We start from the raw sequence: 72,089 nt of genomic DNA, 5'->3' as shown, positions 1-72,089 counted from the left end.
CCAACGAATAGTTAGTAGTTGATTCAAGAAGATTCTACTTATGCCTAGACAAGAGGATACAAATAAATCAACAGATCGTGCAAGATAAAATGTAGTAAACATAGGGAATTTAGTCTCGCAGATATGATGACATCGTGACACATGATAAATATTCAGATAGGAGTTAGGGTAGGTAAAGGTGCCGCATAAGTGTTACGCAAAGAAAAAAAGAGTGCCACTGGGGAGACTATCAAAATTTGGGTTCAGAAGTAACCCGACGAGCACAAGGATACGGAGGAAGGATAATTATAGGTGAGTAAGAACATCAAAAATTCTATCGGGTATATTATGTAATAAGCTCGTATCTTTACAAGAGTTAGAGGGTCTTCCCTAAGTACTGCAATGAAAGACTAGCTGAGAAAATAAAGACAAGGTTTCAAGCTAAGCATAGTGACCAAAATAAATAACGATCTTGTAACAACAGTCTCACTACAACATCATATTCACTCTATATGAAAGTGGTACCTATTGTGACTAAGGAATGGGAAGTAAAATCTAAAGTAATATTCGAGATCATATGAGTTGCACAAAATTCCAATATATGTGGGCACTAAGATAACGCAAGTACTCATGCAACAAGTGGCAGAACGACCATGATAAGTAATTACTTACTTTTAAACAAAGCTGAGAAGGCACAAATAGAATTATTCGATCAGTGACCCAAATTTAGTTACATTATGAACTCACTTAAGATTTCGGAGTGTTATCCATGCAGAATATATGTTGACAATGATACAGCTATAGAAGACTCCAATATAAGGTAAAAAAAGAATTGAGTCGACGTCACAGACAAAAGCTTGAATTGCTAGAAGGTTATATCATAGATGTTCCATAGCGTTCATAAGGGGCTAAAGTAATAATTAATACCCTGAGCCGCATATTGGAAGATATTTTAAGCCTAAATAGAGGCTGAGAGAGAGGAGGAAACTAAAGAGTTATATCAACTACGTAAATCACGAGTCTGACTATTAGATCTAGATAATTATAGAAATCGCGATTCAAAACAATATAGAATCACTCTTAATATCAAAGGTACAAGAGATATAGTACAACAGCCATATTCTATAACGGCTCTACGATAAAGCCAGTTAGAAGAGTACCGGCCTCATAAGAAGTTAGTATGAAGCTCATGCCGGATTGTGTATGCATAAGAGGTGCAAGTATTATAGTAGATCTTTAAGGTGTGGATATGAATTCCACCTATGTGGAAGGGAGGTTATGAAAGTGACAAAAGGTACGATGTAATATTTAAAGATAAGAAAGGTAAAGGTAAAGAAGGTACGAGATACATAAGTGTAGAAGAATATGAATAGTCCAAATTATAGATAGAGGGCTATAAGCGCCATGATTCAGTATCCAGAAATGATAGTGGTGTCGTCAGTGGAATATCTTTCATCCTATGGTTTCTAGGTACTGAGAGGTCTAGTTAAGAGAGTAAAGAAGAGTTAGAGATGACGTAATGTCTCACTTGAAGTTCTAGAATAACATAAGGAAATCTATGGTGCTAGCAAGTTAAAGGGAGGTTGCGAGTAGTATAAATAGATTTGTGTAGGTCCCAAGCTAAAGTATGGTAGAGCAAAAAGGTTTTAGGTAGACAAGAGTAAGGCTAAGAAAAGGTGAGTGAGAAGGTGACGAGAATAAGTAAGTCTTCGTGATTAAACCCATCACAACAAGAGAGCTTATGGTTTTCGTAAGTTATAAAAAGCTCGGTATAGCCTGAATGAACTCAAAGAAGTTTAAGACTAGGGGAATTTAGAAAAGATGGAATGTTGCCCTGGTAGTAGAATGAGCGTGAAATTGTGATAACGTGAATAACGTTTAGGCCTTTGATTGAGTAATGATTTAAAGAGAATGGATTTCATGAATTGCACAGAATTAGAATACCCCCATAAGATGAATCATGTTAAGATGCTATGAAATATGGTTATTGAAGTATGTATTGTCCCTAAGTGGATCAAACAAATCACTTAAGATGTTCCCCGATGAGACGTGAGCCCTAGTGACAATGTATTGCGTGAAATGATTCAAGTTATGAGTGGTAAATTGAGATCAACATTAAGCTAAATCAACAATAGATGGATAAAAGTTAAAAATTATGAGAGGAGATTAGGTTGTCATTCTTAAGATGAACAATACTGAGGAAGTATTAAAGGACTTATATTTATACATATAGGATAAGCTACGAGAGAGTAACCTAGAGTTGGTAGCAAACCTCGGTAATAACAAACTGAAGTAAGTGTTATGGTATAGTATGACCTACCTAGATGCGCTAAATCCATAAGGATAGATAACCGAGGCTATGAAACAAAAGATAGCAATAGTTGTAAGTTCGACAAAGTACCACGTAAAGGACTTTAGTAAACCTACAGATGCCTAGAGGGATAGCTTTTCATAGTTCTGTATATATTCACAAAGTGGGCCTAGAGATTAGCTAAAAGCTGGAGGAAATATAAGAGAAGAGTTTCATAGGTGCCCGTACAAGGACATAGTCGTGCAGGCTGCATGACAGAAGGTACCAATAATTACGAGATCGGAAGAGTTCCGACCACAGGTTGTGGTGTAGAAAAGAGGCCTAAAAGGGGGAATGCCCTAGCCTTTGGATTTGTTCATTGAATAGTGGCCTATAGGGCAAGGACAGTATTAAGATATTCATAAAAGCAATAAGTTATGAAACTGATAAGCGCATCAGTCAACATTTGAGGACGAATGTTCCAAAAGGGGGAATGATGTTACACCCATATTTTCGTACGTGAGAGTACGTCGTAAGTTAATTGATATAAGCTCACAAATGAGATCATCTTTTAAAGCACATCTATTAATTTATCATGGTTCCTCTGATGTTACATATATTGAAGATCATGAACAATAAGTATAAAGAGGGTTGGAAGTTGTAGAAGCTAAGGAATTGAAGAAAATAATGTTTCGTCGAAAGTCGACAAGTTTGGAATGTTATAACATGTACTTTTGGGGTGAGAATAGGGTTCTTAACATGATAAGGAGGTTATGTTATGAGTTATGTTAGTTGTATGATAGTCGTGTGTTATGTTTTGAAGTCAAGCGAGTTGTGGAACAAAGGTCGACGAAAGTCATCACAAGTTGCATTCATAAGTTTTACTGAAAATTTGGGTCAAATGTAACTGCGGTTTTCTCCCAATATACTTAGAGTTATGGGATTTCCACCCATAAAATTGAAGCTCTATGAGTCTATTTTCTAACTCATTACACCTTTTGTCAATACTACATTGGAGTATAGAGATATATGCATTTTTGCGAGACTGCGCAGGCTGCTATGTGACAAGTAGGTGTGTAACCTACTTGGTTAAATGGGAGCCAAAAAGAGGCTATTTCGGGTCAGCCAAAGAGCCAATTTAAGTTTTTATCTCCTAAAATATAAGCCTAATTATATATCACAAATAACCATACCTAAACCCCTGCAAACTTCCTCCCAAAAATTACCCACAAACCCTAATTGATTTTCTCTCCTTTTCAAGTTTTAATTGGAGGTAAATCTTAGAGTTTGAAGAACCAAGATAGGAGATGAGTTATACAAAAAATAAGGTAAGTTTACTACTCGTTTTCATCAATTTTTTCTTGCAATTCATGGTAAGTCATTCTATAGTTGTAAGAACTCACGGGACGGTGATCGGAAGCCGTGAGTTTGAGTTATTCACTTGTAGAAGGCTGTTTTGTGGATTGTTTTGTGTTGCTGTTGGGTTGCGTGTTTTTCTACTATTTTTTGGAGTTTTGGAGGATGAAGGGTGTGGATAAACACCACATAAATGCAGGGTGTAGGTCTGGTCATTCATCGTAATATTTTCGGGTTGTTTGACACTACTATGATGGTCATTTTGTGTATGAAGAGATTGGGGTGTGTTAGGCTGTTTTGTGGTATTTTGTGGTGTATATAATGTAGGAAAATAATGTATATGTTGATATTGTTGTGTTTTTGTATTGTTGGTGTTATCTTGAATTTGGAGGAAGTAAGGATTATAGGGGAGAGGCTGTCCGTTTTTATACAAAATAAGCTTGACGTTCGTTATGTGATAGTTGTACCTTTCGTAACTTAAGGATAGTATTATTGTCGTTGTTGTAGATTAAGGTGCAAAGAGGCGAGTTCAATTTGGTTATTTAAAAGATTGGGATAAGGTATGTTAAGGTTAAACCTTTATTTCATTTTGGCATGATCCAGTAACTACATGTGTTTGATAACGAGACATAAAGAGAAGTTCATATTCCTGAATTTATCTACATTTTCTTAGTCTCATAAGTTACAACATTCTCCCTTATTGGGATTTCATATTCAGTTTAGTTTTTTCTTCTTTCAGCTAAGAGAATAGAGAGTGTATATATATATATATATATAATATTACAATATTTTCACCACTATCGAGATATAATCGATGGGTAGGCCCCTATTGCGCAACCTCTAATCAGATGGTGAGTTATATAGCGAGCCTATTGTGGCCGAGTGCCTATGAGCGAGCCCACAATGGCCGAGATACAGAGCCTTGTATGGCCAAGTGCCTATGAGCGAGCCTACTACGGCAGAGCAGTTACACATACCGAGCCTTATAAGGCTGGACAGCTATTTTACTTACTATGTTGAGAGAGTTGAGTCAGTATTAGCGGGTAAGCATATCTTCAGATTATCTATGAATCCCAATTACTTTTAGTTATTATATTATCAATTCAGTTTCAGCTTTTAGTTATTTTATTGCCTTACATACTCGGTACATTATTTCGTACTAACGTCCCTTTTATCGGGGACGCTGCATTTCATGCCTGTAGGTCCTGATTGATAGTTGGACAGACCCTCCAGTAGACAGAGTCAAACATCAGCTTGGTTAGTAAGCTCCACTTCCTCGAAGTTACCAGGTGACCGTGGAGTCCATTTTATATATACAGGTTTGATGGGCAGGTTGAGGCCCTGTCCCGACCATGGTACAGTTTTGTTATCTCTAGAGGCTTGTAGACTAGTCCTGTATAGTTTGTATATCAGTACATGTTTATGGCAGCCTCGTCAGCCTGTACATGTATACATATATGAGTTTTTGGGTATGTTTACCCCTCAGATGAGAGAGACAATATTTTCAGATGATTCAAAATACGGCCTCATCGGCCTAAATTGAGGTTTACCTCTCCAGAGTTCACAGTTACAAAGTGGTACGCTTGGACTGAGTATGGCACTGGGTGCCAGCCACGTCTCCCCAGGTTTGGGGCATGACAAAACTGATCCCACGAACCTCTGAAATCTCTAATACAGACACGTATCATATCCTCCAAGATCTAAATAGTGCGCTCGAAATGCCTGTCCATATGAGTACAGAATGATGTACTCAACTCAACCTGTGTGCCCAACTCTCCTTGCACTATCGCATGCCTCGGTCAAAAATGATGGAACTAGGCATGCCATGCAAGCGGATTTCTTCAAAGTCTGTGGTAATCCTACCAGAAAATTCATAGTGATGCGCTCCCACTTCCACTTTAGTATCTCCAATCTCTGAGTCAACCCTCCTGGTTTCTAATGCTCATACTTCACCTGTTGACAATTCAAACATTGACACATATAAGCAACAATATCTTTCTTCATTCTTCCCCATCAATAGTATTGTTTCAAGTCACAGTACATCTTTGTGACATATAGGTGAATGGAATAGCACGAGATGTGAGCCCCTTGAAGGATCAAATCTCTCAACCCATCGATATTTGGAACACAAATCCGGCCTTGGAGCCGCATAACACCATCATCACCAATTACAACCTCCTTAGAACTACCCCGTTAAATCGTGTCCCTTAATACCATCATGTGAGGATCATCCAACCGACGAGCCTTGATACGCTCCAACAATGATGACTGAGCCACAACGCAAGCAAGAACTCGGCTAGGCATCGAAATATCTAATCTCATAAACTGATTGGCCAAAGCCTGAACATCCATAGCTAGTAGCCTCTCTACTACATGTAAATATGCCAAACTGCCCATACTCTCAGCCTTCTCACTCAATGCATCGGCCACCATATTGGCATTTTCCAAATGATACAATATGGTGATATTACAGTCTTTCAGCAACTCTAACCATCTCCGCTGCCACAAATTAAGGTCCTTCTACTTGAACAAGTGCCGAAGAATCCTATAGTCGGTATAGACCTTACATGAAAAGCCGTATAGATAGTGCCTCCAAATCTTCAGTGCATGAATAATGGTTACCAACTCTAGATGACACATAGGCAATCACCCTATCGTCCTACATCAACACCGTGCCAAGCCCTATAAGCGATGCATCACAATACACGATGTAAGATTCTGAACCCGCAGAAAAAACCAACACTAGGGATATAGTCAATGCAATCTTGAGCTTATGAAAGATCTCCTTACACTCCTCAGACCATCTAAAAGGAGCACCCTACTGGGTCAATCTAGTCAAAGGTGCCATAATGGATGATAAACCCTCCACAAAACAGCGATAATATTCGGCCAAACCCAAGAAGCTCCGAATCTCTGTAGCTAAAGACGGTCTAGGCCAAACCTAAACAAACTCAATCTTTTTCGAATTTACCTAGATACTTCACTAGATACCACATACCCCAAGAACGCCACCCAATCAAGCCAAAACTTGCACTTGGATATTTTAGAATATAACTTCTTCTCCTTCAAGGTCTGAAGTACGATCCTCGGATGCTGCTCATGATCCTCCGGACTACGAGAATACACCAAGATGTCTTCAATGAATACTATGATGAAAGAATCAAGATATGGCTGGAATACATTATTCATCAAGTGCATACAGGCTGCTGGGGCATTAGTCGGCCCAAAAGACATCACTAGAAACTCATAGTGACCATAGCGGGTCCTAAATGTCATCTTCGAAATATCTAATTCCCGAATCTTCAAATGATGATACCTAGACCTCAAATCAATATTCGAGACCACTCTATCACCCTGAAGTTGATCAAATAAGTCATCAATGTGCGATAGTGGATGTTTGTTCTTAGTTATAACTTTGTTCAGCTGCGGGTGGTCAATACACATCCTCATTTACTATCCTTCTTCTTCACAAATAGAACTGGTTCACCCCAAGGCGACAAACTAGGCCTAGTGAAGCCCTTATCAAGTGATTTCTGCAATTATTCCTTCAACTCCTCAAAATCAATAGGTGTCATGCGGTACTGAGGCATAGAGATGGGCTGAGTGCCCGATACCAAATTAATACAAAATCAATGTTCCTATCGGGTGGCATGCCCATCAGGTCTTCTGGAAATACATTTGGGAAGTCTTTCATTACCGAAACTGACTCAACGGTAGGAGTATCAACACTAACATCCCTCATAAAGGCCAAATATTCCAGACATCCCTTCTCAGCCATCTGTTGAGCCTTCAAATATGAAATCACTCTACTGGGGACACAATCCATGAACCTCTCTACTCTAACCTAGGCACCCCGGCATCGCCAGCGTCATAGTCTTCACGTGACAATCAAGGATAGCGTGATATAGTGACAACCAATCCATGCCCAAATCACATCAAAGTCAACCATGCTAATCAATAAAAGATCAACCCTCATCTCATAATCCCCAATAGTCACCATACACGACCGATATATACGGTCTATAATAATAGAATCATCCATCGGCGTAGATACATGAACATAGATAACTAAAGAAACATGGGGCATATCCAAATAAAAAGCAAAGTATGAGGACACATATGAATAAGTGAAATCAGGCTCAAATAATACTGAAGCATCCCTGTATCATACTGAAACAATACATGTGATCACTACGTTTGAAGCAACTGCCTCTAGCCTGGCAGGAAAAAACGTAGCATCAAGCCTAACCACAACATGTCGGACCTCCCCCTCTAGGGCAATCTCGACCCGAAATGACCTCCACCCTGAGCTGGTTGAATGGGTAGTGTAGCAACTAGTGCAGGAGATATAGTCTGGCCTCCTTGTTGTACTGGACCTCTGTAATGACAGGGGAAATACTTCCTCACATTCCCCAACTCTTCATAATCATAGTAATCTCGAACTGGGAATGATTGTGGGGCTTACATCGGACCCCAAGAACTAGAATAACTACTGGAAAATCCCGATACTTATGAACCTAGAACTTATGGAGAACGGTATGAGCTCTACGCTGGAAATGCACTAAAAGATGATTGAACTGGATGAGTGCTACAAGAACCGTGGCTAGTTGAAGAACCACGAGGAACCTGATGAGCCACCTGAGCGGGCCTATAAGGAAGACCTCTGTTGTAATGTGACGGACCTCCAGACGAGGTACCACCCAAACCATGGGGGCTCTTGCCCTCCTACTCCTCGTGTTGAATCTTGTTAACCTACTCCAAGTGCCTAGCAATAACGACCACCAGGTCAAACCTAGCATCTGTCTCGGCCTCTTGAGACAAACTGTAACGTAGGCCATAGTTGAGGCCATCAATGAACTTCTTGATCCTCTCCCTCTTAGTAGGAACCAACCATATAGTATGATGGGCCAAATCTGCGAACCTCATCTTGTACTGAGTCACAATCATATCCCCATGGCGTAGCTGCTCAAAATCTCTACACAGATCCTCTCTGCGAGTTTGTGGGACAAACTTCTCTAAGAAAATAATTAAGAACTCATGCCACGTAAGTGGTACTGCTCCAACTGGTCGGCTTAACACATAAGCCTACCACCATTTGTAGGTTGCCCCAGTCAGCTGAAAAGTCGTAAATGCCACTCCAATGGTCTCCAAAATACCCGTTGTGTGACAAATCTACTGACACCAGTCTAGAAAATCCTGAGCAACCTCTTACTCCTCTCCGCTGAACTTTGGAGGCTTAAGCCTCCCAAACTGCTCCAACCTCTTATGCTCCTCATCATTCAAAGGTGGACCAACCTTAGCCTGAGCAGCAGCAATTGGCTGAACTAGTAATACCCCGATATCTGGGCACCTCCCCCAGCCTGTGAGGTAGCTGGTGCAATTGGAATCGAACCCGCCTGAGCCAAGCTCGTGCATAGTCAAAATCTTAACCAAGGCCTCCTGAAGGCCAAGAATAACAATGAGCACTACTGTTGCCTGAGCTGGTCCCACCAGCCCAACTGTATCTGGAACATGCTCAACAATAGGAGAAACGGGTGGCTTCACAGGTACTGCTATGGCTGTAGTACGAGCCATACCTTGGCCTCTACCACATCCCCGGCCTCTCACAGCCCTAACTAATGGTCGTCTGCTTGATCCGATCGCATGTGTCCTCACCATATGTGAGACTATAGAATAGTCAAGTTTCAGGCTTCAAAAATAACAAACCTGCATGACAAGAATGGAATAAAGTGAAGTTATCTAACAATTCGGTAGACTCTCAAAGATAAGTACAGATGTATAACCTTCTCATGACTCATGAGACCTAAGCAACCTAGTACTCTAATACCAGCATTTCACGACCCAACTCCCACCGGAGACGCGACGGTGCCTAACTCTACTTTCTAGGCAAGCCAACAGTCACATGAGAACAATGAATTTGATAAAACAAGGTTTAATAAACTAAACAATGGAAGCATCATGAAATATTTAAGAATATAACTATAATACTACTACAACCATGCCCAAAATCTAGTGTCAACGAGTATATGAGCATTACTGAGTATCAAAATACAATGCCAAATTCTCAATACAACTATCTGAATAGTATAACAGTAATAAAATAAATAATGAAAGAGAACTTCAAGGTCGGCGGATGGTATAACAGCTACGTCCTAGTCCCTCAAATGCTTGTAGCATAGAACTCTAGAGATCACGTCGTCTGAAAGTACTTGGATATGCACACAAAGTTTAGAGTATATTATGAGTACAACTGACCCCATGTACTCAAAAAATAACAAAACTAACCTTGGACTGAAAACAGTAACGAGCTCAGAAGAAACAGTCAGAGTCTAATATTAATAACTAATAACAACACAGGACATAAAGAAAGGATGTGTAAGCATGTAACTCAATGATATCATGTTAATCTCGTTCACATATTGGAAATTTTGACATGTTTTCCATCTATATAACAGTTAAAATCCAATACAGATTAACATTTTGTTTATCATTTAGCATAAGGAAAGTACACTTGTATGCCCACACGTTAAATATACATGTCAAATCAACAATAACACAGTGGATCCATCCAGAATAATCACATTTAGCACTATACAGGTGCCTGGCATAATTGCCCATTATCAAGGACGTATATAAAACACTATGGCTGCACCTACTACTGGCATGTCAGACTCCAGAGGGGCGGATCTTGCCCAAACGCTACTCATAATCATATAACCCAATAGTGAGTCCTAGTGCACGCGTCACCCCAAACCAGTAACACTTAGCCCAAAATGGGCCTGGCATACGCGTCACCTCAAATCAATACCAAATCGACTCTATGGTCCAAACTCAATCATTTACCATTCAAGTCTCAGAAGAACACATCTCACAATACTCAGTTTAATAGTGTTACACATAGGAGTCATCAACATGTGAGGAATCAAATAAGAAGTATTGAGACAGAGATATCATGCACGGATATAGCATTATGACTAAGAACATGTGTACAATTAAGGCAAATAGCTCAGAGACAGCAAGATTAGCCCTATCGAGTCTCAAACAAATCGCACATAACCTAGACATGATTTCTAACATGAAGCATAACTCAAATGAACATACAGGTTTAGAAACATGGATATAATGAGGCATGATAGCTAACCAATCCCAGAATAGTCTAAAAGTCATCTCAAATCATGAACACACAGGTGCACGTACAAACGCCCGTCACCTAGTGCATACACCACCTCAATACCTTTTATTTAACATTATTCCACGGGTTAAATACCCTCAAATCCAAGTTTAGATGTGTTACATAACTCGAAACGCATAAATCAATATTCAAAAATGGCTTTCCCCTTACAATTCACCTCCGTACGGCTAAAATCTCACAAAAATGACTTAAATCATAAAATAATACAAGAGAAACCAATCTCGATTAATAAATCTAATATCTTTACACAATTCCCCAAAAATCAAGAAAATTCAACCCTGAGCTTGCCCAGACAAAATTCGGGTCCAAGGATAGATATCAACTACCCATAATCCTACGAGTCCATATTTTTGTTTTGTTTTCAAATCCGAGTCCTATTCGACTCTCAAATCTCAATTTATATTTTTCAAAAATAGACAAAATTTCTCAAAATTTCTTTTAGATTCTCATGAATTTCAAGTTAAATCTGTTATATAATTATGTAAAATTATTGAAAATTGGTCAAAATCACTTACCCAATGATTGTATGTGAAAATCCCCTCTCCAAATTGCCTCCTACCGAGTATAAGGTTCTAAAATGAGAGAAATGAGATCAAATCCCGACTTCCCAACCCTATTGTTTAGGTGCAGATATCGCAGTTGCGACATTGGGTTTGCAATTGCGAACCCTTGCAATTGCAAAGAGTGATTCGCAATTGCAGCGCCTGATAACATATTGGGGAAGTCTCAAAGGTGACACTAGCTTCGCAATTGTGAAGCCTGCTCACCTCGCAAATGCGACAAAATAATTGCAATTGTGAACCTACCATGTTCCAGTATCTCTTCGCAAATGCAATCCAACTATCACAAATGTGATATTTGTGACCCCCCTTCTATGATATCAACTGCCACACCTGAGGCACCAGCACACCAACAACCTGCAATGACTCCAAACCAATCCAAAACACGTATGAAACACACCCGAGCCCTCGGGTATCCAAATCAAACATCTAAACAAGTCTAAAAATATCATACGAACTCATTCTTGCAATAAAAATACCAAAATAACATCTAGAACCTCGAATCGGATATCAAAACACATAAAATTCAAAAGAAAACTCAAGAACCTCTAGAATTGCAACCAAGCGTTTGAATTCTATCAAACCAACTTCAAGTTGCACCAAATTTTGAATATAAGTTTCAAATAGAAAAATGGACCTATTCGAATTTCCAAAACCAAAATCCGAACCCGACATCTACAAAGTAAATCTACGGTCAAACTTAAGGAAACTTTTAAACCTCAAATTGCCAACTTTCGGCAAAGAATGACAAACCAACCTAGAGACCTCCAAATTCCATTCTGGGTATACGCTCAAGTTCAAAATCGCGATTCAAACCTATTGGAGCCATCAGAACACCATTCCAAAATGACTTTATTATTATGGATCGCTGTACAAAATTTAACCCTTGTCTGTTTCTCTTTGACACAATGCTTGCAAAACTCCAAGTTGCAAGCCTTTACTCCTTTTAACAATCCTTGATGTGATAAAGTTTTCAAGGATTTTCCTCCAGCATGTCCCAAGCGCATGTGCCTTAGCCTGGTTGCTTCTTCCTCTTTTTCGTTACTGGATGTTACTATCGATGTCCCAATAACTGTACTACCACGATAACTGTGCATGTTATTATTCTTCCGATTGGCCTTCATTACCACTAGTGCACCGGAGCATACTCTTATCACTCCATTTTCTACAATGATTTTGAACCCTTTTGATTCTAGGGCTCCCACAGAGATGAGATTTTTCTTCAAACCCGGTACATATCGAACATCTATTAATGTTCTGATCATTCCATCATGGTTCCTTAATCGTATTGAACCAATGCCATATGAGGTAAGAGGACTATTTTCCGCTGTGTGGACGACTCCATATTCTCCTTCTTGAAAATTAACGAATCAGTCCCTATTGGGACACATATGATAGCTACAAACCGAGTCCATCAACCATATGTCTAATAATGTTGATGGCTCTGTTGTAACTAATGAGAAGTCTGAATCATCACCATCAGCTACATTTGAATCCATAATGGCCTTTCTATTATTATGTTTGGCCTTATTCTTCAACTTCAGACAGTTTTTCTTCCAGTGCCCTTTTTCTCGACAAAAGGCACATTCATCTTTGCTGGGTCTAAATCTTGACTTGGATCTTCCCTTCTTTGTCCTCGTTTGATTTTGAGGACGACCCCTCACAAATAGTGCTTCTCCTTCTCCGCCCTTCTGTTTTTCTCGCTTTCTTTGTTCATAGCTGTACAAAGCCGAACAAACTTCTCTGAGAGAAATTTCGTCATTTCCATGGAGTAGAGTAGTTTCAAGGTGCTCGTACTCATCAGGAAGTGACGCCAACAACATTAAGGCCAAGTCACCATCATCATAAGTTGTATCCATATTTTGCAAATCTGTGACCAACTTATTGAAACTGGTGATATGTTCATTCATCGTGGTACCAGGAACATAGGTGAAGTGAAACAGTCTCTTCTTCATGTACAATTTATTTTGACTGTTTTTCTTCAAAAATTTATCCTCCAGTGCTTTCCATAATTTACTTGCAGAAGTTTCCTTTGTGTATGGATATTTCTGCTCTCTAGCAAGGTAGGATCGAATGGTACCGCAAGCAACACGGTTGATAATTCTCCAATCTTCTTCTCCAATAACATCTGGTCTTTTTTCTTCAATGGCAAGATCTAGCCCTTGTTGAAAAAGGACGTCTAGAACCTCGCCTTGCCACATCCCAAAATGTCTTAACCCGTCAAAAGTTTCTACCGCAAATTTTGCATTTGACACAATTCTTGTCATAAGCGAAGATGCCAATGATGATGTATTGTTGACACTTGATGTAGATTCTTCTTGTTTATTGTCTCCCATCTTTGACACAAATATTATTTAATAACTGACGACACAAATCAAGATTATTTCCTTTCTGATGTGGAAGATCAGACTAAGTTGCAACCACAGAGCATACTCAGACAGAACCTTGACTCAGTTACCAAGATAAATCTTTTCTGATGTGGAAGATCAGACTATGCTGCAATCACAGAGCATACTTAGACAGTACCTTGGCTTTGATACCAATTGTTGCGGAAGCCAAATGTATATAGTGTGAATGAGTCAGAACTACTATACCAAAAATTATGACAGCCACCAAATAATAAATAAGACAATAAAGCAACAATAAAAGGAACACCAGAATTTACGAGGTTCGGCCAATTTTGCCTACTTCCTCGGACACAACCAATATTTTATTCCACTCCAAAAATACAAGTGAAATAATACTAAAGAGAGAAGATACAAATGCCCACACGTTAAATATACATGTCAAATCAACAATAACACAGTGGATCCATCCAGAATAATCACATTTAGCACTATACATGTGCCTGGCATAATTGCCCATTATCAAGGACGTATATAAAACACTATGGTTGCACCTACTACTGGCATGTCAGACTCCAGAGGGGCGGATCTTGCCCAAGCGCTACTCATAGTCATATAGCCCAATAGTGAGTCCTAGTGCACGCGTCACCCCAAACCAGTAACACTTAGCCCAAAATGGGCCTGGCATACGCATCACCTCAAATCAATACCAAATCGACTCTATGGCCCAAACTCAATCATTTACCATTCAAGTCTCAGAAGAACACATCTCACAATACTCAGTTTAATAGTGTTACACATAGGAGTCATCAACATGTGAGGAATCAAATAAGAAGTATTGAGACAGAGATATCATGCACGGATATAGCATTATGACTAAGAACATGTGTACAATTAAGGCAAATAGCTCAGAGACAGCAAGATTAGCCCTATCAGTCTCAAACAAATCGCACATAACCTAGACATGATTTCTAACATGAAGCATAACTCAAATGAACATACAGGTTTAGAAACATGGATATAATGAGGCATGATAGCTAACCAATCCCAGAATAGTCTAAAAGTCATCTCAAATCATGAACACACAGGTGCACGTACAAACGCCCGTCACCTAGTGCATACACCACCTCTATACCTTTTATTTAACATTATTCCACGGGTTAAATACCCTCAAATCCAAGTTTAGATGTGTTACATACCTCGAAATGCATAAATCAATATTCAAAAATGGCTTTCCCCTTACAATTCACCTCCGTACGTCTAAAATCTCACAAAAATGACTTAAATCATTAAATAATACAAGAGAAACCAATCTCGATTAATAAATCTAATATCTTTACACAATTCCCCAAAAATCAAGAAAATTCAACCCTGAGCTTGCCCAGTCAAAATTCGGGTCCAAGGATAGATATCAACTACCTATAATCCTACGAGTCCATATTTTTGTTTTGTTTTCAAATCCGAGTCCTATTCGACTCTCAAATCTCAATTTATATTTTTCAAAAATAGACAAAATTTCTCAAAATTTCTTTTAGATTCTCATGAATTTCAAGTTAAATCTGTTATATAATTATGTAAAATTATTGAAAATTGGTCAAAATCACTTACCCAATGATTGTATGTGAAAATCCCCTCTCCAAATTGCCTCCTACTGAGTATAAGGTTCTAAAATGAGAGAAATGAGATCAAATCCCGACTTCCCAACCCTATTGTTTAGGTGCAGATATCGCAGTTGCGACACTGGGTTTGCAATTGCGAACCCATGCAATTGCGAAGAGTGATTCGCAATTGCAGCGCCTGATAACATATTGGGGAAGTCTCAAAGGTGACACTGGCTTCGCAATTGTGAAGCCTGCTCACCTCGCAAATGCGACAAAATAATTGCAATTGTGAACCTACCATGTTCCAGTATCTCTTCGCAAATGCAATCCAACTATCACAAATGTGATATTTGTGACCCCCCCCCCTTCTATGATATCAACTGTCACACCTGAGGCACCAGCACACCAACAACCTGCAATGACTCCAAACCAATCCGAAACACGTATGAAACACACCCGAGCCCTCGGGTATCCAAATCAAACATCTAAACAAGTCTAAAAATATCATACGAACTCATTCTTGCAATCAAAATACCAAAATAACATCTAGAACCTCGAATCGGATATCAAAACACATAAAATTCAAAAGAAAACTCAAGAACCTCTAGAATTGCAACCAAGCGTTCGAATTCTATCAAACCAACTCCAAGTTGCACCAAATTTTGAATATAAGTTTCAAATAGAAAAATGGACCTATTTGAATTTCCAAAATCAAAATCCGAACCCGACATCTACAAAGTAAATCTACGGTCAAACTTAAGGAAACTTTTAAACCTCAAATTGCCAACTTTCGGCAAAGAATGACAAACCAACCTAGAGACCTCCAAATTCCATTCTGGGTATACGCTCAAGTTCAAAATCGCGATTCAAACCTATTGGAGCCATCAAAATACCATTCCAAAATGACTTTATTATTATGGATCGCTGTACAAAATTTAACCCTTGTCTATTTCTCTTTGACACAATGCTTGCAAAACTCCAAGTTGCAAGCCTTTACGCCTTTTAACAATCCTTGATGTGATAAAGTTTTCAAGGATTTTCCTCCAGCATGTCCCAAGCGCATGTGCCATAGCCTGGTTGCTTCTGCCTCTTTTTCGTTACTGGATGTTACTATCGATGTCCCAATAACTGTACTACCACGATAACTATGCATGTTATTGTTCTTCCGATTGGCCTTCATTACCACTAGTGCACCGGAGCATACTCTTATCACTCCATTTTCTGCAATGATTTTGAACCCTTTTGATTCTAGGGCTCCCACAGAGATGAGATTTTTCTTCAAACCCGGTACATATCGAACATCTATTAATGTTCTGATCATTCCATCATGGTTCCTTAATCGTATTGAACCAATGCCATATGAGGTAAGAGGACTGTTATCCGCTGTGTGGACGACTCCATATTCTCCTTCTTGAAAATTAACGAATCAGTCCCTATTGGGACACATATGATAGCTACAAACCGAGTCCATCAACCATATGTCTAATAATGTTGATGGCTCTGTTGTAACTAATGAGAAGTCTGAATCATCACTATCAGCTACATTTGAATCCATAATGGCCTTTCTATTATTATGTTTGGCCTTATTCTTCAACTTCAGACAGTTTTTCTTCCAGTGCCCCTTTTCTCGACAAAAGGCACATTCATCTTTGCTGGGTCTAAATCTTGACTTGGATCTTCCCTTCTTTGTCCTCGTTTGATTTTGAGGACGACCCCTCACAAATAGTGCTTCTCCTTCTCCGCCCTTCTGTTTTTCTCGCTTTCTTTGTTCATAGCTGTACAAAGCCGAACAAACTTCTCTGAGAGAAATTTCGTCATTTCCATGGAGTAGAGTAGTTTCAAGGTGCTCGTACTCATCAGGAAGTGACGCCAACAACATTAAGGCCAAGTCACCATCATCATAAGTTGTATCCATATTTTGCAAATCTGTGACCAACTTATTGAAACTGGTGATATGTTCATTCATCGTGGTACCAGGAACATAGGTGAAGTGAAACAGTCTCTTCTTCATGTACAATTTATTTTGACTGTTTTTCTTCAAAAATTTATCCTCCAGTGCTTTCCATAATTTACTTGCAGAAGTTTCCTTTGTGTATGGATATTTCTGCTCTCTAGCAAGGTAGGATCGAATGGTACCGCAAGCAACACGGTTGATAATTCTCCAATCTTCTTCTCCAATAACATCTGGTCTTTTTTCTTCAATGGCAAGATCTAGCCCTTGTTGAAAAAGGACGTCTAGAACCTCGCCTTGCCACATCCCAAAATGTCTTAACCCGTCAAAAGTTTCTACCGCAAATTTTGCATTTGACACAATTCTTGTCATAAGCGAAGATGCCAATGATGATGTATTGTTGACACTTGATGTAGATTCTTCTTGTTTATTGTCTCCCATCTTTGACACAAATATTATTTAATAACTGACGACACAAATCAAGATTATTTCCTTTCTGATGTGGAAGATCAGACTAAGTTGCAACCACAGAGCATACTCAGACAGAACCTTGACTCAGTTACCAAGATAAATCTTTTCTGATGTGGAAGATCAGACTATGCTGCAATCACAGAGCATACTTAGACAGTACCTTGGCTTTGATACCAATTGTTGCGGAAGCCAAATGTATATAGTGTGAATGAGTCAGAACTACTATACCAAAAATTATGACAGCCACCAAATAATAAATAAGACAATAAAGCAACAATAAAAGGAACACCAGAATTTACGAGGTTCGGCCAATTTTGCCTACTTCCTCGGACACAACCAATATTTTATTCCACTCCAAAAATACAAGTGAAATAATACTAAAGAGAGAAGATACAAATGCCCACACGTTAAATATACATGTCAAATCAACAATAACACAGTGGATCCATCCAGAATAATCACATTTAGCACTATACATGTGCCTGGCATAATTGCCCATTATCAAGGACGTATATAAAACACTATGGTTGCACCTACTACTGGCATGTCAGACTCCAGAGGGGCGGATCTTGCCCAAGCGCTACTCATAGTCATATAGCCCAATAGTGAGTCCTAGTGCACGCGTCACCCCAAACCAGTAACACTTAGCCCAAAATGGGCCTGGCATACGCGTCACCTCAAATCAATACCAAATCGACTCTATGGCCCAAACTCAATCATTTACCATTCAAGTCTCAGAAGAACACATCTCACAATACTCAGTTTAATAGTGTTACACATAGGAGTCATCAACATGTGAGGAATCAAATAAGAAGTATTGAGACAGAGATATCATGCACGGATATAGCATTATGACTAAGAACATGTGTACAATTAAGGCAAATAGCTCAGAGACAGCAAGATTAGCCCTATCAGTCTCAAACAAATCGCACATAACCTAGACATGATTTCTAACATGAAGCATAACTCAAATGAACATACAGGTTTAGAAACATGGATATAATGAGGCATGATAGCTAACCAATCCCAGAATAGTCTAAAAGTCATCTCAAATCATGAACACACAGGTGCACGTACAAACGCCCGTCACCTAGTGCATACACCACCTCTATACCTTTTATTTAACATTATTCCACGGGTTAAATACCCTCAAATCCAAGTTTAGATGTGTTACATACCTCGAAACGCATAAATCAATATTCAAAAATGGCTTTCCCCTTACAATTCACCTCCGTACGGCTAAAATCTCACAAAAATGACTTAAATCATTAAATAATACAAGAGAAACCAATCTCGATTAATAAATCTAATATCTTTACATAATTCCCCAAAAATCAAGAAAATTCAACCCTGAGCTTGCCCAGTCAAAATTCGGGTCCAAGGATAGATATCAACTACCCATAATCCTACGAGCCCATATTTTTGTTTTGTTTTCAAATCCGAGTCCTATTCGACTCTCAAATCTCAATTTATATTTTTCAAAAATAGACAAAATTTCTCAAAATTTCTTTTCGATTCTCATGAATTTCAAGTTAAATCTGTTATATAATTATGTAAAATTATTGAAAATTGGTCAAAATCACTTACCCAATGATTGTATGTGAAAATCCCCTCTCCAAATTGCCTCCTACCGAGTATAAGGTTCTAAAATGAGAGAAATGAGATCAAATCCCGACTTCCCAACCCTATTGTTTAGGTGCAGATATCGTAGTTGCGACACTGGGTTTGCAATTGCGAACCCTTGCAATTGCGAAGAGTGATTCGCAATTGCAGCGCCTGATAACCTATTGGGGAAGTCTCAAAGGTGACACTGGCTTCGCAATTGTGAAGCCTGCTCACCTCGCAAATGCGACAAAATAGTTGCAATTGTGAACCTACCATGTTCCAGTATCTCTTCGCAAATGCAATCCAATTATCACAAATGCGATATTTGTGACCCCCCTTCTATGATATCAACTGCCACACCTGAGGCACCAGCACACCAACAACCTGCAATGACTCCAAACCAATCTGAAACACGTATGAAACACACACGAGCCCTCGGGTATCCAAATCAAACATCTAAACAAGTCTAAAAATATCATACGAACTCATTCTTGCAATCAAAATACCAAAATAACATCTAGAACCTCGAATCGGATATCAAAACACATAAAATTCAAAAGAAAACTCAAGAACCTCTAGAATTGCAACCAAGCGTTCGAATTCTATCAAACCAACTCCAAGTTGCACCAAATTTTGAATATAAGTTTCAAATAGAAAAATGGACCTATTCGAATTTCCAAAACCAAAATCCGAACCCGACATCTACAAAGTAAATCTACGGTCAAACTTAAGGAAACTTTTAAACCTCAAATTGCCAACTTTCGGCAAAGAATGACAAACCAGCCTAGAGACCTCCAAATTCCATTCTGGGTATACGCTCACGTTCAAAATCGCAATTCAAACCTATTGGAGCCATCAAAACACCATTCCGGGATCGTTTTCATAAAAGTCAAATCTCGGTTAATATTTTCAACTTAAGCTTCTAAACCAAGAACCAAAAGGTCCAAATCATTCCAAAACTTTCCCGAAACTTAATTAACCATCTCCACAAGTTATAAAATAACAAATACACATACATAAAGCTTCAAAATGGCAAAATGGACTCAAATACACAAATGACGAGTCGGATCATTACAAAAAGCTAGGACCTGCATTGGTTTCTTACAACAATTATGTAACTAGTTACTGTTTTTTTCTAAGGCCTATATTCATGATCAATGTTTTAAAAGGTGGGGGCGTGAGGCGAAGCGTTTTACCTCTGGCGAGGTGAGGCGTAAGCCCTGAGACATGGGGCATAAGTCCCACAAATCTTTAAATTTTACTAATTTTAAGATAATATAAAATAAATATAATTACAAAAATTACATTAAAATCAAAAAATATATATTTAAAATATTCATAAATTATAATTCAACTATGAATAATACAAAAAGTATCATAATGTTCAAATTAGCTGCAACATTGTTACAACTCAAACATCAAAAGTACGTCTTCGATGCGAAATCTTATATGTATCTCTTAAGGAGTAATGAATCTTGAAAGAATTTCGATATTATAATTCGATATTTTTTTAAAATACTCCTTTTATTTAATATTCTTTCTATTTAAAAGAGAATTTATATCAAAATATTATTCAAAATTTAAATATGATTCTCTAGCATCATTTGTTTTTAAGTTTCAACAAGTTAATAAAGTGACACATAATTCACCATACTATGTCATGATAACTAATTATTTGTAAATACTAGCAAATACTGAGCTATTAAATTAATAAATATTGTATTTCGTAAACATGAAAAATAATATTTAGAAAAAATTTTATAAAAAAATTATGGACTAATATAATAAAGACATAACAAAAGTGAATAAATAAATACTTTTATATGAAAGCTTTATTTAAAATTTACTATCATAGCAATCTTAGTGGATAACGTACAATAAATTTTATTTTAATTATGACATAAAATACTCTCAACTTAATGATTTATGATTAAGAAAAAAATAATTATGAATAGTTAACGATTTATTAAGAAAATTTGAGAATTTACAAGGTTAGTTACACACAATTGCATAAAGTTCTATTAGGTGAGCCCAGTACATAAGGCGTTGGGCGTGTCCGAGGCGTAAGCCCCAACGGCCGAGGCGTATGTCTCACAGAACTAAGCCTCACACATAAGCCTAGAGGCGTTTTACAAGTGACTCGCCTCCGAGCGAGTCCCAATTCTGCCTTTTAAAACAGAGTTCATGATCACCTCAGATCGGAGGCATAATATGAGGTGCTCCTAGCTTGTAATAAATTGGTTAATGGAATGGTATGTTACCAAAAAAAATATTTCATTATCTTGGCCTTTAGTCCTTAATTGAACTTAGTGATCATGGATGTCTTGTTATGTTCGTGATACATTGGTTCATTGGTTTCTACACTCATGTTGCATTACTACTATAATAAATTTCGTAATTAAAGGTAGTTGCATCATGCATGTCTGTATTGGTTCAACAACGCTAGCTTGTCTGTCTCAAAAATACTACTATTACTTCATGGGTTTACATTCCAAAATATCTTAACAATTGCAAAAAAAAAAAAAAAAAAAAAATGCAGATTAGTAATGCAGCTAGAAGACCCATTTCATTCATTGATGCAAGAAGATCTCATAGCGCTAGTAATTGCAACTACAACCACTGACATTTTTTATAATTGAAGCGGGTGTATTTGAAATACCTCATATTCAAGTTAGGGTATATTGGTCTTTTAATATAACTTACATTTATAAAAAATAAGAAAAGAAAGAATCAAAAAACGGGAAAAACCTAATCAATTACTTCCTCCGTTTCCATTTAGATGATATTGTTTGACTTGACACGAAGTTGATTTTTGAGACATATGGTCTTAAAAACTTAAAGACAAAAAATTTGTGGGGTCATGATATTTTTGTTGCTATAAAGACTTCTTATTAAGGTAATGTGGGTAAAATGAAAAGATTAAAGTTAAATTATTTTCAAATATATAAATATGTCATTCTTTTTTGAACGAACTAATTAGAAAAATGTGTCATGTAATTAAAATAGAGAGAGTAAAAGAACGGGTAAAGTGCCGATGGGAGAGGTGAACGACAAAAGAAAAAGGGGTTTAGGGAGAGGGGAGGGAAATATTGAAGTGAAGAGATTCTGGTAGAAACAAAAGCAATTACCCAGCCATAAACTAAGTCTCAAATACACCAACTGAAATATTGACATTGAAAGAAAGAGGGAGTAACGTTTCGGTATGCAATTTCGGCGTGATATAGAGAAGCAGAGAAAAGCTTTAAAGTTTTAACAAGTCTCTTTAGACTCGAGCATTGTAAGTTCTTCTCTATAGGTTTGCTTTCCCTCATTCTCTTGTTATAAAATCTTTATTGGGTGCTGAATGTTGTATAATTAAAACTATTATTGGCAGCGGTTTTGTTTAGTTTAGACTTGAATATTATGTAGAGTTAACAATTGGATGAAAATATTTTATGAACGGTCAAAATCGATAGAATATGGATCAATTTAAGTGAAGAACTCTTGATAGAAAGCTACTTCCATAAGGACATAATGTAGTTATTAACTTAAACGAGCTTTAGAAGTTTTAAAAACAATCTGTTATCATATGCCATCTACAGAAACTTTTCCTTAGGCTAAGAAATTTATATATGACTTAAGGAACATGATTAAGGCCTCAGAAGTGCTCTCGGATAGAGTGGGAAAATCCAATTTGGCAAATAAGAGCCAAACAAGAAATCATAAGGGCTGGTTATTTTGATTTGGTATATTGATAGTTCACGCATGATACATAGATTGATTTTAATACGATATAGGTGACTGAAGAAGTCGAACAAATTGTTTGTGGTGACATATTCGGTAATTCGGCACAAGTGATGTGAGTAGTAACTTTATCGTAATTTGTATTTTCATAATTTGCATGTCTTACACATGTTTTTTTGGTGAATATATTACCAAATATTTTGAATTTGCACGTGGCACAAGTTCTTTACGTGATATAGAATCGAAATATTTATTTGTGATGTTTACCGCTATTTAGATGTTCTCGCGGTTACTCGATATGTTATATCATTACCTAAAATATAATTATCGTAACCATAATAAATTTTACCGTTACTTGGAAAATAGTTATCTTGACAAGTGTTTTGTTAAAGCTTGACATGTAACATGATTTTATAAGAACTGAAATGTTTGAAAATGTTCAATACAAGTATTTTATTGCTTATGAAGACAAGTATCATTTGGGAGGTTTCAAGGATCCCGTAGCTTAAGGCGGGTTCGTTAGACCTGATATACTTTATAAATTTTGAATTATCGGTTACCATTACAGCACTCGCTAATGGGAAGGTAGAACTAATATACCGTTACCGATTTCCCTCGAGTAGGGACTACCATTATATTTAACTTCTTGCGAAGAGGTTCACAGTTATACTGATTACATGATCCGCTCATTGAAACCTTCCAAATATGAATATTTGATATAGCATAATGTTTACCGAGCTTATTACCGAATTTTTAAATTGATTTTTGTTTACAGGAAACACATGAGACTGATTATTATTTATTGTTTCTGAAATGACATATTTATATTTTTTGATTAATATGCTGCATATTTTCTGACGTGTCCCCAATAAAAAAATATGTGTGGTTAAGTGTTATTACTTACTTAGCTAGCGACTCAATCCCCGCTATTTTTTTTATTACAAAAACTACAATTGCCGTTAGGATTTCGTTAATTAGAGTACACGAGTTGATAGTTCCTTGTGAGCCCCACACTTGTTCACGAGGGCGAAGAGTTTATTAATTGTTATCTTTCTTTTGAACTCTTAGAGTCGCTTCATAGTCATTTTTATTAGTGGCATGAATATTCTTTTATTCGTATAGACTTGTGACTCGTATTAGACTTTCTCATCGTATTTTAGGAGACGAAGTTAGTATTATTGTGTTGGAAATACTTTGTTGATGAGGTGGATGTTGGTTAATTGTGTTTTTGATTCTAAGACATGTTTATTTTGGATGCATGGTCCTAAAATAGGGGAATTTTTGTCCAATTTTCTATAAAATACCAATGAGGCTTACTTGGGGGCACTTGCTCCTAAGCGCTAGTTATGATCCTAAATTGGGTCGTGACAAAGTACGGTATCAGAGTCACTCTGTCACGACCCGAATTTTCCACCCTCGGGTAACGTGATGGCGCCTACTCTAGAAAGCTAGGCAAGCCGCGTAATACAGAATCCCTAACTCTTTTATTTAGCCTTTTTAACTATTTAAACTAACATGTGAATAACAGTGAAATATTAACGATAATTAGACACAAACGGAAGACTTAATCTGATAAATTAATCATAACCAGTACGACAATGACAACATACATCTCTACCAGAAATCCTGTGTCACAATATCACGAACTGTCTACGAATACTACATACAAATGTCTGAAAAGAAAGTACAATCTGTCTCGGAAGCAAATGAAAACAGAATACATATAAAGATAGAAGAGAATGCCGGGTCTGCGAACGCCTGCAGGACTACCACGGGATCTCTAGCTGGATTGAAGACAGCCACCCAATGCTATGGTCCAAAAGCTGTCGCTCCGGGATATGCACATAGTGCAGAGTGTAGTATCAGCACAACCGACCACATGTGCTGGTAAGTGTCTGGCCTAACCCCGGCGAAGTAGTGACGAGGCTAGGACCAGACTACCAAATAAACCTGTACAGTTATATAATATGCAGCGGAAAATAAAACAGGAAGGAACAAGTAAAAATGAGAGGGGGTACATGCTGTGGGGAAATGACCTTATGAACTTATTTTTTTGGGTCCGTTCAAAAAAGAATGACCCTTTCTAAATTTGATAACAATTTAACTTAAACTTACAATTATACACTTAATGATAAACTTTTATAACCACACAAATACTCTGGGCCCCTTTTTGACTTGTTTAGAGCAATAAATTCCAAAAATTTTTATTTTTTTTAATTTCGTGCCTCGTCAAACCAATTCACATAATAGAACGGAGGGAGTAACTTTTTACTTATGTTGGAGCATAACGAGGACTTGAATTGGATTTTGTTTTGGAAAAACCAAACATCTCCTCTTTCTTCCCTCCTTCTGTTATTAGTTATTTTCTCCAAATCTCACTTGTGGTCTTTAATACTATGTTTGTCTCTTGATTTAATTTGTGTACTTATTACTCATACATGATTTTGTGATAATAATTTTTTTGTACAATTTACTTAACCATATATACTTTTGATATAATAAACATATAAAAAATTTATTTTTAAAAGGCGGCTAAAGTTTTTAGATGGTAATTTTTATAAAAAGTTATTTCTAAGTCTGATATATTTTACAACCGTGGGAAGCGCGGTCAATTTACTAGTACTTTATAATAGAAAAAGTAGGACATACGAAGTTTCTTCGGACAATAAAATATTAATTCTAAAATATAGTTAAAAGTATTGGGGGGTTAAAGCCCCTTAAAAATGAAATAACAATTTCTGGCAATGTTCATTAAGAAATTGCAGTGATTTATAAACCTTTCTACCCAGAAAATATTAAATAAAACGAATATTGCGGAGGCTAAAGACCTTTGCTATTTGCTATCATGGCGGTTAAGAAAACCCCTGCATTAATTTACCGCAAATTGATTGCGGCGATGGGTATGCTCAACGGCCATGACAGCAAATAGCATTAACCTCATCCAATTGCATTTTTAACACACCGCAAATTGCACATTTTATTGTTGTGAATTCCATAAAAACCTGTTCAGCAAAAATGGTCAAAATGAAGCCGAAATGATAAACTTGTTCAACGTACCTTCCCAGTGGTAACGAATTATGTTTGTTAATTTTACTTGAAATCAATTATTTAAAACAGTGATTCTGGGTGATCAGGTAACGTCCCTTCTCTATCCAAAATAGGAACAGCTTGATTTCTTTGTTTCTTCAACTCTCAGATCTTTCGATTACATTTGTTTGCCAACTTTGAACGAATTCTCTACTTCAGTCCCAAAGAACCTCCGTACTACAACTAATGGTTATATATGCGAGACCATATATTTTACGACCACTTTTCACAGCTTTTAATGAGAATACAGCAAAAAGTAAGTGCTAATACTCTTTCAATTTCTTGCCATGTTCGAGGGCATCAAGTTACAGTAGTTTGAAAAAACAAATCTGTGTTTTCGAGCACAGGTATATGTTTATACAATCAATTAAAATTTGATTGAGCTAAGATAAGATCTAAGGACTGATTCATCTTTTTATTCTTATTAGGGCTGGATAAAGAGGAAACCTTTATCTCATCTTGTGTTATTAAGTATGCACTCAGTAGTTTGTAGCATAACCTAATAGACATGTGTTAGCCCTTGACAAAGTTCCTCGGCAGGTGTGGGTTGTGACAAGGATTTTCATGATGGCCTTGACACAACTTACAAAATGGGGCAACATCATGACGGGCAGCTCGGTATAACGGACTAAGTGGAGGCACGTTTTAGATCATGGCTGATTGTGTGGCTTAGTGATACACGTTTTTAGCATGTTCCCTATGTTTGCTCATCAGTTGGGGCTTGTCAACTGATTGTCTAAAATGCTGCCAAGTGTAATTGAGCAGCCTGCACTATAAATATTTGCATAAGGTTGTCCCAAATGGGCAGAAAACTTAGTCTTGTAGCAAGTGTTAGCCAAAAACGTCTAAGTGTAATTCCTAAGGGTGGGAAATTCATTTTGGGGCAGGGAACTAGGGAGTTCTTTGTTCTTGGCCACAGGGTTGGCTTCTTTGTGTTCTTATATTCACATATTAATACGAGTTGGGAAGAAATTTTTGTAAATTTGTGTGTCTTTACTTACTTTACTTGCTGCCTAAATCATTCTAAGTCCAAAACGTTCCTAAAAATTATTCTAAGTTTTGGAAGGCTGAAGTCAAGGTTGGGCTTGACTGCCACACAGTGGTGAACCTCTGGGTAGAATTCGAGTGACATAAATCACCCCTGTGACAAATAGTATCAGAGCGTGGCTAGATCGGGGCGAAGACACGACGTTCATAGGTTGAATTTCGTGAAAGATGGTTGGTGGCAACGCAAAACTGAGGGAAAAAGTTGTTGCATTGGAGGCACTCGTCGGAACTGTTGATGGTGATCAATTACTGACTATTTTGACTCGTCTTATCTATCTTGAGGCAGAGATGAACAGGCTGAGCCAGGAGTGCACAGATCTAAAAGCGGAAAATAAGGTTGTTGTGTCGTGCTGCTGGCAATGATGATGCATAGCGTGGGGCAGATCGTACCAAGGTCAAAATTTCGGAGCCTAAAGAGTTTAATGGTGCAAAGAATGTCAAGAACCTCGAAAATTTCCTGTGGGATATGGAGTAGTACTTTCAGGCTGCCCATGTGCGAGATGAAGACAAGGTCACCATTACGACCATGTACTTGGTGGACGATTCAAAGCTTTGGTGGCGGACGCGCGTGGCAGATGATGTAAGTGCTGGTAGGCCAAAAATTGACTATTGGGAAGGGCTGAAAAAAGAGTTGAAGGATCAATTCTTTCCTAGCAATGTGGGCTGGATTGCTAGATATCGTTTGAAAACGTTGAACCAAACTAGAACGGTCAGGATTATGTCAAAGATTTCAGTTTTTTTATGTTGGATATAAGCAACATATCTGAGGAAGACAAGCTGCATAATTTCCTTTATGGGTTGCAGTCGTGGGCGCAAATGGAACTCCGAAGGCAAAATGTGAAAGACTTTCCTAGTGCCATCGTTGTTGCGGAAGCGTTGGCTGACTTCCGGTTAGGACAAGATGGTTCTGATTTCTCTACTACTTCAAAGTCAAAAAATGGAAACAAGGACAAGGCAAAAGAGTGGAGGAAAAACGGGAATGACAAGGGTAATGCCTTTGAGGGCAATGGCAATGAAAAGAAAAGCAATGTGCTGGACCTTCGACAAACAAGGGACAAAACAACAAGTTTGATGGCTGTTTTATTTGTAAAGGACCACATATCGCGAGGGACTGTCCAAAACTTGAACGATTTACAACTTTGTTTGCTAATGAAAAAGGTAATGATGAGCCGAACGAGGAAAACATGAGCAGGAGACGGCATATTTAGGGCCTATGGTGGTGCTGAAAAATGCGGAAACTACTTCGTCGAGGACGACGAATTCTTCGGGTGGGGTGGTTTGTTAGCCCCTTGACAAAGTTCCTCGGCAGGTGTGGGTTGTGACAACGATTTTTATGATGGCCTTGGCACACAACCTGAAAAATGGGGCAACATCATGATGGGCAACTTGGCATGACGGACTATGCAGGGTTGACAAACGCACCTGGAACGGAGGCAAAACGCATTTCACATGGACGTGCGGGTTGTCATAACAATGGCAAGTCGACATCATGTCAAAGCAGGGGCCAAGACATGGCAAGACATGGCAAGACAAGGCAAGGCAATGCGGGACAAGCAATGACATTAATGTGGGCAGATTTGATCAAGTTGAGGGCGACTTGACATAGGCGGGCAACTGTGGCAATGGACGTGTGCGGCTAAGTCAATGGGCGGCAAGGTATAATCATGACATAGGGGCGGAGCAATGTCAAAGGGCAAGGTTGTGCGCAATGCCAGCCTTGGGCGTGCAGCAACTGGCCAAAACAAGCACATGCAGTACACATGCAGGGCGGTTGAGCGGTTACAACTGCCCCATTCAAGCATGACTGATCATGGGGCTAAGTGGAGACACGTTTTTAGATCATGGCTGATTGTGTGGCTTAGTGATACACGTTTTTAGCATATTCCCTATGTTTGCTCATCAATTGGGGCTTGTCAACTGATTGTCTAAAATGCTGCCAAGTGTAATTGGACAGCCTGCACTATAAATATGTGCATAAGACTGTCCCAAATGGGCAGAAAACTTAGTCTTGTGGCAAGTGTTAGCCAAAAACGTCTAAGTGTAACTCCTAAGGGTGAGAAATTCGTTTTGGGGCAGGGAATTAGGGAGTTCTTTGTTCTTGGCCATAGGGTTGGCTTCTTTGTGTTATTGTATTCCCGTATTAATACGAGTTGGAAAGAAATCTGTAAATTTGTGTGTGCCTTTACTTACTTTACTTGCTGCCTAAATCATTCTAAGTCCAAAACGTTCCTAAAAATTATTCTAAGTATTGGAAGGCTGAAGTCAAGGCTGGGCTTGACTGCCACGCAATGGTGAGCCTCAGGCAGAATTCGAGTGACATAAATCACCCTTATGACAACATGTACCATGCTGGAAAATGACGAGAGAACTAAACACTTGGGTTCATCACAGTAGCAACAAGGACCAGATGTCCACTTCACCACGAACATAACCACGAAATTCTTTTCCGATGGACTGGACCCTTCATTTCCCTAAATCATTAACAATGACAAGGATCTACATCCTAAACCATCTGCATCGCATTGCATGCATAAAGATGGAAGCACGGTGGCTGTCATACAGTAGAACGACTTCCACTTCCATTTGCTACTACTAGAATTAATATACATACATCCAATAGTATATTATCTATCTTCCCTTCAATATCTAGCACATGATTCTCGATATTATAGAAAGAAATATGAGAAGAGAGATTACTGAATGCCAGGAGTATTGATGAAGCAAGGCTGTTTTATTTGTTGATGAATGTCTCACATGTTTAAAATGGTTCAGTTCATGCAGCAGAGAAAGACAATAAATTTTTATCTGTAGAAAGGGAGTATGTTGTGCCACAAAAGAGGCGAATATAATTACGCCTCCCAACCTCTTAATGTTGTGGCACGTGCAACACGATTCACGCCCAGTGTGAAAGCACCCATCCGAAGATTGCAATCGTGTGACTGACACATGTTTTTCAGCTTATGGAAGGCTTTTGTCATGTATTTCTTAAGCTCCCGGTTAACCTTCTCCTCATCCCACATAAAACCTTGAATATTCTGTACATGAACAAAGAATATATTCAGAATAACTAAAATGCACAGTTGAACTATTCTGGAAAGAATAAAAAGTGAGATTAAGATTTCAAGTTTCTCCTAAACTTTCAGACACAAGAAAAGAGTTGCCAAAGTACATTTTTAACAGCTATTAAGATATGACTCAGTTTAAGAAAATTGCATGCACCTTCTGGAGGCAGTGCAGAAGAACTTGTGAAGACATTGACCAGAAAATTTCAACCTAGATACTTGCAATAATGCAATCTACATGAATTCGAGGCTTGTCTTATGTCGTCAGAAAACTGATTTCAGAGGAAAACTATATGGTTCGAGGCTTGTCTTATGTCGTCAGAAAACTGATTTCAGAGGAAAACTATATGGCATGATGAAGACTGAAGAACTCAAAAACTTACTTATTCTTCACAAAATTGCACTAAACTTAAAACGGTGGTCAGAATAAAACCTGTATGATCTTTCCAATGTAATGAAAAGAGATATAGGGGGTGTCAATGTCAAAGATATACGATATTACCTGAACCCACTCAAAATAACTGACTGTCACACCTCCAGCATTGGCATATATGTCGGGAAGTATTACAATTCCCTTTTTAGATAAAATCTGCAGAAGGCAGTTATCTGTCAACAAATGGTAATCCTAGTAGTCAAATGGCTAGAAAACCTGGAAAATGTGGTTACCTCATCAGCTTCTGGATCAGTAGGATGATTTGCCGCTTCTATGATGAACTTAGCCTTGACATTATCAGCATTTTCTCTTCCGAGAAAAAAAAACAGATTCACACAGGGACAAAATTAGACGTATGTATAATAAATCCCTATATATGGTTTAGTAATAAAGACAGAATAAAGGAAAAAATTCACACAGTAAAGAATTTCTTCTCCACATAATCTCATCAAAGAAAATAAGAGAAGGTTTGTTATTGGTGCTCACGTATATCATGTAAATTGAAAATAGGAAAAAATTAATCATCTTTCACATAGTAACAAAAAGTTAAAAGTTAACACCTATTAAGGGCTTTCTACAATCAATTACTTTTGGGAACTTTACTTTATATTCGCAGCATATAAGGACCAAAAATTTAAATGTAATTTAAGGGTCTAAACCTGTTCAAAACTCCTCCCAAAGCACAAGGTATGAGAACATCACATTCATGTGTAAGCACTTCATCTGAATTCATCACATCCCCACCACTAAAGTCGATCAGCTTCCCTGTTGCTTCTTTGTGATTAAGCAAAGCGGGTATATCAAGCCCATTGGGATTCTTGACTGCTCCAGTTATATCACTCACTGCAATTACCTTGCCACCTCTCTCATGAATAAGCTTTGCTGCCCATGCTCCCACGTTTCCAAAACCCTAAGAAATACAAATATAAGATTACAATAGTCATTTTGAGTGAATTGTGCGAAATAGCGAGCAGAGGAACACAATGGTGTGCTGGAATTGAACAACTCCGAAATTTTACCTGAATTGCAAAAGTCAAATCCTTAATATTCTTTCCATATTCAGCAAGTAAAGCTTCTGTAGCATAAACGACACCACGCCCAGTTGCAGCTTCCCTACCCAATGAACCGCCAAGATCCTATGATAGAAGATGAAACAGGGTACTTCAATAAATTGAATGAAAACTCATAATATTAACCAAATTGGATAAGTCCAAAATGTAGCAGATAGGACTTAAAAAATATGTTGCAAGAACTTACTATCGGTTTTCCAGTCACAATTGCAGGTGAGTGACCATGAAACTTTGAATACTCATCCAAAATCCAGGCCATAGTCTGTATATATAAAGTATCAGTAAGCCTATTTGTTTGCAACTACTCTGTAGCTCCACAGAGAAGAAATATTTGAGATAATGACCTATATTACTAACCTGGGCATTAGTGCCCATATCAGGTGCAGGGACATCCGTATTAATTCCAATTAGATCATGAATTTTCTGGGTGAAAACACGCGTAAGGCGCTCCAACTCACTCTTGCTTAGATCTTTTGGTTTGCAGCCAATTCCACCCTTAGCTCCGCCATATGGAATATCTACTACAGCAGTCTTCCAAGTCATTAATTGAGCAAGGGCATTTACTTCGTCAAGGTCAACCTTGCAAAAGAAATTTACAATATATCTCAGTACCAAGTCCAGTGCTAGAAACAGTAATCACTTGAATACAGAGTACCAGCAAAACTAGGCGAATTGAATAAATAAGACCATGTAATGAAATTTATCATTGACATACAAGAATTGGATAGAAAAAGGCTACTGGAGATCTAGTCATGTAATGATGGAAAAACTTGACCATGATCTAGCAGATACTACACACAGTAATTCCTTGACCAGAAAATTTTTTCCAAAGATGTTGAACTCATTAATGAAAGCTAAATAAAGTAGGTATACAAACCTACACGTGTTTGTCACCAACGAAATAACCCAGATGCTATAAAATCTAAAAGGATGAGTTGAAACCTCCAAACAATAAATTTCTATCTAAATATATAAGCCCAATGATTTCTTCTTTATCTATTTTTATTATGGACAAAGCCAATGTTTCATGCTTGAAGCACCTGAAGGATTTGACCTGACACATTATGTAAAAAGTTTCGTGGAATTACAGATCTCTTATGTGATCATGGATAACATGCACATGAATGGTCGATGCATCATAATATTCTTTCAAACGACACATATACATTTGTGGTGAGGCTTAACAGAACAGATTTTGGTTAAAAGATAAGTACTAATTGGAATTAATTTGATCGGAATCTGGTACTCATTTAATACCACCGTTCTAGCTATCCCGATCTTGGCTAATTTGTACTGTATGGTAGGCGCCAAAAGAAGTCTACTCACCCTTGTTAAATTACATATAAGAGCGGGAACCTAACGTCATTGACGTTCCAACCCCCCAAAAAAGACAACACCAACAGTTTTATAAATAGAATCAAGACTCCCTAGAACACGGAACGACTCTTTAATTCGCAACCAAATAAATAATACAATCTTATACCACTAATCTATGTTACATAACTGATGATTAGAGTGGAACACCTATTCGTCTTAGCATGCATTGAAAGCTCTAGGATCACATCTGATATCTTTCTCAGAATACCAGTTTTTACCAAGCAAAAGCAAAAAGTTTATACAACCTCGGTTTTGACATAGCTGAAAGCTTTTAAAAGTGAAATTATTGAATTGCTATCTACACGAAGACATAAATTACAAAAAGACCAAATATCAAAAGCAAATAAAAATAACCTCAGGATGGTATCTGATTCCCCCTTTCATAGGACCCCGAGCATTATCATGTTGCACTCTGAACCCAACATAGGACACCAATGTTCCATCATCCTTGGGAATTGTGCATTCCACCTGATCAAACACACACAAAAAAAAATTAATCAACCTCTCATGAAAATTCAGAGAGAAAAAGAAAAATTGCTAGCGGTCTTAAAAAGAATCAATAGTAACATGAAATCGATCGCACAAGAAAGATAGAAAATTTACAAAGATAATAAATTAATCAGTAACCTTAATTTCTCTGAAAGGGATTAAAAGACTCTTCTCAAGTTTGGAGTCCAATCCAAGGATGCGAGCGGCCTGGCGAAAGTTACGGTTGGTGGCTGCAAGAGCATTCATGGCCAACACCCAGAAAGCAAAAAGTAGTAGAAGATCAAGATAATAATAGTTAAAACAGAAACGAAGACAAAAATGGGAACTACTACTTGATTGAGAATTGAGATACTATATAATAATGGCACAAGTGAAGATTTTGACTAGGACGTGACGATCTATAAAGGGTTCGGATGGTCACACAAAGGAAAGTCTATGAGTCAGTGACAGCTGATTTGGCAATTCGGGAAAACTCATTTATTATTTTCCTTTTCTGAAAATCTCAAAGACTCTCCTCAGGTTTACTTTTATAATATTACTATTATTAGTACCCACGCGGATAAGTAAAAAAAACGACCTACATCGTAAAATTTAATTTGTTATTGTTAATATCATTTTTATAACCAAACAATAAAAATATTTTGATACTCGAGTAAAGCTTATACTTCATTTGCAGAGTCAATATTTCATAAAAATAATGATACTATATAATTTGTTTGATATGAATATTCCATGAAAAATAATGATGCTATATAATTTGTTTGTTATGAAGCATGTACTTAAGGGAACATTATTGTAGCAAATGCTCATGGACATATTGCGGTGCATTTTTCAGAAGTTGTCATCCGTATTGAGGTTTATCATTAAAAAAAACATGGGTAAAAACTCAAGAATTTCTGGTCCTTAGGCGACAACTTTTGATGCAAATGAGAGACAATATATATTGTATTTGTTGCGGAAGTCAAATGTATATAGTGTGAATGAGTCACAACTACTATACCAAAAATTATGACAGCCACCAAATAATAAATAAGACAATAAAGCAACAATAAAAGGAACACCAGAATTTATGAGGTTCAGCCAATTTTGCCTACTTCCTCGGACACAACCAATATTTTATTCCACTCCAAAAATACAAGTGAAATAATACTAAAGAGAGAAGATACAAATGCCTTAAGAAGATAAGAAAGCAAATGAGAGGTGTGTATAAATCATAAACATTAGGCCTTCTTTTATAGGGAGAAATTCTTCCCAAATTAAGTCTCCCACTGATGTGGGAGTTTGCCATTTTCAACAAATCTCCACCTTGGCAAATTTCCACATCTTCAATTTTCTCTCGGTAACAAATTTTGGTTGTGTCTTCATCTTCAATCTTCAGTGTTCAACAATGTTGATCAAATCCAAACAATGTTGAAACTTCACCGCAGTCACCACTTTTGTCAGCATATCAGCAGGATTCTCTGTAGTATGAATTTTCTTCACCGTGACTCCACCTTCTTCTATGATTTCTCGGACGAAATGATACTGAACATCAATGTGTTTCGTCCTTGCATGATAAACTTGGTTCTTCGCTAATTGAATAGCACTTTGACTATCACAAAAAATTGTGATACTTTTTTGTTTAACACCAAGCTCTTTTAGCAACCCCTGAAGCCAAATTGCCTCTTTCACAGCCTCTGTAATAGCCATGTACTCTGCCTCTGTTGTAGACAAAGCAACTGTAGACTGCAAAATAGACTTTCAACTAACGGGTGTCTTTGCAAAAGTAAACACATAACCAGTAGTTGATCTTCGTTTGTCCAGATCACCCGCAAAATTCGAGTCACAATATCCAACTACAGACTGATTGCCTTCCTGCTCAAAAAATAACCCAACATCTACAGTATTATGAATATACCGTAGAATCCACTTCACAGCTTGTCAATGCTCCTTTCCTGGATTATGCATATATCTGCTAATAACTCCAACAGCTTGTGAAATGTCAGGTCTCGTATAGACCATTGCATACATCAAGCTACCAACAGCATTTGCGTATGGTACCTTTGAAATATACTCTCGTTCAGCTTCATCTTTTGGCGACATAGTAGTACTTAGCTTAAAATGGGGAGCAAGTGGAGTACTAACTGGCTTAGTCTTTTCATCTATGCCAAAACGTTGTAGTACTCTTTTCAAATATTCTTTCTGAGATAAACAGAGTTTCTTTGAACGTCTATCTCTTATTATCTCCATGCCAAGAATTTTCTTTGCCTCACCCAGATCCTTCATCTCGAACTCCTTCTTCAGTTGAATCTTCAACTTATCAATTTCTTCCGAATTCTTGGAAGCTATCAACATATCATCAACATATAGGAGAAGATATACAAAGGAACCATCTTTAAGCTTGCGCAAATATACATAATGATCGTATTTGCTTCTCTTGTACCCTTGCCGCAATATAAATTCGTCAAATCGCTTGTACCATTGTCTAGAAGATTGTTTCAATCAGTACAATGATTTTTCAAGTTTGCACACCATATTTTCTTTTCCAGCAACTTTGAATCCTTCTGGCTGAGTCATGTAGATTTCCTCCTTCAAGTTTCCATGTAAAAATGCAGTTTTTACATCCATCTGAACTAGTTCCAAATCCAACTGTGCTACCAAAGCCAACATAATTCTAATGGAGGAATGTTTTACAACTGGAGAAAATACTTCATTGTAATCAATTCCCTCCTTTTGAGCATATCCTTTGGCCACCAATCTTGCTTTGTAGCGAACATCTTCTTGGTTAGGAAATCCTTCTTTCTTTGCAAATACCCATTTGCACCCAATTGCTTTCTTTCCCTTCGGGAGATTGGCCAATCTCCATGTATGATTCTGATGAAGGGACTGTATTTCATCATTCATGGCAATCCTCCACTTATCTTCTTCTGAACTTTGGACTGCGTCTTTATAAGTGGTAGGAACATCATCAATTACAATTGAGGCGGCACAAGCAACCGTCTCTATAAGACGAACAGGTTTTGTTATTGTCCTTATTGGCCTGCTATTTGCAATTGATTTAAGTTGTTGTTGAGGTTCCTGAGTTGGAATCTCCCTCTCTACTAGCTCTTCTTCCAGAGGATAATCTTCATTTGTTTCCTCCTCTACTTCTTGTATAGGAAAAATAAATTTTCCCTCAAACTCTACCTGCTTAGAAGCACCATCATTTTGTTTGGTATGTTTTGTTACCTTATTTATCATAGCAGATTCATCAAAGGTAGCAGGGAATATTATTTTCTTTGTCATAGGACACCATAAGCAATATCTTTTGACTCCAGAAGTAATCCACATAAAAATAGTCTTCTTTGCCCTTGGATCCAATTTTGATTCTGTCACATGATAATATGCAGTTGAGCCAAATACGTGCAAAGAGTCATAATCTACAACAGGCTTTCCATACCATTTTCAAATGGTGTCTTGCCATCAATAGAAGTAGATGGTAGACGATTAATGAGGTGGCATGCATATGTAACTATCTCAGCCCAAAATTCTTTGCCCAAGCCAGCATTGGACAACATACACCGTACCTTCTCCAGCAAGGTCCGGTTCATACGTTCTGCCACTCCATTCTGTTGTGGTGTATGTCTGACAGTGAAGTGTCGGACGATGCCATCATTTTCACAAACCTTATTGAAATGATCATTTTTGTATTCACCTCCATTGTTCGTGCGAATACACTTGATCCTCCTGCCTGTTTGATTTTCCACCATCGTCTTCCATTTGAGAAAAATTTCCAACACTTCATCTTTGCTCTTCATTGTATACACCCACACTCTTCGGAAAAAATCATCAACAAAGGTTACAAAATAGTGCTTCCCACCCAATGAAGGTGTTTTGGAAGGACCCCAAACATCAAGGTGTACATAATCCAAAATGACTTTATTATTATGGATCGCTGTACAAAATTTAACCTTTGTCTGTTTCTCTTTGACACAATGCTTGCAAAACTCCAAGTTGCAAGCCTTTACTCCTTTTAACAATCCTTGATCTGATAGAGTTTTCAAGGATTTTCCTCCAGCATGTCCCAAGCGCATGTGCCATAGCTTGGTTGCTTCTGCCTCTTTGTCGTCACTGGATGTTACTGTCGCTGTCCCAATAACTGTACTGCCACGATAGCGGTACATATTATTATTCTTCCGATTAGCCTTCATTACCACTAGTGCACCGGAGCATACTCTCATCACTCCATTTTCTGCAATGATTTTGAACCCTTTTGATTCTAGGGCTCCCACAGAGATGAGATTCTTCTTCAAATCCGGTACATATCGAACATCTATCAATGTTCTGATCATTCCATCATGGTTCCTTAATCGTATTGAACCAATGCCATATGAGGTAAGAGGGCTGTTATCCGCTGTGTGGACGACTCCATATTCTCCTTCTTGAAATTCCACGAACCAGTCCCTGTTGGGACACATATGATAGCTACAAGCCGAGTCCATCAACCATATGTCTGATGATGTTGATGACTCTGTTGTAACTAATGAGAAGTCTGAATCATCACAATCAGCTACATTTGAATCCATAATGGCCTTTCCATTGTTATGTTTGGCCTTATTCTTCAACTTCGGACAGTCTTTCTTCCAGTGCCCTTTTTCTCGACAAAAGGCACATTCATCTTTGCTGGGTCTGGATCTTGACTTGGATCTTCCCTTCTTTGTCCTCGTTTGATTTTGAGGACGACCCCTCACAAATAGTGCTTCTCCTTCTCCGCCCTTCTGTTTTTCTCGCTTTCTTTGTTCATAGCTGTACAAAGCCGAACAAACTTCTCTGAGAGAAACTTCGTCATTTCCATGGAGTAGAGTAGTTTCAAGGTGCTCGTACTCATCAGGAAGTGACGCCAACAACATCAAGGCCAAGTCACCATCATCATAAGTTGTATCCATATTTTGCAAATCTGTGACCAACTTATTGAAACTGGTGATATGTTCATTCATCGTGGTACCAGGAACATAGGTGAAGTGAAACAGTCTCTTCTTCATGTACAATTTATTTTGACTGTTTTTCTTCAAAAATTTATCCTCCAGTGCTTTCCATAATTTACTTGCAGAAGTTTCCTTTGTGTATGGATATTTCTGCTCTCTAGCAAGGTAGGATCGAATGGTACCGCAAGCAACACGGTTGATAATTCTCCAATCTTCTTCTCCAATAACATCTGGTTTCTTTTCTTCAATGGCCAGATCTAGCCCTTGTTGAAAAAGGACATCTAGAACCTCGCCTTGCCACATCCCAAAATGTCCGGACCCGTCAAAAATTTCTACCGCAAATTTCGCATTTGACACAATTCTTGTCATAAGCGAAGATGTCAATGATGATGTATTGTTGACACTTGATGTAGATTCTTCTTGTTTATTGTCTCCCATCTTTGACACAAATATTATTTAATAACTGACGACACAAATCAAGATTATTTCCTTTCTGATGTGGAAGATCAGACTAAGTTGCAACCACAGAGCATACTCAGACAGAACCTTGACTCAGTTACCAAGATAAATCTTTTCTGATGTGGAAGATCAGACTATGCTGCAATCACAGAGCATACTTAGACAGTACCTTGGCTTTGATACCAATTGTTGCGGAAGCCAAATGTATATAGTGTGAATGAGTCAGAACTACTATACCAAAAATTATGACAACCACCAAATAATAAATAAGACAATAAAGCAACAATAAAAGGAACACCAGAATTTACGAGGTTCGGCCAATTTTGCCTACTTCCTCGGACACAACCAATATTTTATTCCACTCCAAAAATACAAGTGAAATAATACTAAAGAGAGAAGATACAAATGTCTTAAGAAGATAAGAAGGCAAATGAGAGGTGTGTATAAATCCTAAACATTAGGCCTTCTTTTATAGGAAGAAGTTCTTCCCAAATTAAGTCTCCCACTGATGTGGGAGTTTGCCATTTTCAACAATATTAGTGATGAGATAATGAGGAGGACGTGCCAGAATGATCCTTCGGGCTATTTCCTTGCGCAGGTATCCTGCTGCTGTAGATTATAGTAAGCTAATACTTAATTGGCTTCAAGATTCTAGGAGTGAACTGCCACAGAAACAAAAGGGCCTTTTAGGCAGTAAAATTGGACCACAATTTCCCATTTCAAGACCGCTAAAATGCAAGTAACTCGTTTCTGTGATTTACGATTTCGACTTGGTGTTGAATATCTTTATTGTCACCGGGGTAACTCTGCAAGTAGGTTTAAGTTCAAGCTAAAGCATGTATATATGCAAGCAGGTTTCAATTTTACACAGAATATTCAGACATCACTTATGACTTGGTGCTGGAAATCCAGACATCACTTATGACTTTACAAGCAGGTTTCAGTTTCACACGTATATGCAATTTCAGTTTCACACGTATATGCAAGTTGGAAGTTTCACACAGAATAAATATTATCATACAATTTATTAATGTTATTGTCACTATCTATGGCAATAGGTTTCAGTTTCTATTTGTTTATTGTTTTCAGAGCTACTTGTTCAGAGTTCAACTGCAGATTACATCTTCTTACGTTACACCAAATTAAAATATTAACTAAAGAAATGATATATAAGACCAAAGGATCAGAAGACAATAATAATATAGAATAATTAAATAATAAATCATTTAATAACGTATTAAGTTAAATTACAAAAAAAAAATTGTACACTACATTTCTAGCTTCATTTGTTATTTGTCCATCATTATCATAAACTAAAATCTTTAACCATTTTTCACTTGTTACCTATGAAAGAGAAACATACAACTATCCATGTGTAAACACTGATTTCATAAAAAATAACCCCCCATGAGACAGAACTTGAATAGGTATAATATATAAAAGATATTATATGATTATAACAAAAATCTAAGTTAATTAACTTTTACTTAAGTTATAGTTACTTGTAGTTACGGTTTAGATTTATGAATGCTATATTTTATACCAATAACATTCAATTAGTTGTATAGTTAAAAACATACTATCTAATTTAACTGACTATCATTATGAACTAAAACAATTTTTAGTATTTCTCTTTTCTGCAAATTATTTAGCATGTGCATGTACTTTAGATTAAGGAAAACTTAAACCGCGTAAATTCTATACTCCAAAGAAAAAGACAATTTTAACAATCATAATTAAACTGAAATGTGTAAATAATTTTACGTTATTAGTGATTGTACTATAATTAATCCAAATGTAAGTCCAGTAACTCATGTCCTTAGTCTTTGTAGTATAAGTGCATGTATTTTTTTAATTCATGCAGGTGGATGCAATTTTTGTGCATTATGTGCATGGTGGGAACTGACAAACACATTGCCTAGATGAAAATACTGTTTCCTCTTATAAGTATATATTATTATTATCTATGGCTGAATAATCTATTTATGCCCTCGTATGCACAATAAAATTATGTAAAAATATCATAACTAAAAATATAAGTTTGGACATACCTGGATTAGTCAATAAGACTCTTTCTTCATGGAGGATATCTTTTAATAATAATTGCCATGTTGCTTGCCAAATATTTTCTGGTTGGGACATTGAATTCGATAACAACAACATAAAAAAACAATTGCCTAAGATACGTTGGCATACCCCACCTACTTGCCTCCTTTATGCAATCCACATATTCGTTGTCATCATTAATTAAACCAAGTGCATAACATGCTTCTCTAAATGTAAGATAATCATGATTGTTGTTTCTTTTAAGATCTTCATAACATTTGGACCTTTAATGACATTCAACAACAATCTGAGGTAGTATAGCTCTCTAGTTCCGGGCGGAACAAAGAAAATCCTTTCAATTGAAAATGCAGAAGTTCTTCTTTTCTCCCATCTTTTCAACTTTGGTTTCCACAAAAATTTAAGGAGAAATTCTGCATAAGTTAATTCTCTTACTTCAGAAGATGTTTTATTTGTCTCAAACTAACTAAAAAACATCGATTCCCTTGAAGTGGGTCTACTGGCAGCATCATCAATTGGATCATCATCAGAAAATATGACACGATGTTCATTTGGAAGATGAAATGATAGTTTGTCCACTGAAGGTTGTCTATAGCGAATAGGAAACTTGAATATTCTCCAAGCAGCTTCACAAGGTGATATGTATCGACAATCATAGTACATATTAATTTCATCAACAACTGATGAACCCTCCTCTTGCACACTTCTAGAAAAAGCAGCAGTGGCAGGATCATTTCCTTTTTTAGCATATTTAAATAAGTACTTAATTAATCTCAATTTATTGCACCACTCCACATTGATGTAAGCACCATATTTCAATAATAAGAAAAGATTGTGCGGCACCACATACCTATTTTCTAAGTCAATACTATCCTTCTTGATAGTTCTTCCATTATCTCTTCTCCCATAAATAGGATAATCATATTTATCAATTGTGGTTGACTCAATAAACTTTTTTGGAAAGTGCTTTGTACATCTCCCATTCTGTATGCAAGGAGAAGCTTTTCTGGCAGAATCACATGGGTCATGCATCATGAAACTTTTCACGGCCTTATAATAATGAGGATCAACTGCTTCATCTGGTATTTTTGTTGTTATTAATTAGTCAATATCACCAGCAGTTGGATATTTTTTATGCAAAGACAACCCTCGCTTCTCAATTGTATAAATCATTGCACGAAGAAGCAAAATGTATTTATTGAATAAATAAATAATTTCCATCTATATTGAAAAATTGTCTCATGCAAAATCAAACACATTGTTTACATTATTACTTCAAAAGTTGATACTTATACCTGATTTTACTGCTCCAAAAACTTTATTGTCTCGCAAATCCTTTATCAAGCAATCCAATTTGATTTAAAAAACCCTACTTAAGATGTCTAGATGATCCTCAAGATTTAAGCCCCTACTTGTTACATGTCTCAGAATCTCAGGACACTTCAGATTGCAAGTGAAAGTGATAAAAAGATCAGGGTACCCAACCCATTTGCATATTGCCATAACATGCTGATAATTTTGAAACATGTATCGTGCACCACCTGTGAAGCTTGACAGTAGAATAATTCTCTTCCCTTGAGATGAAAGAGTAGTTTCTCCATGCAAAGTAGCTTCTTCTAATCCTTTCTACATCTCAACTCTCAATTGTTTTTTATGAGTCATATAATACTTCAATCGACCAGATTCAATTATTGCATATGCATCAACTAAGAATTGATGAAATAACCTTTTTACAGACACAATTGTCGGAACTTCACTCTTTCTGTCTTGAATTTTGTAAACAAAAAATTCTCTCATGCTAACACATTTTCTTCCTGCAGTTGGTTTACCATCTCCACATCCATCTTCATTTAAAGGAATGTGCTCTTCGTATCCATCTTCACCGTATGGAAAAAGCAAAGGATATTGAATACCTAAATATGCAGCATTCAATTCATTTATCCTTTGTAGTTGTCCGGATTGGATTTCAATTATGATATCTCTATCACACTTAGACAGTTCAACATCTCCAACCACTAAAGCAACTACCTCTGAAATGGTCGGTAAGTTGTATCTTCTTCCATCTGTGTTTTTTTTCCCTATCAATTTGAGATTAACATTGGAGCTTCCATCTTCTTGAAATCTATCTCTTACCATTCTAAATGTCTTAGCCAAAATATTGTGTCCATCAAGCATTTTATTTATATCAGCAACAAACTCGGCATGAAGTTTGTTTAGGTTTTGACCATGACTGCAAAAAATAATTATATGAGATTTTTTATATATTTTCTTACAATGTACAATATTATTTATTTGTTATTGTAAATCTTAGGTAGAATACTAACCTCACAACATGAATTCTATATGTACTTCATTTTCTGTATTGTAAAAGGTTACGTGTTAATAACTCAATCAATTCTTCGAAAGTATATTGCATTACCTTCATTGATAATAGTCAAAAATCTCGGGCGTATGTTATTCTTGCAACTTCCTGAATGGTCTAAAGATCCCCGCTGCCTCCTTGAAAGAGAGATATCCTAAATCACCGGACGATGGGGGTCTGCTTGACCAACCGCCATCATACTGTGATCATAGTATGGTTAGTTTTCTAAAATTATCAATATAGTCGAATGATTCTATCCGAGGGAACTTTATCCCTTTCAGAATTGCATAGAATTTTTTTATTCGTCATTGATGAATTATTCATTAAAATCGCCATTAAAAATCTAGCAGTAGTATTTTTTTATTTTGATATATAGTTGCACAAATTTTGGGGTGGATCACACAGGAGCCAGTAAACTTCCTGTTTGATAATAATTCTAGCCAAACAACTTGAATGTTCTTGGTCCACGTGTTTGATTGATTGAGACATCGATTTTTTCCTCATTGAAGTAAATGAGAGAATAGAGTTGTAACTCTTAATATTCTTTTGAAAATGGTCACTTTTAGGACCTACGTATTTATAGAAAGAAGTGAAGAACGATGAACATATATGAATTGTGGATTACCGTGTAACAATAATATTAAAATAGATGTTTCAACTAACCTGATCCAAACAACAAATGCTTTAAAATTTGAGGAGGCTCTTTAGTATCTGGGAGCTTTATTTTTCCACTATGACAACACAAAGTGAACTCTGATTTTTTAGATTTATAATGCTTGCCGTTTCTTTCTTCGTACCTGTTCACCTTTAAAAGAGATAATAATTAAATTTGTACGCGATTTTAAGGATGTGAGGATTGATTCAACACAAATAATCAAGAATATTCGATAGACGAGTTAAAAACAAAATGAATAATCAAACAATTTATAATGTTACGACCCAACTCAAACTTAGGTTGAACAATAGTTTTACCCTCGATCGGACCCTTAGTTCGACGTCAATTGTGAATGAAGAAAAAAATAATAAAGTAAGAACTTTGCGATAGCTAGAAAGTAAAAAAAACAAATTTGTATTGCTTTGGTTTGCGTGTTACAATGTGTGTTATTAAAAAAAAACTTCCCGTTTATACAGTAGGAGAGTTTTATCCCTAGTACAATTCTAAAAAGGTAAAAATCTTCCTTTATTATTAATTACTGATCCATAACCGACATCGTTCGTGCCGTGATATCTTATTGGTTGCGAATATCACAGCCCTCTATCCGTCATGTATAACCATTCATCGTACTTTTTGAGGTCTTAGAACTCATCCCGAGTCCGGGGTGCATCATTTTATTAGGCCCGATGGTGAGCACTTTATTCACTTTTCACGGGCCTCGATACAAAGAGTTCCCAGCTTTGAGTTTGGTCTCGTATGTTCTTGCCCTCACTCTGTTTTATTCACCAGGAAATCGGGGTGCACATTATCCCCCTTTTCACCCATATACAGATAGTCCCCTCGTTTTCCGGAGAGTAGGTTTGCCAAAATGATGGGAAATGATAGATGAACCTTGGCTCCTTCCTTTGTTCGTTACAATCGAGGTGATGAATAAGCCGAAACGTCCCATCAGTCGTGTCGTTCTGACTTCGAACACATGTCAGTCACCGGCTGGCTATGTTCGAATATGAAACGTCACATATTAACAGTGTTTCTCCTATAAAAGCTTTGACCTTTTACACTTCTTTCACTATCCGATCCTAGATTTTACCTTCAAATTTTCCTACGGCTTTTAACTTTTTCAAATTTCCATACTCTACTTCTTGAGCCTTCATATCTTCATCTCTGATCTTCAAACCTTCATATTTTTTCTTGGATTTCCAATCCAGATCTTCATATCTTCATCCCACCTTCAAAACATCATACTCTTTCTTCAAACCTTCACACTCTTTCTTCAGATCTTCATATTTTTCCTTTGAATCTTTATATTCTTCTTCAAGTCTTCATACATCCCTTCAAATCTTCATATTTTTCCAGATTATGATGGCTAAAACTTCCAAGTCCGTACCACAACAAGCGACTCCCTTGTCTTCCCATCCGGCCACAAACAATCGAGGTGGCTTCCCCCGAGGTAGATCACGAGCCTCCCATGAAGAGCTTTATACACGGGGGTTGCTCTATCGGGGATGATTTCAAGGTCGAGAAGGCCTCTAGTCAACAAGACTGAGGCGAGGAAGCATGGATATACATATGCTCTGTTACTGAAGATAACCTTCCCATAGTCCGAGAGGATTGTAAATGGGAAGTAAAGACGTGGTCGTCCCCAGGCCTAATGACGATATTACTACACACTTGGAGGGGTATTTAAATGTTTATACTTAACCATTCACCCTTGGCCCGATAGATCCTGTAATCCTAGATTTTTGCAAGAGGTACGAGGTATGCCTCGGGCAAATCCACCCATTATTTTAGAGGATCGTGATCCTCCTACATCATTTTATGAACAATACTGACAACCCACGATTCACCCTAGACCATCTACTCTACCTATATAGCCCCCAAATTTTCCGAGAGGGCTGATCAAGCTTGTCTGCAAGCAAGTAAGGCCCCTTTCTCGAGCATTAACGAGGATCGAGACCAAGGCTGGCAGTGGAGGTTTGTTCAGGTGAAGACCGAAGACCTCATCTCCCCCTTCCCGAGTTTTTGTCGTTCCCTGAGGAGTGGAACGCGTCCCGTAAGTATTGTCTTTCTTGGATATTTCTTTCTTTTTATTCTTTCCCTTATCGCTCGTGTTTGTGGTCGTGTAGCTATTTCTCGAGTTCCCGATGCAATTTCCTGATTCAAGGAGTAGATCGAGGGAATTTGCAAGCATATGTCGTACACCGAGCGCACATGGCACTAGCTTTCAAAGGGCAAATGTGAGGCCCGTTCTCATGGTGAGGTTCTTCCCTGAATAGTCACCATCACGCTCTCAACTTGTTCAATGTTAACCCTTTCTTTTTTCTTACAGGTTTGCCTAAGACCACCGAACTTAGGCCGCTGGATGAGGATGAGGATCTGTCCTTTCTTATCGAGCCCTTTGTTTCGAGATAGACCAGGGCTGCCGTGAAGGGGGAGAAGAATAAAAAGATAAATCCCTCGGTTCCCCGTATCCCGAGGCAAGGAGGAATAAAAGGGTGGTCACCTAGGTTCGAAAGCCCAAGAAAAACACCAAGTCTAGGGTGGTACCGGTCCCGGACCCCAACTTTCTCTACTGACTTAGGGATGAGCCCGAAGAAGATGCCATCTTTGTCGCTCATGGGTCGACCCCTACTAGGGACCATGCAATGATCGAGAGAAAGGACCACGAGGTCGATCCCCTTCTGACTCAGGAACTTGAGGGGGAGTTGGAGGCTACGACCTCCTAGGAAACCGCTCTTCTTTTGAAGGCAACGATTGGTGTCATTGACATCGTGGAGATGCCCTCCTACACTGAGTCTATGCTCAAGGAATTGGCAAAGAAAAGCCGAGTGAGGGAGCGCAGGGCTCAAATGATCCCCTCAACTCTTTTTTCGACGGCATGGACATGGCCGCATTGGAGGATTTTTCCGAGATTGGTTACCTGGAGGTCCCAAATAAGGATGTGCCCTTAGGAGTTGGTGGGCCGAGTTCGAGCCCAAGATAAGTAAAGCAATTTCCCGTGCCAAGCGTGGACCCTAAGAGCAAGAGAACAACCATTCTCACAGGCCTGGAGGATGCCCAGGTCTTGTCTACTCCCATGGCCGTAGATAACTACCCCCGATGCTCGGTGACCAAGGAGGACCAGGCCAAGATAAACAAGGTGGGCACGTTGAGCCTCTTCAACTAGGCGCAACAGGCGCTGAACCGAGTAAGGCACCAACTCCTTGTATCTCTTTGTGAATATTTTTTTAGACTTTAATGCCCTTTACTAACTTCATTATTTTTCAGGCTTCAATGCTTCATTATGTAAGCTTCCTCTGGTACCGTTTGGAGGTTAGCCAGCTCAGGTTCGAGCTCAAAGAGCAGGCCCAGAAGAAGTACATGTACATGGCTCTTAGTGAGAAAAATGTCATGGCCCTTAAAGACCTCCCGATTCTCCGGGCCGAGCTGGAAAAAGCTCATAAGGAGGCCTCGACTCTGAAACGGGAACATGCCAACCTAGTTTAGAAGGTAAAGATATTTGAGGCTTGAAATGAGCAGCTAGTCGTGGTGACTAACAACACAACTCGCAGGTCCAACAGAAGATAGATCTAATCGACCAGCTCTGGGCCGAGATAGACAAGGTCAAGGTCATGGCTGAAGAGTGAAAGGGAAGGATGGACCTGCTAGCTTCGGAGAAGCAAATTGCGTAGGCGGAGCTAGCATCGATTGAGAAAAAACTCCGGGTAGCAAAAGACAAAGCTGATAAGTGGTCTTAGTTGAATGATAATCTTCGAGCACAACTAAGTTCGGCCGTCACAGAACGGGATGCTCTCGGAAGGGAATACACGGCATTGAGGTCTAAATTAGACACAACCTCTGCTAATGCCAAGGAAATGGTGGCTCAGTACAAGGTTGACGGGGAAGCAGTCGAGACACGCTTAAAGACAAAGACTGAATACATGAAGTGGCTATCCCGAAGAGAGACCTTCGAAAAGATCCATGCCCGAGGTTTTGATCGATCGGCCGAGATCAAAGAAGCTAGGAGGCTCGAGGACAAGGCAAAGGAGCTCTATGAGCCTGAGGGTGCCAAAGGCTCTGAGGGCTCCGAGGGCTCTGAGGGATCTAAGAAATTTGATGGTTCTGGCGATAAGTCGGGCCCCAGTGAAGACCAGGCATAGATGCTTTAATACTTTTTCAATTTTTTATTTTTCCTTCTGTATTTTTTATTTATTTTGAGGCCGTTCTATTAGGCCTTTGTAAATATATTTTGAAATATATATATATATATAAAAAATTTATCACTTTCTAGCAATATCGTGTCTTTACTTTTCCAGTATCTTCTTGCAATTTTTATTCGTGTATTATTTTGGATGCCTTAGCATAGAATCATATGCAGTTCTGGGGCATTTATTTTTTGAAGGTTCGAACAAAGTCCGACTTTGATGCAACTTTGTTTGCTCATGGCTTCGAACCGTCGGTGAGATTGGAGGTTTTTGATCGTGGCCTACTCCGCACTACTATTGAGTAGCGAGAGAGGGTCGGAGCAGCTTTTACCCGATTTAGGGTCGGGATCAATTTCCACAGAGAGCTAGAATTTGAAATCGAGTATCTATCTAGTGTAGAGTTACGTATGTGTTCCAAATTACACTTCTACTCATTTTTGGGGTTTTCTTTTTTACTTATACTATTCAAAATACAAATGGTAAATGCAACTAGATTAATCTAAGAGTTAAACTAAAAAGAGTTGTTCAAATGGTTTAAAAGGCACTAGGGTAAGGACTTTTACCTAGGTGGTTAATTGATGGGTAATTGAATCTAAGACACGATTGACATAATTGGGGAGTATGATATAACCGTTGCACGGTATTATCCACTCTACACCTCTCGGTGGTTCGAGTAATTTTGCCCGAATTGACTTTCTCAAGACCAATTGGGTATGCAAATTTACACAAGCAACTAGGGTTCAAGTCGTGTATTACTCTCTCGAGGTTTAGCCCTTTAATTGGGGCTATCAATCTCTTGAGTACACCCCACTTCCTTGTTGGACCAATTTCAGATACTTAGGCTCTCTTTCTCAAGAAGAGCCCTAGTCAACTAAACACAAACTAGTGTTTGCAACCGCTAATTCAGCAATTAACCATGAAATTGGCCCAAATATCAATCACCCATAGTCAATCTAGCCCTAAAATACAAGACCCATCAATTACCCATACTAGGGTTGAGCCACAACCCTAGCTTATGGGTCTAGCTACTCATAATTAAAGAAGAAGCAAGAAATAGATGAAGAACAACTCATATTAATTAATCACTAAGGTAAATAACAAGATTCAATGATGAAAAGTAGATAAAATTGTCCAAAATGGCTAAGAAAGTCGAACACATGAGCGCAGCTGCGTTACAAAACTATCTGCTACCCTAAAAATAGAAGAAGAAGCTATTTATACTAAGCTAAAAAATCTGGACAAAAATACCCCTGCGGGGTTACTGCGGATCGCACAAAATGGAGTGCGGCCACACTAGGGCTCTGGTCTTTAAAATACAGCTCTCTAGACTCGGGCAATGCGGACCGCACGGAATGGACTGTGGCCGCGGAGGCTTCTAGTGCGGTTCGCACAGAATGGACTGCGGACCGCATTGGCTTGGAACTTCACATCTGGCATCTCTCTGATCCTTGGGTCTGCGGACCGCACTAAATCGAGTGCGGCCGCATTAACTCCAGTGCAGACCGCACAAAACCTAGTGCTGCCGTATTGCCTTTTTGCCTGGAAATCAGCCTCTCTGAATCTCCTTGTGCGGACCGCACAAAATGGTGTGCAGCCGCACTGGGCTTGTTTTGCCTGAGGTTGTCTTGTCTTTGGCACTTGTGCAAGTTTCACTCCTTTTGAGCTGATCTTTGACATCTTGTCACTTTGTTGATCAAACCTGCAATCAAGCACAACTTGTGAGCCTTTTGGGACTTTTTACAAATTCCTAATCACACATAAGCAAGAAGGAGTATAAAAGGTATCAAAATCCCTAGTTATCAACTCCCCCAAACTTAAGCCTTTGCTTGTCCTCAAGCAAACAAAATATGACCCACCCCTTAAGAGAACATCCAAGAAAATTTCAGCTGTCCTAAAGTGACCTCATCTAGCATCAATTGGGACTAACAATTGCCTTCAATACAAATGAATCAGTAACAACTTTTACTCTTTTAAACACCATGGATTAAGTGCGACACAAGAGTATCAAGAGTTGACTCAACACATCAAAGAACTCGTTCTATTACTTTGGTTATTGTGGAACCCAAACTCACACATCATCAACTCTCCCTAAGCAAACCTCACCTTTAGAATAGTGGCACTCAAAACGAGGTCAATGGATTCACTCATCTCTCTCAAGAAAAAGAGTCACAAGTCCGGCTCTAGGTACCATATGCTTTCCCCTTATGTAAGTCACCACTAATGTAAGTTTCATTCAACTCAAGATCATATAGGGCTTTTGTGGAGTCATGGTGAAAGCCTTTGGTTCAGGGTCGGAAATGTTTGGTCTAAGTAGGTTCCATCTTCCTTTAAGCACTTCTTTTGCTTTATTTGACACATATTCACTTGACTCTTTGAGTCATTTTACTTCTTTCTAAGGGGTTAGAGAGACACACTATCACTCTTTCTTATACATTTCAAACCTTTTCTCCTTTTTCAACTTTCCACACCTTTTATTCTTTGCTTTTCTTTAATCCCTTTTTATTCTCTTCAATATTGAATATTCTTTTTGCCTTTTTGCTTTTCTTTCTTTTTCATTGCCTTTCCTTTTCTTCATTTTTGTGCCTTTTGACCACTTTGTTGCAATCCTTGTCTCTCCCCCCAAACTTATACTTTTGCCATGTGCTAAGGAAAGATCGGGTGCCAAGAGAGGGTATCTTTTAAAACGGGTATAGGCTTGTATTATAGGTTTTGAAGGAAAAAGGTCTAATGCTCAAAAGGGTTGACCAGGGATCTTATCATTGGTAGGTTATGGAAGTGTTCAAGCTATCATTTGGACCAAGGAGAGCCTATAATCATGTCTCAAGTCAAAATTCGCTTAGGTTTTCGCCTCAACAAACATTCAGGGCAAGTTCTAGACCAATGGCTCGGGACTTGGACTTGCAATGCAATTACTCACCACACAAGCTATGGGATCGCTAAAGACATAGAGTCGGGGGCCCACAACAACCTTAGATAAGATTTGAGCACACAATGGTCCCGAAAAATCACTTGATGATTATCGGTCAACACAAGAGTCTCAAGGCCACGACTTTCACCATCCTAAACACAACAATTTTTTTTACCATAAGATCAAAGACAAATGTGCTAGGCCCAAGTGAAGCTTTGCTTGAGGCACCCTTAACTACTAACTACCAAAAACAAAAAGAAAAACGGACTCAAACCCTTAAGAAGGTTGTCACGCCATCCATCATTGGAAAGAGCCACCCGGTTCACACAACACTCCACCTTTGGAAAGAACTGTGGCATTAAGAAAACCAAAGACTTACTGCAAACTTTCAAAACAAGAAGCTACGGATCACAAATAAGAAGCTATGGAAAGAAAAATTGCGGAAAGTAAAATGAATATATACAAGAGGGGATTTGTCGAATATACAATAGATGGGATGAATATGTACAATGTAACATAACTTTATATACAGACCTAAAGTAAACGAAAAGTACGAGAAATGTAATGAAATGTCAAAATTATATACAGACCAAAGATGAAAAATTAAGAAAGCATAAAAAAATGTCAAATATATACAATCATCCGAATTATATACAGACTAAAGATGAAAAATCAAGAAATCATAAAAAATGTCAAATATATACAATCATCCGAATGTAGGACCTACCCCCTCAAATGAAAGTTGGTATTGTCCCCAATGCCAACTAGACTAAATAAGCAAAAAACATGAAAGAGAAAAGGATATAGAAACTCTCTATGGCCCGTCTGCCTGCATGGGATCCTGAGTGGCCCTGGGTCCTCACTTTGCTCAGGAACCTTAGACTGGTTCCCTGTGGCCTGCTGCTGTGCTGTTGGGACTTGGGCCTGGACAGGCTCCTGAGGTACATCCTGTGGCTGATTGGAGGAGGCTTCCAGTGGGCCTGCGAATTGGATGACTACATCGTCCGATCTGGGAATCATCCTCTTTCTCTTTGGAGGCCTCTGTGACTGATCTGGCTTGGGATGAGCTGCTGGCATAGGATCATCGAGCAATAAGTCTAAAGGCAATTTATCTACCTTCAACCGATAAACATCAACCCTCAACGCCTTCACGGACTCCTTGGAAGCCCGCGTCTTCCTCAATTTCTTGTGCTCCCTAGCAAGCTCCTTAAGAGACTGGCTATGTGAAGCAACTACATCCGTGAGCACCTTTTGAGTGTCGAGGATTTTCCTTTGGTTGGCTAAAATCTCCTTGAGGGCATCCTCTATGGACCGGGGAACCTGCGGGGGTGGAGGTGACGACTGAGCCTCTACTGTGGTAGTGAGTGTAGACAACTGGGAGGATGCACTCTGCATCAAGTTGTTAATACTAAGAAGTGTCTGGCTCAGGCGGTGGGTAGTAATAAGAAGTGTATGGGAGGATGGAATCTCCAGGTCTGCTGAGGTGGATGGACCAGGAGAGATAGCAGTGGAAGTAGCGGCAGGCTTAGCAGGAATCACTACCACAATTGGCTCTTCAGACTGGACAGTTGGAGAAGTAACTGTACCCTTGAAATTCTTGCTCTTGGGGTTATCATCCCCCGATATGCTGTACTAGGAAAAAAGGGCCTTTGCTTTGACTTTGATGTCAAAAGGCCTCTTTTCCACTTTTAGATCCCGGAAGTACATAGTGAGAAAACTAGGGAACAGGTAGTTTCTGTCATGCTCAACACCCACTATTATAATATTTCTTGACATCACATTCCCCACATATATTGGGTACCCCGCCATGATCGACTCCACCAAAACTGCCCAGTGAAGAGGTAGGGAGTTGTCATGTGTCGTGGGGTCCAACCTGCTACATACAAATGTCTCCCACCCCCGTGCCTCGAAATTCAGACTACGTCTCAGAATCTTGATACCCACAGCCAACCAGTCAGAGGTGGTACCCGGGATTGCCAAGTATTGTGCTAATTAGGGACGGACCTCCTCGCCCATTTCCATCTTTGCCATGTATAGGGTCTCATCCTCCTCATTGAAGCCAAGGTAATCGTTTATTGTCTTCCCGTCAAACAACACTTTCGGGTTTCGAACCTTGGTCACCTTGGAACCTTTTTTGATGTAGGCAACGTTGGTGTAGAATTCCTTGATCAAGTATTTGTTGGCATCCACACACTCATCCAAAAAATGTTCCCAGCCTACTCTCGCCCTAAACTGCCTCCTCACATTGGGGTTGTGAGGTAGCAAGTCTCTATCTACAAAACTCCTCTCCGGGATCAACTTCACAGGTCACCATTCCCGAAATTTATTATATGCTACCTCAATAACAAATCGGTCCTGCCACACCTCCAGCTTCCTAGTTCTAGCAATACCCCCCACCTGTGGTTCACCTCCTTCTCCTACTTCTTTTTCTCCTCCTACTTCCTTATTGTCTCCTACTGCACCCTCTCCGGATAAAGAAGTTGTGGGAGAGGTAGAGTATTCATCTCCACTACCTGCTGCTAAGCCCTCAGACGACCCAGAAGATACATTCGCTGACGCTTGGGCAGTGGGGAATGTTGGAGGTATGTCTCTTAGTCTGTTCCGCTCCGGCCAGTCAGGGATGTATTCTGGCACGGAGTCTGAAGAGATCTCCTAGGAGGGCTCGTACTCACTCCCCGACATGTCAATGGCTTTATCAGCTTCTTTAATAATCTTCCTCATGTTTTTGATGTTTTGCTTGGCTTGGAGAGTGAGTTTAATCATTTTCTGTTTCCCTTTCCGGGAGGATTCACCTCTGCCTGGTTGTTTAGAACCTTTACCTCGTTATTTCACCATTGTCTACAAATACCATCCAATAAACTTATTAGTATCAATAGAAGCAGTTAAGAAACAGAGTTGCAGGATAGGAAGGAAAAGTTGCAGAAATATTGCAGAAGTCACCCAGTGCGGACCACACAAAATGGTGTGCGACCGCACATGGGCCAATGCGGACCGCACAAAATGTCCATGAGGTCCGCATGGAGGTGGGGTTCAAACTACCCACTCTCTGTATCCAGGCAGTGCGGACCGCACAAAATGTAGTGCGGTCGCACAAGGGGCAATGTTGTCCGCACAAAATATAGTGTGGCTGCATTCTCTGAGGTTCAACTTTTAGAACAATAAGTAGTGCAGTCCACACAAAATGGTACTGCGGACCACACAGGGGCACCACAGACCTCACAAAAATGACCGCGGTTCGCATTGAGTGCCCAGCTGTGGAACTAAATTAGGGTTCATGAATTTTTTATTTTAATCTTAATTAACACCCAAGTCCTGTCCCTAAGAGTTTGCCCAGCATATGTAACTAACTATGTCTATATTAATCCAAAGATTAACTACCTTAATCTATTCTACAAAAGACAATATGGGAAGAAGAGAAAGAAAAGTAAGAAAAACACAAATTAAAAGAAATTAACAAAAGAGAACAAGTAAAAGGAATGTAATGGTACTAGTTATGAGATGAAATGAAGAATAACGAGTCCAAACAATTAGTTACAAGCAAGGGAAGTGATGAACAATGTCTTAAAGCTTCTGATATCCAAAGGTTCGAAAAGGGTAAAAGGAGGGCCTCAGGCCCTATTTATAGGAAAGGACTCGGGGCCCAGTCTCACCAACCAGCGCGGACCGCACAAAATGGACCGCGTCCACACTGCACAATTATTTTCAAGCTTGAGGAGGCAACACACTGTGGTCCGCACAAAATGGACTATGGCTGTAGTGGTCCACCGTGGACCGCACAAAATGTAGTGTGGTCGCAGTGGTAAACTTCATATAGGTCTACATTTCACCCTCACCAGTGCGATCCTCACAAAATGTAGTGCGACCGCATTAACAACTTTAGAGACCTGACACTTTTTTCCACTAAGTCCTGCACTGCATCAACACAACCTTGTAACATCTCACAACCAGTTAGCCCAAAAATCAATCCTATACTACAAAGAAAATAAAAAAAACAAGAAGAAAAACACATGGGTTGCCTCCCAAGAAGCGCCTAATTTAACATCGCGTCACGACGCAGGTTACCATCACATCATTTGAAATGAAGAAGTACCACCACGTGGCTGTCATCAATTTTTCCAAGATAATGCTTAACCCGGTGCCCATTAACTCTAAAGACCTCTCCATTTTTGTTTTTCAAATCAAGAGCACCAAAAGGGTCACCAACACCACTTCAAACGGTCTACTCCATTTTGATTTAAGCTTACCCAGAAACAGACGTAATCGAGAATTGAACAAGAGAACCAAATCACCTACTTTAAACTCCTTTCCACGAGCATATTTATCATGAAGGCACTTCATCTTGTCCTTGTACAAGGACGAACTGGAGTAGGCATGGAATCGGAATTCATCAAGTTCATTAAGCTGCTCCACACGAAGATTGGCTACAACATCCCACTCAAGATTTAGCTTCCTCAAAGCCCACATGGACTTGTGCTCTAACTCAACCGGTAGATGACAAGCTTTCCCAAACACCAACCGATATAGAGACATACCAATCAGAGTCTTGTAAGCAGTCCTATAAGCCCATAGAGCGTCATCCAACTTCTTCGACCAATCGGTCCTATTTTCATTGATCGTCTTTGACAATATGCTTTTAATTTCCCTGTTGGAGACTTCCACTTGACCACTTGCTTGAGAATGATAGGGGGTAAAAACTTTGTGATTGACACCATACTTTGAAAGCAAAGCGTCAAAAGCTCTACTGCAAAAATGAGACTCTCCATCACTTATGATTGCACGAGGAGTACCAAAACTTGTAAAAATGCTCTTCTTGAGAAATGCAACAGCACTCCGGACCTCATTGTTGGGCAAAGCCACGGCTTCAACCCACTTTGAAACATAATCAACCGCCACAAGAATGTAAGTGTTCCTGCAAGAGCTAACAAATGTTCCCATGAAATCAATGCCCCATACATCAAAAATATCAACCTCAAGAATTGTATTGAGAGGCATCTCATCTTTCTTCTAAATTCCACCCGCTCTTTGTCATTCGTCGCATCTCTTCACAAAATCACTCGCATCTTTGAACAAAGTTGGCCAATAAAACCCACAACTAAGAACTTTAGAAGCCGTCCTCGCCGGCCCATGATGGCCACCATAGGGAGAGGAATGACAAGCCTCCAAGATACTCAATTGCTCTTCCTCCGGGACACACCTTCGGATCACACCATCCATGCAAATCTTGAACAAGTACGGCTCATCCCAATAGAAATCCAAACTATCCCGCTTGAGCTTCTTCCTTTGGTTAGAAGATAGCTCATACGGGATTATACCAATCATAAGGAAATTAGCAACATCGGCAAACCATGGCATATCATTCATTGACACCGGAAGGAGTTGTTCGTTGGGAAATGAATCATTGATCTCTAGGCCATCACGAGGCCTCCCCTCCTCCTCCAAGCGGGATAAGTGGTCCGCCATTTGGTTCTCACTACCTTTCTGGTCCACAATCTCCAAATCAAACTCTTGAAGTAACAAGACCCATCGCATCAGTCTAGCTTTGGAGTCCTTCTTCGTCATCGAGTACCGGAGTGCGGCATGGTCGATATGAATAATAACCTTAGCACCCATAAGATACAATCGGAATTTTTCCATAGCAAATACAATATCCAAAAGAATTCCTTCTTGGTCACCGTATAGTTCACTTGAGCATCATTCATTGTCTTGCTCGCATAGTACACCAGATGAAACATTTTGTTCACTCTTTGACCCAAAATTGCCCCAACCGCAACATCGCTTGCATCACACATGAGCTCAAAGGGCAAGCTCCAATTAGGCGCGGTGATGATATGAGTGGTGGTCAACTTATGCTTGAGAAGTTCAAAGGTTTGCATACACTTGTCATCAAACACAAACTTAGCATCTTTTTCCAACAACTTGCACAAGGGATTCACTACCTTCGAAAAGTCTTTGATAAATCTCCGGTAGAATCTCGCATGCCCAAGAAAACTTCGAACTCCCTTGACAAATGTAGGGGGAGGGAGCCTTGAAATCACATCGATCTTTGCTTTATCCACCTCAATGACATGCTTCGAAATTTTATGCCCAAGAACTATTCCTTCTTCCACCATAAAGTGGCATTTCTCCCAATTGAGGACAAGATTGGTTTCTTCATAACGGGCCAACACTCTATCAAGATTCTTCAAGCACTCATCAAATGAATCCCCCACAATACTAAAGTTGTCCATGAACACCTCCAAAATGTCTTCCACCATATCGGTGAAAATGGCCATCATACACCACTGAAATGTAGCTGGTGCATTACACAATCCAAAAAGCATCCTAGAGAAGGCAAAAGTGCCTTATGGACAAGTGAATGTGGTCTTCTCCTGATCTTCTGAAGCAATCAAGATTTGGTTATACCCAGAATACCCATCCAGAAGCAATAGAAGGCACGCCCAGCAAGTCGGTCTAACATTTGGTCAAGAAAAGGCAAAGGAAAGTGATCCTTGTGGGTCACTTTATTCAACTTGCAGTAATCCATGCATACCCTCCAACCGGTGACGGTTCTTGTAGGAATCAACTCATTTTTGGAATTTGTAACCACTCTCATGCCACCCTTCTTCGGTACACATTGTACCGGTGAAGTCCAAGAGCTATCAAAGACGGGGTACATAACCCCGACATCCAACAACTTGATCACCTCCTTTTTCACAACTTCCTGCATTGCCTCGTTCAACCTCCTTTGATGCTTCAAAGAGGGCTTTGCATCATCTTCCAGAATAATCTTGTGCATACAAAATGTGGGGCTTATTCCCCGAATATCAGCTAAAGTCCATCCAATTGCCTTTTTCCGCCTTTGAAGCACAGCCAATATGGTATCAACCTGCATGTTAGTAAGGCAAGAAGAAAGAATAACTAGCAAAGTAGAATTTGAGCCTAAGAACTCATACCTGAGGTGTGGAGGCAGTGGTTTCAGCTCCAACACCGGAGTCTCCTCAATTGAAGGTTTAGTTGGTGGATCTTTCTATTCTCGAGATCCAAAGACAATTTCCTAGGTTCATAAGAATAAGAGCCTATTCCATGTAAAACATTCACGCACTCCACTCGACTTGCATCCTCATTGACATCAAGATTCAACAATACGGTCTCCAATGAGTCCTCCACATTAATCATTGCACTGGTGTAATCAATTATCACTGCTGTGACGAGGTCAACAAAAGAGCATACCTCGGTACTGTTGGGCTGCTTTATAGACTTGCACACATGAAAGACCACTTTTTCATCACCCACTCAGAAGGTGAGTTCCCCTGCTTCCACATCAACCAATGTCTTCCACGTAGCTAGGAAAGGTCTTCCCAATATGATAGGAACTTCATAGTCCACCTCGCAGTCCAAGATCACAAAGTCAGCTAGCAAGATAAATTTGTCCACCCGGACAAGCACATTATCAATAATACCCAATGGTCTCTTCATCGATATATCCGCCATTTGTAACCTCGTGGAAGTCGTCCTAGGTTGCCCAATACCCAAAGTTTTGAAAACTGAGTAGGGCATCAAATTGATACTAGCTCCCAAATCACATAGAGCCTTGGCAAAGTCCGCACTCCCAATGGTGCAAGGAATGATGAAAGCACCGGGATCTTCAAGCTTCGGGGCCATTGAATGCACTATAGCACTAACTTGGTGAGTCATCTTTATAGTTTCACAATCCATGGTACGCTTCTTTGTGACCAAGTCTTTCATGAATTTTGCATAGCCCGTCATTTGTTCAACAACCTCCACCAATGGCACATTAATGGACAAGCTCTTCATCATATCAATGAACCTTTTAAACTGATTATCATTTTTCTGCTTCGCAAGCCTTTGAGGATAAGGTGGAGGTGGCCTTGGAAAAGGAGCCTTGGCTTTTGGTACAACCGGATCCAGCATGTCAAATATGTGTTCCCTAGATGGGTTCACATCATTTTGAGTTTCCACCTCGACATCTTGAATATAAAATCCTCACTTCGTTGTTCACATTTTCATCTACCACATCTTGAACTACCAAAGGGACTTCATCCTCTTGCAACTCAACATCATCATCCAAGATTTGCTTTTGTTTGGAGGCATTCACATCACCGTCTCTCCCACTTCTTGTTGTAATCACCATAACATGGTTGTTCTCACCCTTCGATTTCACTACCATATCACTTGGTAGAGCACCTTTAGGGAGAGTATTTAAATACTATGAGATTTGGCCTAACTGCACCTCCAAGTTTCTGATAGAGGTATTGTGGGAAGCCAACCGTGCATCAGAATCTGCATTCTTTTTCATCATCTATTCGAACATCATTTCAATTCTACCCATATCATTGCCAGAAGAACTAGGACCTTGAGATGGAAATAGGGGCAGATTGTTCGGTTGTTGGTACATTGGGGGCCATTGAAAGCCTTGCCCCCGGTTTCCTTGGTTTCCATTGTTCCATCCACCTTGATTGTTATTGCCACCCCAATTGTTGTTATTACCATTTTAATTCCCTTGGTTGCCTTGATTGTTGTTCTGATTGCCCCAGTTGTTGTTTCCCCAATTTCCACTATTTTGTTGTTGGTTGCCCCAATTGCCTTGAGGTCTCTACTATTGTTGGTTGGAAGAGTTGCCCCATTGGCCTTGATAGTTATTTACATATTGAACCTCTTCACTTTGGTCATCATAACCATCATTTTGAAATCCATCACAGTCATCATCAAATTACTCAGAATTCCCTAGGTTTTGTTGCCTTCTTTGCCTTCTCTTGTTGACAAGCATATTGACACCCTCCATGGCATTCACTTGGCGAGGGTTTTGGACTTGTTGCAACTGTTCCTTAGCCAATTGGTTCATAGTAGTTGTCAACTCCGCTATATCTTGCCCATGGTCATACAATTCCTTGTGTAAATGAGTAACCGTGGGGTCACCTTGGGGCATATTTGCTCTACTTTGCCATAAAGAAGAAGTGTCAGCCATCTCATCAAGTATATCACATGCCTCATCATACGATAGCTTCATAAAGTTGCCCCTAGCTAGTTGGTTCACTATGCATTAGTTTGTGGTGTTAATACCCCGATAGAAGGTTTGTGGGATCATAGCCTCGGTCATATCATTGTTGGGGCACTCCTTCACCATCGTTCTATAATGCTCCCAAATCTCATGCAAAGGTTCTGTAGGCTCTTGCTTGAAGGCCAATATCTCATCATGCAAAGCCGCCATATGTCCCGGCAAGAAAAATTTAGCAATGAATTTATCCGCCAACGCATCACAAGTTGCGATGGAATGGTTGGGAAGTCTCTCGAGCCAATCTAATGCCTTCCCCTGAAGTGAGAATGGGAAGAGTCTCAACCTAAGAGCATCCTCGGACACATTCGTCTACTTGCTCCCCCAGCATGTATCCATGAACCCCTTGAGATGTTTGTAGGCATTTTGATTTGCAGTGCCCCTGAAATACCCACACTGCTCAAGTAAGGTCAACATCACATTGGTTATTTGAAAATTGCCCACCCGAATTCGGGGTGGGACAATAGCATTCGCATAGCCCTAGTTCGAAAGTACTCTGGGAGCCACTCTTAGAGGTGGCGGAGGAGGGTCTGGAATATTGTCATTGGGATTAGCATTGGCATTACGGCCTCTACGTTGTCCTTGAGGTACAAGAGGCACCTCATCATCTCTGACATCATCTACCTCCTCCCCCACAATCACATTTCCAAGAGGGTCATTAGTGTTGTTTGCTGACATTTGGTACCTAAGTTGTGACACAAACAAGTAAGTAACAAAGAAGGAAAGAAGAACAGTACACAAAACTAATTAAATAGATAGCCAAAACCGTTAGCTCCTTGGCAACGGTGCCAAAAAGTGATCGCGGCCTACTCCGCACTACTATTGAGTAGCGAGAGAGGGTCGGAGTAGCTTTTACCCAATTTAGGGTCGGGATCGACTTCCACAGAGAGCTAGAATTTGGAATCGAGTATCTATCTAGTGTAGAGTTGCGTATGTGTTCCAAATTACACTTCTACTCATTTTTGGGGTTTTCTTTTTTACTTCTACTATTATCAAAATACAAATGGTAAACGCAACTAGATTAAGCTAAGAGTTAAACTAAAAAGGGTTGTTCAAATGGTTTAAAAGGCACTAGGGTAATGACTTTCACCTAGGTGGTTAATTGACGGGTAATTGAATCTAAGACATGATTGACATAAATAGGGAGTATGATATAACCGTTGCACAATATTACCCACTCTACACCTCTCGGTGGTTCGAGTGATTTTGCCCGAATTGACTTTCTCAAGACCAATTGGGTATGCAAATTTGCACAAGCAACTATGGTTCAAGTCGGGTATTACTCTCTCGAGGTTTAGCCCTTTAATTGGGGCTATCAATCTCTTGAGTACGCCCCACTTCCTTGTTGGACCAATTTCGGAGACTTAGGCTCTCTTTCCCAAAAAGAGCCATAGTCAACTAAACACAAACTAGTGTTTGCAACCACTAATTCAGCAATTAACCATGAAGTTGGCCCAAATATCAAACACCCATAGTCAATCTAGCCCTAAAATACGAGACCCATCAATTACCCACATTGGGGTTGAGCCACAACCCTAGCTTATGGGTATAACTACTCATAATTAAAGAAGAAAAGCAAAAAATAGATGAAGAACAACTAAAATTAATTAATCACTAAGGTATATAACAAGATTCAATGATAAAAAGTAGATAAAATTGCCCAAATTGGCTAAGAAAGTCGAACCCACGAGCGCAGCTACGTTACAAAACTATTTGCTGCCCTAAAAATGGAAAAAGAAGCTATTTATACTAAACTGAAAAATCTGGACAAACATACCCCTGCAGGGTTAGTGCGGACCGCACAAAATGGAGTGCAGCCGCACTAGGGATCTGATCTTGAAAATACAGATCTCTGAACTCGGGAAATGCGGACCGCACAGAATGGACTACAGCCGTGAAGGCTTCTAGTACGGTCCACACAGAATGGACTGCGGACCGTATGGGCTTGGAACTTCACATCTGGCATCTCTCTGATCCTTGGGTCTGCGGACCGCACTAAATCGAGTGCGGCCGCATTAACTCCAGTGCGGACCGCACAAAACCTAGTGCAATCGCATTGCCTCTTTGCCTAGTAATCAGCCTCTCTAAATCTCCTAGTGCGGACCGCATAGAATGGTGTGCGGCCGCACTGGGCCTGTTTTGTCAGAGCTTGCCTTGTCTTTGGCACTTGTGCAAGTTTCACTCCTTTTGAGCTTATCTTTGACATCTTGTCACTTTTTTGATCAAACCTGTAATCAAGCACAACTTGTGAGCCTTTTGGGACTATTTCGTACATATTCCTTATCAAAACATAAGCAAGAAGGAGTATAAAGGTATCAAAATCCCTAGTTATCAGTTTTCAAGATGCTTAAATGTTTTTAGATGATACTTTTGCCGAGGATAACCTTTTAGTAGGTTTCGAATTTTCATAAATGCCTTACTTTCTGGTTACAAACTTCGAACTTGTCCGAGCCATTTTTAGGGTGGTCGTAGCCTTTTAAATTTGGGCACCGTCTAGGTTTGGTACTTTCTGGATTCGGTAGCCTGAGTCGTCCGAATTTTCTTCGAAGTAGGGGTAGCTTGTGGGCTCGATAGTCCCCGAGTATGGGTGGCTCGTGGACTCGATAGTCCCCAAGTAGGGGTAGCCCATGGGCTCTAAGATCCGTGATCGAAGAAGCAAAAATGCATAGTAGCAAAGTGAAAATTTCTTTCAGTTATCAGTATGCAAGGTACACGATCAAATGCATAAATAAACTTGTGCCATGGCAAGAAGTGACTACGTGGGCATGGTTCATACGACCGTTTGGCCTTTATAATGAATCCTAACCATCAAGCCTTAGTTTTTAGCACACAAAGGTTTCTCTTTCCCTTGCTAAAACCTTAATCCAAGGGTAATGTACCCCAGTATTCAAAGTCAAACTCGTGAGGGCTCAGATACTGTTTACCTGAAGCGAACAATCGTTGAATCCGATTTGAAACAGTCTTCGAATATAAATTAGCACGTTTTACTGTTGCCCCTTTAAAAACCTTGCCGAAAAACCCACTTTGGGACAAAACCGGTTCAAGGGAAAAAGAGTGCAATGCGTACTTTTAGACCTAATGGCCACATCCATCCTTAGTAGGTTACCTGCATATGTTAGTACGATTTATAACATGATTAAGAAGCAACTTAGTTCATACGTTAGAAGTGGTACCGCTTTAAGTGTGTCACGTTCTAGTTGTTTGGTAGTTGTATGTTGTTTCCCTTTTCGAATTTATATGAGCCTTTGCAGGTTATTCCGACAACTCGATATGTTCCTAGTTCGGTCCCAACTTCCTTTTGTTCGGGTTCTTGGTGTGTAATTTTACTTTCCTCAACACCAAGTCCCCGACTAGAAAGTGTCGGAGGCTGGCTCTTTGGTTGTAATACCATTCTATTCGCTGTTTCTGGGCGGCCAACCTAACCAGGGTGGCCTCCCACCTTTCATCCAATAGTTCTAGGCTTATGATCTTGGCCTCGCCGTTTGGCTCTTCTATCGCTTATTGGAACCTGAGGCTTAGTTCTCCCACCTCAACTGGTATTAAGGCTTTGGTTCCGTAGACCAATGAAAATGGGGTGGCCTCGGTGCTAGATTTTAAAGTCGTACAGTATGCCCATAGAACTTTGGGCAGTATCTCCTTCCATTTCCCTTTTGCACCGGTCAATCCCTTTTTCAGGTTTTAGAGTACGGTCTTGTTTGTTGATTCTGCCTGTCACACCTCCTTTTTCCTACACCCAAAGGTATATAAGGGAGTTTTTCCAATTAAAGTGACATTATTTGAAATGGGATTATTTACTTATTTTTATTCAGAGTCTCCAATTGGGATGATTTTATGGTGTCCCAAGTCACTGGTTTATTTTAAAATCCCAAATCAAGGAAAATGCGACTTTCCTTTTGAAGTCTGCGAACCAGAAATTCTGAGTAAGGAATTTTGTTGACCCGAGGGAAGGTGTTAGGCACCCCCGGATTCCGTGGTTCGAGCACGGTCGCTTAAACTATCATAATTGGCCTATCATCTTATTTTAATACATGTTTTAGCCTATGGTATATTTTTAGATTTATTAACCGCTTTTAATTATTTTAAAGAAGATTTAATGTCATTCAAAACATGTCTTTGGATCAAGCCACATGAAATGCACCCGCAATCCGAAACGCATCTTATTCAACATTGTTGAGATTTGGATTTGGGTCACATGAAATGCACACCTGAGTTCAGGAATGTAACGTTATTAAAAATATCGCGCCTAAAGCAACTACGCATTTTTAACTTTGCGAGGGCCATAGAAATTTGCTAAATGGAACGCCTAGAATTCTAAGGATTTTAAAGAAATAGTTAAATGAGGGCCACACATTTGAGATTTTATTTGGCGTGGCGCACCTCCATTTTGATTTTTAAAAGAGAATTCAAACTAAATTTCGGCGGACCAAAAGCTATTTGTGTTATCTAATAAGGCTCACTTCCATTAGTCGGAGAAGTTTGATTATCTTAACATTAATGGAACTAGGCTTTTACTATCACTTAAACTAACTAAGAATGTTGTTTAAACAAGAAGGAAGGACTGAAGGTTGAGGGAACGTATGGATTGAGAGTGAAGCCCAACAGCCTGCAGCGTGCAAGGCCACCCTGATTTAATATTTTCATACGCCAGAATCACATTGGGCTCATTGAAAGCCCAAATTTGGAGAAATAAGACGATTCCATTTCGAATCCCCTCACAGTAGAACGACAGTCATTCACTTCCCAATTTACAATTCGAGCTTTTAAGAAATCACACAATTAGTAACTGAATATCACAAATAAACCATTCTTGCTAGTAGACATTATTGTTGTTCAAATCACTTGCCATCGTTAATTAATTTAGATTAAAGCAAACAAGATTAAACTAACAATTATTCCCAAACCTTAACTAATTACCACAACTTGCCTAACTGAAATTCTATCGCCAGTCCCAGCACTTACTGGCCAAGCATGTTTATGCAAGGAATGTTTGATGGACAAATGTAAGAATCATTGGGCCTAAAAAAGGGCCCAAACACTAACGACAAACAACTTTTCCCAGCAAAAGAATTCACATCTTCAAAGCTTAAAGATATCAACACATCTGAATAATAAAGCCTGAGAACCTCAGTCTCAATATCGAACCCGGGCTAGTGCAAAACGACAACAGTTGACAAACAACAGATATTACCAGATATCATCAATACCCTGTGACCCACACACACAAAATGCTTCAAATATTACTAAAATCTCGTGTCCAGAACTACTTCACGAAGAAAAGGAATACTAACCAAACAAAAATAGCATTTGACACAGTCTCTTGTCACTTAATTTACATAATGAAAAGTATGGTCTAAGTACTAAATCACTTTACACACTCTGCCATGGTGTCTAGCATGTTCAGAAAAACCCTCAACTGAATACATATCACTAAAGAAGAGCAAAATACAGAGAAACACAAATAAAACTAACTAGAAACTAACATTCTAATATTCAAACATCAAGAATTCCATTTTCCATTTCCAAGTCTCTAATTTGAACATCACATTGTGAGTTTCAGGAGTGTGTACCTGATGTTGAACAAACAAAGCCACAAGAGAATGAGATATCAACAGGCAACAGCAGTATAGCAGAATCAACAGAATCAGCTTAAACCAAAAAGAGTATGGAAGCAACAGAAACAGTCTCACTCGAACCGAAACCAAAGCAACTTTGAAAACCAAACTTTAAACAAACAATTTTACTTCATTTTTAACACCGATTCAACCAGAAAATCTTTTCCAAAAATGGAATGCTTGGAAAATCACGGCAAGATTCCAATGAAACAGTAGTTATTTACTGAAATTCTAGTCGTCTTTGTTTTTTGATATTTTCTCCCCCTCTCCTCTTCCTTTCAGCTCTTGTTAGCAATGCCTTTATAGGCAGACTACCAGGGCAGCTGAAATAGGCTAAGTTTTGCATTTAAGCCCTTTGTGAGTTTTTATTCTTGCTATCTAGCCCCTAGTTTAAAATCAGTTTTTCAGAACAGGTCCCAATTCCCCACCTTCTAGGCAGCTTCCTAAATTAGTTACTAAAGATTCCCTTACCTAAATTCCTAGACTACCCCTTGAACCCCTGCTATTTACTCCCCGAACCAGACAAATATGGGTCAGATTGACCCAATTCAAAATATTATGGGTCTGTAAATCCGGGTTTAGGCTTCGAATCTTAAGGGGCTCAGTCCACTTGAACTCAGACAAACCCGAATTCAAAATCAACAATCAAAAATTATCGGCCTATTGAATCATAAAGACTCATGAGGTCTTGGGCTCAAAGAAAATAGAAACAAAACGAAATTCGAACAAAACTTAACACAAAACAAAATCATGCTAATTAAAATAACTTAATACTGACATGCATTAAAGAAAATGACCCTGAAGAACTAGAAAAGTGAGAAAGAATCCAGAAGAAAAGAAAGAAACAGAAGATGAGAAAAAATGAAAGAACGATGAAGAAAAGATTAAACCAAAGAAAAAGGGGAAAATACCTACAATAGCTCGGACAACAAAGAATGGAAACTGAGTCTTCAAATCTTCCAATTTTCGGCCAAGTTTGATGTTAATCCTGTGTTCTTATCAAGAACACACGAATAAAGTCAAACTAAACCTAAATCTTCACTGAAATCTCGATTTTGAGGTTTTTTGGGATTTTTAGGGCTCAAGTCAGATTTAAGATTCGAAAGTTCAGGACATATTCGAGGGGAAACAATTAAAGATTTTGTATGAGGGAGTTATTGAGGTTCTATGGTGTGAATTTGGGATCGATTGGGGGTGGCGCCACCACCGGAGAAACTATGGCGGTGCTAGGGTTCCGAGTTTTAGTCTGATATTCGAGGAGCTCAGGCTGGATTTGAGGGAAAGTGAACGGGGATTTGGAAGGAGGGGGGTGAGGAGAGTATTCGGTGTTAATTTCAAGGCGAACGGACGCCGACCGCCACCGTGGGAGATTTTCGGCAGGCGGTGGCATTACATGAGAGACTGAAAGATGAGTGAGGGTAGGGGGGACGTTTTCGAATAATTTTATATGGGATAAGGCTCAGTTCCGGATCGTCCGATCAATTGAGATCGACGGTCCTGATCAAGGGTAATTGAAACGACATCGTTTGGGTCGCTGAGGGGTTTGGACCGGGTAGGGGAACGGGTTTTGGGCTGGTTTTGGTTGGGTTTCGGGTGCATTTGATTTGGGCTTGGGGAATTTGATGGATTTGGCCCAAAATTCCGATTCTTTTCATTCTTTTCCCTTTCTTTTTCTTTCCAAAAATCTTTTCCTTTTCAAAAATTGAAAATAAAACCTAAATTAATCCCTAAACTAAATTATCCTACCAAATTAAATTAATTAACTCCCAATAATAATTACCACAACTAATTAAATACCAAATTAAAATAAAAACTACCAAAATTCGAAGCTCGAAAATTAAAATGCAAAAATGAGTTATTTTTTTTCTATTTTTGTAAAACACTAATTTACTAATTAATCTAAAAAATATAAAATTAAATACTAAATGCAATGCGTGATGTTTTGGTACTTTTCATGATTTAAATAAAACTTAAACGTGCACAAAATTGCAAACAATTAAATAAAATTCTACAAAATTCCTAAAATGAAAAATAATTAACAAAATCTGTTTTCTTGGGATTTTTATAGCAGTATTTCATATAGGACAAAAATCACGTGCTCACAACTGCCCCTCTTTGCTTGGAGACATGAAGGGTTTTCGGGCAAAGATAAAATGAGCAATCACGAGGGATTTTTTCCCGTTTGACACTCCATGAGAAGCATTTTTGAAAAGAGACTGACTGAACCTGGCTTCAAAGGTTGCCTACATATCCTTGGCTATAAAGGAATTAGGTCAGTGTAGTTCTAGAAGTTTTTGGTAGCTGGGACTACCGAGAGCTTTGATTTTACTGTTGCTGCTGCTACTGCTTGCTAACCCCCTTATTACACCAAAAGGAAAATCAAAAGCTAAGCTAGCTAAACCTATCAAATACGAGTTACAAGATTCCTATCTATAAATCTCTTGAAGCTGGGTCCTGAGTCTTGGCTAGGTCCTGCTGCAGACTCCGATCTGAATCTTGATGCTCGTCAACTGTAACCGTTGATTTATTCTTCAGCTTTAGATCGAGACGGGACATGCGAAGCTTGTGACTTCAATCATATCTTGAGCAGTCCGCATCCTTCTCTGTTTCAACCTTTGAGTTCACTTCTTTATTTTTGTTCCTTTTCTTCTTTTCTTTGTTCTGGATTGAGACTCATTCTTTTGGTCATCTCAAATCTTGTGCCTCGAGGTCAAACCTGCTCGGACATCAAAACAGACAAATGAACGAAATTTTCTGCCCCAGTTTTAACTAGGAAAATTTGGTGAGTTATTTGTAACCAAAACCTACATTATTTCTCTATTGAAAAACAATAAAGTAAGAATCGTGTGTCCTTAGGAGGAAAGATTAGAGAATGGAGCTCTATATCTAAAGGCATCAACTCAGGGACTGGAGCCCTAATGTTAGCAAAAGGCGACTAGGGAATGGAGTCCCTACGTCTAAAAAGCATCAACTCAAGGATTGGCGCCCTAATGTTGGCAAAAGGTGACTAGGGAACGGAGACCCTATGTCTACGATCTCAACTTAGGGATTGGGGCCCTAATGTTGGCAAAAAGGTGACTAGGGAATGGATGCCCTATGTCTAAAATCTCAACTTAGGGATTGGAGCCCTAATGTTGGCAAAGGGCGACTAGGGAATGAAGGCCCTATGTCTAAAAGCATCAACTCAGGGATTGGAGCCCTAATGTTGGTAAAAGACGACTAGGGAATGGAGGCCCTACGTCTAAATTTCAACTTAGGGATTGGAGCCCTAATGTTGGTAAAAAAGGCTACTAGGGAATGGAGGCCCTATGTCTAAAAAGGCTCAACTCAGGGATTGGAGCCCTAATATTGGCAAAAGGCGACTAGGGAATAGAGGCCCTATGTCTAAAAAGCATCAACTTAGGGATTGGAGCCCTAATATTGGTAAAAGGCGACTAGGGAATGGAGGCCCTACGTCTAAATTTCAACTCAGGGATTGGAGCCCTAATGTTTGTAAGAAAGGTGACTAGGGAGTGGAGACCCTATGTCTAAAAACTATCAACTCAGGTATTGGAGCCCTAATGTTGGCAAAAGGCGACTAGGGAATGGAGGCCCTATGTCTAAAATCTCAACTTAGGGATTGAAGCCCTAATGTTGGTAAAAAAGGGCGACTAGGAAATGAAGACCCTATGTCTAAAAAGGCTCAACTCAGGGATTGGAGCCCTAATGTTGGCAAAAGGCGACTAGGGAATGGAGACCCTATGTCTAAAATCTCAACTTAGGGATTGGAGCCCTAATGTTGGAAAAAGGTGTAAAAGATTGAGATTAGGGATTCTGAACTATCATTTTGTTCGGATTTTCTTCTTTCCTTCTCTTTTTTTTTCATTTTCATTTTCATTTCTTTTATTTCAATAAAATGCAGGAAAGAATTTTGGAAGAAAACTTCCCTTTTGGATTGATTGTTTCTGCGAAGCTGTTTCTAGCTTTTGCGCAACTTTTCTTTTGGCTGCACCTGCTTTTGCATGGTTGCCTTGGGTTGCACCTGTTTCAATTTTAAACAAAGAACAATTGTTAGTTTGAAATGATGGTTGGTTTTGTGGCCTTGATTGTCTCAATCACTCGATCTTGGCCCGAACCTTTGTTGAGAACCTCTGCTGCTCAGTGGTTTTCTGAAGATTGATCTATCTTTCAAATCGAGGGACTCAACTTGTAAGATTTCATGACGGCTTACCCACGTGGGGCTTCGACCCTTTCACTTTATTTTGCCTTTAGGCTTTTGCCTTTGGCTTTCTTTTCCTTTTCAATAACTTTGATTTCAAAGCATCAACCATCATGGCCAGTCGGGATCGACTTGATGCACCCGCTGAGGCTGGGTACTTTTCTTTAGCTTTTGTTAGGCAGAACCTTGGAAAGCAATCTTGCCACCTTTTCTTTGTATTAGTTTTGGAAATAGAGTTAGACTGAAAGGGATTCAAGGAAAAGTAAGCAAAAGGCAAGAAAATGAATCTAGAGAGAAGTGTCCCTTTCGAGGAGGAAGGACGGACTTATCTGGGGTGCCTGCAGACTTCAATAGACATGACATGCTTCTTGGACTGGATGCCTGATCCGCACAACTATCCAACTTCTCACATACCCATTGCGACCCGTGTTTTTAAACCGAGAAACCTTCCCATGACTCTTTCAATACTAATGGTGGTGAAGGGTTTCTTCTTTTCGATCAATGACGCCTTTTGCGGGTTTTCGCCAATCAACCTCTCTCATTTGTCTTCTCACCGTCTCCTTATAGTGCTCTTTACAAGTTTTCACTAACAAGACTCTCACATTTTTCATTTCTCTGCTTACCATTGCCTCATGGTGCCCGTGTGGGTTTTCACCAATAAGACTCTCTCATTTTATTTCTCTCGTTTGATTGCATCGGATCCAAACAACTGCGTTCTCCGATTTTTAAAACCTTTCGCCGATTGACCGGAAGGACTTGAACAAGGTTTGGGGGTAAAAGAATTTGGATTGAATTACAATTTTGGAAACGTTCAAGCTGGATCATCGCTGAACCATTATAAAATCTGTCCCAGTTTCACTTTTTTGGGGAACTTTGAATTTTTATTTTGGTGTGATTGAACCCCAAAGAAAGGCTGCCTACGTATCCTTTCGGAATCAAGTCGAACGTAGTTCAGGAAAATATTTCGCTTTTGTTGTTGTTGTTGTTGATGATGTTATTTATTTATTTATTTATTTATTTCCGAGTTCCAAAGAGGGTAACGAAAGAAAAGTAACCGGCTCAAAGGGTAGGGTTAGCAAAAGGACTGGAGTGTTTGGGGTAGCAAGAATGAAAGCCTTCGCCATCCCAATCGGATAGTGCTATTGCTGCAGAAGGACTAGACATAGTACCTTTTTACCGCATTTGTGTTCACGGCTGCCTCGGGATCATTTCCTTCAATATCTCCCAAGTACAATGCTCCTCCGGGCAATATCTTTCTGATGATGTATGGGCCTTTCCAATTGGGAGCAAATTTTCCTTTTGCTTCCTGATGATGGGGAAGAATATGCCTCAGAACGAGTTGCCCCACTTTAAAATTTCTAGGTCGTACTTTCTTGTTGTAAGCACGGGCCATTCGTTGTTGGTGCAACTGCCCGTGGCAGGCTGCGGCCATTCGCTTCTCATCAATCAAGGTTAACTGCACTAGGCGGGCTTTGACCCACTCACTGTCTTCAATTTCAGCTTCCACAATTATCCGGAGAGAAGGGATTTCAACTTCCGCGGGTATTACGGCTTCAGTGCCATAAACCAAAAGGTACAGGGTTGCTCTGACCAACATGCACATAGTAGTGCGATACCCCAACAATGCAAAAGGCAACTTTTCATGCCACTGTCTAAAACTTTGAATCATCTTTCTCAAAATCTTTTTGATGTTTTTATTTGTTGCTTCAACGGCACCGTTGGCTTTGGGACGATAAGGAGTAGAGTTCTGATGTGTTATCTTGAACTGTTCGCATATCTCCCTCATCAAATGACTATTCAAATTTGCGGCATTATAGGAATACCAATACGGCAGATTAGAGTGCACGAAGTCTACCACAGCTTTCTTGGTGACAGATTTGAGAGTAATTGCTTCAACCCATTTAGTAAAATAGTCGATGGTGACCAATATGAATCTATGCCCATTCGAGGCTTTTGGCTTGATTGGCCCAATGACGTCCATGCCCCAAGCGACGAATGATCAAGGTGCTGACAT

General features: G+C 39.1%; 2 protein-coding genes across 2 annotated transcripts; both read right to left on the bottom strand.

Moving 5' to 3' along the window:
- Positions 1-29,919: 29,919 nt before the first annotated feature.
- On the bottom strand, positions 29,920-34,133 carry LOC104210775 (glutamate dehydrogenase A). Its single transcript, XM_009759740.2, has 9 exons — positions 33,777-34,133; positions 33,504-33,617; positions 32,130-32,351; positions 31,960-32,034; positions 31,722-31,838; positions 31,362-31,612; positions 30,936-31,011; positions 30,772-30,858; positions 29,920-30,242 (listed from the first exon to the last, which is right to left on the bottom strand). Exons 1-9 carry the CDS (start codon positions 33,882-33,884, stop codon positions 30,057-30,059), a joined length of 1,236 nt encoding a protein of 411 aa, XP_009758042.1. The 5' UTR covers positions 33,885-34,133; the 3' UTR covers positions 29,920-30,056.
- A 7,433-nt stretch (positions 34,134-41,566) lies between these two features.
- LOC138868961 (uncharacterized) lies at positions 41,567-43,240 on the bottom strand. Its single transcript, XM_070146542.1, has 3 exons — positions 42,839-43,240; positions 42,517-42,730; positions 41,567-42,183 (listed from the first exon to the last, which is right to left on the bottom strand). The coding sequence occupies exons 1-3, from the start codon at positions 43,238-43,240 to the stop codon at positions 41,567-41,569; spliced, it is 1,233 nt and encodes a 410-aa protein (XP_070002643.1).
- Positions 43,241-72,089: the final 28,849 nt, after the last annotated feature.

The sequence above is a fragment of the Nicotiana sylvestris genome, chromosome 5 (assembly GCF_000393655.2).
Source record: "Nicotiana sylvestris chromosome 5, ASM39365v2, whole genome shotgun sequence".
Taxonomy (NCBI): Eukaryota; Viridiplantae; Streptophyta; class Magnoliopsida; order Solanales; family Solanaceae; genus Nicotiana; species Nicotiana sylvestris.
The sequence above is the reverse complement of the archived record's forward strand: the minus strand, read 5'-3'. Positions and strand labels throughout refer to the sequence as shown.

Excerpts from the sequence above, each read along its gene's own strand:
- LOC138868961 (XM_070146542.1), bottom strand. The coding sequence starts at position 43,240 with ATGGTAAGAGATAGATTTCAAGAAGATGGAAGCTCCAATGTTAATCTC. Across the intron at positions 42,731-42,838 it reads AAGTTCCGACAATTGTGTCT|AAAGGATTAGAAGAAGCTAC; the intron begins GTAAAAAGGTTA and ends GTTGAGATGTAG. Across the intron at positions 42,184-42,516 it reads GATTCTGAGACATGTAACAA|ATGAAGCAGTTGATCCTCAT; the intron begins GTAGGGGCTTAA and ends CAAAAATACCAG.
- LOC104210775 (XM_009759740.2), bottom strand. The coding sequence starts at position 33,884 with ATGAATGCTCTTGCAGCCACCAACCGTAACTTTCGCCAGGCCGCTCGC. Across the intron at positions 32,035-32,129 it reads ATATGGGCACTAATGCCCAG|ACTATGGCCTGGATTTTGGA; the intron begins GTTAGTAATATA and ends TTATATATACAG. Across the intron at positions 31,839-31,959 it reads TTGTGACTGGAAAACCGATA|GATCTTGGCGGTTCATTGGG; the intron begins GTAAGTTCTTGC and ends CTTCTATCATAG.